Below are 72,089 nucleotides of genomic sequence, written 5' to 3'. Positions count from 1 at the left end.
TGGGGATGCCGGCTTTGGACTGGGCTGGGCACAGTAAGGTCTTGCAACACCAGGTCAATTCACCTGAGGAAGGAGCCGCGCTCCAAAAGCTAGTGATTTGAAACAAACCTGTTGGACTTTAACCTGGTGTTGTAAGAATTCTTACTTTCTGAAGCCTTTACATATTTCCTGAAGTGCGAAAACCAGAATCGCCAAAACCAGAATATTTCAACTGAGGCCTAAGCAGTGATTTGTCAAGTTATTGTGTGGTCCCTTTGCTTTTAGATTGGTTTATAAATAGACAAATGCAATGTTATAAATTATATGAGTGAAATTTATATTCAGGATGAACATTTTTCAAATTGCATTTCAGTGAGATTAAATTTGTGACTTTGTTTCTTATATATTTTAATTCCTCCACCGCATTTTTGCAGGAGGGGTTTCAGCCAATTGGATGAATTTCAGTGCCTGATTTATCGAACATTTTGAAACCCTTCCTGCAAGACTTTTTTTTATAAAATCTCATAAGTGAGGATTCAAATGATGTCTGCTGCACAATGGAACCTAATATTCCCGGTGAGGAAAAGATAATAGGATTTTCTGTTTGCATGAAGGTGCCTCACACACCCTTCAGCAATGTCTGATTATATTTAGTCTATTGTATTAATTGAAAGCTCCACAATTTCAATCAAATTGGAATGAGTGGAGGAGGGGGGAAATGGGGGGGGTTGGCAAGAGCGGTAGAAGGGGGGAAGAGTCTTTGGTCCGATGATCGTGGATTGGCAAATTATAAATCTTGCGGTAAAAAAATCAGGGTGTTCATTTCCCTGGTCTGTACAAAGTGGCTAGGTATATAAGTCACATGTACCTGTATTAGTAATTTTGCTTTGTGCAAACACATCTCCATACCACATTGGATTGGATTGGATTTGGATTTGTTTATTGTCACATGTACCGAGGTTTGCTCTGCGATCAGCTCACTAGATCATTAAGTACATGGGAAGAAAAAGGAAGAAAAGAAAATACATAATAGGGCAACACAAGGTATACACGGGCCCCAGAGGATGTTTAATCCTGCAAGGAAAGATAAAAGAGAGAGGTTAGTAATAATGTTAGTCTTAGAATTAAATTTTAAAAGATTAGAATGAGTATAAGTTAAGTAAAAAGTGGATCTGTTGGGGAGAGCTCGCAGAAAGTCGCCTTGCTCCGGCGCCATCTTCTTAATTAGAGGCATTCCAGTATGACAGCTGGAATGATAATCAAGGTGTTTTACTGAAGAAATGTTGGAAATAAATTAGAAGCAATCGGCAAGTAAGAGTTGATTAAAATGTGCTTTATAAGTGACATCCGTGTCAGTTTGTGAGATGCTGGAGTAGCCAAATACTTTTCAAAACAGAAAGATAGTTCTTCAGAAAAAGAAATGTAGTTGAAATCAAGGTCACATTGCCAATACGAAAGAATCAAAATGTTTAAAGCTACCTGTGGTGGGAAACCAGTCGTACGTTTCGGTGTTATGCCTGCAGTGTGGGCCTACCAATTATCACAATCCAACGCATTAATTGCTTTTGGTTCTCCAATCTTGTTGTATGGCTGAGTGCCAACTGCCCTGTCAACACCACCGTCTCCAGCTCACACCATACTCGCTCGGTGTCTGCAGTCCCACTCTTTAGATTAACACAAGTTGATTTTCGGTGCACTTTAATTTTTACTGATGTTATGGCAAAATGTATGTCACCTTGGAAAAGCTGCTTAGGTGAAATAAAGAAAAATAATTGCCCTCTGAAGTTTTTATTAAGTCAAGTCTATTTTTACAGTGCATTTGTTTGAGTGGGATCAATAGTCTCGACTAAAAGCAATATAAAACCATTATTGAACCCAATCAATAATGTAAATAACAGAGGCATTGGGGCCAAGAAACCTCCTTGTCAGGGAAGTGCAGCCTTGAAATATATAATCTATAAGGGGAAAATCAACTGAGTTGAAATGATTCAAACAATTAGATACGGCGCCCTATTTTAATGAATTCAAATCAAACCAGATATTTTTCTTAAGGAAATGTACAAAGTGCATACCTGCAGAAAGTTATGAAAATTTCAACGGAATATTGCAAAGTGACAGATAAATGCAGATTAGGTTTGGCAAACGCAGTCATCTCCACACTCGACACCTGGAAGGATATTATGGAGTCTACAAAGCTACAAAATGTGGCGTGCGGGGTCACTGAATTAGGCGGAAGCAAGAATTCCAATTTCCTGATTGTGGGTTGAGATGCAGACATTAACGCCCAGCTTATGAGCTGAAACAGGAGTCCGGCAGGGGACCCCAGCACTAATGCTGTCGGGTGCAGGGGTGGTCTGGGTGCAAGGCGCCAACTTAGTAACAACTCTGGCCAGCCCATGAACGCTGCCCACCACACCTTTCCCTCAAACCCTCCATGCCAACTCACCTGGTATCCTTGGACAGTTCCTTAAGAGTTTTCAAAATTTCATGGATTGCTTTGGCAGACATGACAGCTGGGCAGTTCCTGGACAGTTCTTTGACATTTGGATAACGCTTTAACAGTCCCTCAATGGCTGGACAGTTTCAATGATGTTGCATGTAAAAAGTGCATAATAATGTTTGCTTTTAACAATTGCAAAAGATACCTTACCTCTTTTATTAGTCTTCTGGGACTCCTGTCTAAAGGAATACCTTGGACATCCAATCACAATCACCAAGTTTCGACTACATATTTCTAATCAGCACACTCTGGATTCCACACTTCTGATCTCCCAAAATTCCTCTTCAGTGGAGGAAGCTGGTGATTTTAATATTGTGCATGCGTGAGTCCCAGACTGAACTGCTCCTGCTCCCAGCACAGGCAGACATGCTGGTTCCGGAGGCGTGATTTAGAATTTTCACTTATTTCCAGGATTTTTCCCACTTCGAAGAGGCTCTTCATGGCAAACATCTGGGCCAAAGTCAGTGACATGTTTGCATTGGGCCATATCTTACCCTTGTCACAAATCTGCATTCCATGAATATTCATTGACAAAATATATTTTTGCTAATTCTACCTTCAGGATAAAGTCAGTGGCGCATGAGAATCTCATGTTACCTGGCTCATTTCTGTTTAATGGCGACGTGCAATTGTTGTCTTTGTTCAGGTTTAGCCGAGATCAGTAACTTTATTTGTTGAACTCGACAGCACAAGGATGGAGTTCTGGAGAAAGGCAACCTGCATGGAGGCCTGGGACCAATCATGGTTAGTTAACCTTGAGGCAGCAAGGTCAGGGACATGCAAAAGAGGAAGACAGAAGGGCCTGGCATCCTGGTTGTGGTGAATTGGGTGCTGAGAACAGGCAGTCCAGGTCAGAGAGGCCGAAAGGACGCTGTCAGTTCTGGTGGTGTCGACACCCTGTGATTGTCTCTTTATTGACTTCATCAGATGGAAAATCATAGAGTCCATTCCCCAGATTTCCCACAACGGACTTGCTGCCTGAGGAGGAAGAATGATTTTAAATGTCATGACATTTGGGGCTTCATGGTGGCTCGCCGGTTAGCACTGCTGCCCCATAGCGCAAGGGACCCGGGTTCAATTCGGGTGACTCTCTGTGTGGAGTTTGCACTTTGTCCTGTGCCTGCGTAGTTTCCTCCGGGTGCTCCGGTTAAACCACCACCGATCAGCTCTCCTCCCAAAAATGGGAAAGCAGCCTCTGGTCACCTGGGACAATGATGACTTTACCTCATTGCGAGACAGGATGTGATTATAATCCTGGGTACTTTGTAAAGAGAACACTGCAGCAGTCTGACAGGTAAGGCATGTTTATACAGCCTCCCAGTTTCAATTATCTGTATATGGGCTGAGATCTTCCAATCCCACCAGCAGTGGGAAGCCCGTGGTGGGTGGGGGATTTAACTTGGCAGGAGGCCAAAAAAATAATTTTCCAGATGGAGCGATGGACTGGAAAATTCTGTTCTCGGGAATCAAAAGGCAGGTTAAGCTAACCTTCTTGGGTGCGGCACGGTAGCACAGCGGTTAGCACTGTTGCTTCACAGCACCAGGAATCTGAGTTCGATTCCTGGCTTGGGTCACTGTCTGTGCGGAGTCTGCACATTCTCCCCGTGTCTGCGTGGGTTTCTTCCGGGTGCTCCGGTTTCCTCCTACAGTCCAAAGATGTGCAGGTTAGGTGGATTGGTCACACTAAATTGCCCCATAGTGTCCAAAACTTTGAGAAGCTATTTTTCATGCACTAGCAAGCTAACCGTGCTCATTAAAAAATCTCACTGGAATTAAATTCCCTCTCCAAATTAAGTTAGTCTCCAGCAGGAAGTTAGAATGTTCACTTTAATTATGGTGTGCAAGTGGTGTACAAGTGGTAAGCTTGGCTTCTTCCACAATTTTGATGCGAGTACTCACCACGTTTGTGTACTTCTGGACTGTCACAACCTGACCCATATTGAGTGCCACCTTGGACGAGTTTCACAAAAGGCTAGAAACTGAGAGGCTGAGCGGAGTGGAGGCAGGAACTGGTCAGCAGGTTTGCAGTGCTCCACCTGAATGCATAAGTAATGAATCAGACATCCCAACCCGCATTGGGAAAGGCTCCGACTTCTGCTCCTACCACCAAATGTAGACTCCAGAATGGAAGATTCCCCCCATGGTCCTTTCCTCTATTAAGTAACGCAAATTATTGTTTCACCAGTCCTTTATGTACGATTGGTATGTTTGCGATAAAGAAAAGAATGCAACACGGCTGGGTAACCACACTACTGATCTTTCAGCTGCTGGCAATATTCCTCCTGACAGGCAGCACAGTGGCGCAGTGGTTAGCACTGGGACTACCGCGCTGACGAGTCGGATTCAAATCCCGGCTGTGGGTCACTGTCCATGTGGAGTTTGCACATTCTCCCTGTGTTTGTGTGAGTTTTACCCCCACAACCCAAAGATGCGCTGGTTAGGTGGATTGGCCACAATACATTTCCCCTTAATTGGAAAAAAAAATAATTGGGTGTTCTGAATTTCTTTAAAAAAAAAAAATTCCTCCTGACATCTCCCCCAGCATACTGACAATGTTCCTGCCTCCCAGACCATCTCAAAAGGGTTGGGAAGATCCAGCTTGCAAATCAGAAAGATCTGCCAATGAAAGAATCAAAAAGCAGCCAGCTAATATGTGCATAAAGGTAACACTGGCCAGCACGGTGGTACAGTGGTTAGCACTGCTGCCTTATGGTACCGAGGACCCGGGTTCGATCCCGACCCTGGGTGACTGTCAGTGTGGAGTTTGCACATTCTCCCCATCTCTGCATGGGCCTCACCTCCACAACCCAAAAATGTGCAGGGTCGGCGGATTGGCTACGCTAAATTGCCCCTTAATTGGAAAAAAAGGAATTGGTTACTCTAAATTTATTTTGAAAACATTTTTTAAAAATGGTACGACAAACATAAACACAGCACAATATCTATCAATATTGGGATAAATGTAGAAACTCTTATCAATTATATTTATATTTGCAATAGTAATGCTATTAAAAACCCTGATTGGAAATACATACAGACAGTATGTCTGCAGAACTGTAATTAAGAAGTTGTAGAAGAGTGAGGTAATCCGTCATTCTAACCACATAATTGGTTACAGATAAAGGGCTAATGGAACAATGTTTTTATTTTGGATGGTTCCCTGCTGTGTTGATCATTTATGAGGGATTGTATTTAGTTTTAGCTAAGTTGTTCATGGAACTTAGTGGGATACAGATGATGTAACTAATGGGAGGAGCCAGGTCTGTGTAGTTTTGCAGTCCACTATAAACGTTTGATTTGAACAGCAGTTTGACATAGGATTTGAGTCTGAAAAGGTAGAAGTGTACTTGATATGCTCGCAATAGGTCTCTACACAGCTAGGCAAGTAACCTGTTTTGTTACCTTATTTTTAAGTGGCATTTGAACGGTATTGGGTTGCTTAATTGGAAGTAGTGGCAGGTGTAGATAGTTCAGGTATTATTTTCCCCTTTGTTTAACTGTTAATTGTAAAGCGAATTATTTGATTTTAATGTGGGTAGTTTGTGTTTAATTTAAAGTTCGTCAGAGTCATTACTTCAGGAGTGAATTAACCTTCCCTCACAGTCTTCCAAAATACAAGAAGATGTCTGGAATTCTCATCCAGCATCCTAACACAAGTTGGAGTCTGGTCAAGTCAAAATTCTTGTGAAAATTCAAGACCAGGATTCTTAATTTCAAAATATGGCTTTCATTGTATATCAGGTTGAAAATTAATTTTATTGTTTCCAGTTTCATCCACCAGGGGTAATCTGATAGGGGTCGTTCAGATAACAAAATATATTGATAGGGTGACGACGCTTCGAGTTTCAGGGAAATATAAAACTAGATATAAGGTCATAAATACAAGATGGTCAACATAAATCCAATCGGGAATTCTGAGGAAACCTATTTTGCCCAGGACATGATGTGATTGTGTTTCTCATTACTTCAAGGAATATTTGATTAATAATATTGTTATAATTGCAGATAAGGCTTTGGACCAGCATCTGTGGGTGAAGAGAATAGGGGGGTGTACCGAGAGAGTTAGATGAGCAAAGACGGGAGAAGTCTCGAGTGGATCATAAATGCCAATATTCAAGCTGTTTTTGTTCCATCTAGTCTATATCCTCCTCTATAGTACTCCATTGTGCCCTGACAGACGATTATTCCAGAATGCAACAACAGTAATGGAATAATTTACAGAAATATTAACATTACAAAAGGTATTATACCGTTTACCTCTTGTCAACATAATTGCTGAGATGAAACATGTTGTATGTTTGGCTCAAATCCTCCAACGTTTTGTTGTTCTTTTCTCTGAGGGAACAGCATTAAGACACCTGGAAACCCACAGAAATGACAGCAGGAAAATAATGTATTCAGCTCAAACAGCCCATGTCAACTTTTACCCTTTATATGTGCAAGAAGTTCTAATCACATTTGTCCAACCTGTTCCTATATCGTTTTTAATCTCCTCTTCTTTCATCCACACATTCAATCTAATTTTGGCTGTTGACACAGTTTCTAACTCAGCCGCTAACCTTGGAAACCAATTCCCCAGCCTCACAACTCTCCAAGGAATGACGGTTCTCCTTCCCTCTGTTCTAAATTTAATCTTGTATCTATGACTTCTCTTTCAGCGAGCAGCACCTTCTGTTTCCCTCTACCTGCAGGCTCCATTCAGAATTTTCAAACAGCTTTTCTCGTTTTTCCCTTTTAATCAGCGTTGAATTTTAAAGAAAGAACAAATTTGTTCTATTTGTATATCTTTGAACCCTGCAGCATCACAGTGAATGTGTGCTGATCTCGCCCAATCCTTCAACACCTTCCCACAATGTGCAGCCTAATATTACACATTTCTATTCCAACTGAAATAGTCTCACTAAGGTTTAATATTAAACTACGACCTCTTGCTTCTACCTTCTATGATACTTGAGATGAAACCGAGAACTTCATTAGCTTTTGTCTTAAACAGGCTTATCAACTATGAATGTAGCCTTTAATGTTCTTTGCTTCTGTGGCCCAGATCATGCTGCCCTTCCAAATGGCTGAGCCTTCTACCACACGAGTAAAATTAACGATGGGGTTTCTTTAACCTCAGCCCCCGAATGTCTTCACATTCAACAGGCGCAGAGACATAACTCTCTCTTCACAGAGAGCAAAAGGATCTCCAAGAATAGCTGCATTTTGAAACTTGGTGGCTCCCTATTAATTTGCATCATCACAGGGTGGCATTCTCCGTTGCCCAATCCGATATCGTAATCGGCGATCGGGAGAACAATCCACGCCGACAGCAAAATCGGGACCGGTGCCAGTTTGACGCTGGTCAGCCAGGCTCCACCCCCTCGGAAGGAGCGCAATCGCGTTGCGTGCCTCACGCCATTGAAACGGCATTGCCGCGTCAACGGCACGTCCTCTCACCACGTTCCACTCATGGTGGGTCGAGTTCCCGACTGCATGGGACACGTGGTCTCAGCGGTCGGGAACCTGGTGTGGCGGCTGCGGACTGTGTCCAGTGCCGCCACACTCGGCCGGGATTTGTGCCGCTGGCCGAGGTGGCTTCTGTGAGGGCTGGGGGGGGGGGGGGGGGGGAACTGGTGAGGAATGGCCAGGTTGTGGCCTGTAGGGTCACAGATAGCGGGTCAAGTTTCCACACGGCTGGCGCCATGTTGTATGGCGCGACCGCTGCATGTCATTGCCGTGTGCATGCGTGGCCAGGAACACGGCCATTCTACGGCAGTTTTTTGCGCAGGAGCAGGGCGTTTCACCGAGCGCCGCTACTTACCCCTCGGCGACGATTTGTGCATCATAAAACGCCCGGGAATTCTCCGTTTGAGCCGGCACTTCACCACTGAAACGGAGAATCCAGCTCCCTATCCCCACAATACGGAATATCCTGTAGGTGTATCTCTGTTTCCCAATTACCCTGTAGCATGAAATTGGCATAACTGCCATGGATTCACCTTTTCCAATATCAGTAAATTTACAGAATGTATTGGCTCATGTGGGTACAGCTGAATATTGATGAAATGAAAATGAAATGAAAATCGCTTATTGTCACGAGTAGGCTTCAAATGAAGTTACTGTGAAAAGCCCCTAGTCGCCACATTCCGGCGCCTGTTCAGGGAGGCTGGTACGGGAATCGAACCGTGCTGCTGGCCTGCTTGGTCTGCTTTCAAAGCCAGTGATTTAGCCCTGTGCTAAACAGCCTCCAGATGATTTATTTCCATCTGTTTTCTAAATTCAAAGAGGACTAATCTGAATCAATTATTTGCATTTCACGTGTCAGAACGTTATGATATACAACTCACAATCTCCTCATCTGGAACCAGCGTGACTGCACCAATATTGGACACTGAGAGTTGTTGGAAGAATGGCCCCGATTGGACAAAGTGTGCAAGAAACAGTCCATCGGCAGCCACTCATCTCTTGTGTAATCCAAGCACATATATAAAAGATAAAGAGTGAGGCAAAAATAGAGATTGGACCACTGGAAAATGTGGCTGGAGAAGTAATAATAGGGAACAAAGAACTGGCAGATGAACTGAATAGTTACTTTCCATCAGTCTTGTGGAGTTATTGGTGCTGATCTTTCAGGAATCACTGGAGGCAGGGAGGACTGGAAAGTGGCTAATGTAACACTGCTGAAGGTGGGAGGGGGCAGAAGACGCAAAATTATAGGCCGGTTAGCCTGACCTTGGTCATAGGTATGATTTTAGAGCCTGTTATTAAAGATGAGATCGCAAAGGACTTGGAAGTGCATGGTAAAATAGGACTGAGTCAGCACTGCTTTTTCAAAGGGAGATCATACCTGACAAATCTGTTAGAGTTCTTTGAGGAGGCAACAAGGAGGTTAGACAAAGGAGAACCAATGGACCTAACTAATTTAGATTTCCAGAAGGCCTTTGACAAGGTGCCACAAAGGAGATTGTTAAATAAGTTAAGAGCCCATGGTGTTCAGGGTAAGATCCTGGCATGGATAGAGGATTGGCTGACTGGCAGAAGGCAGGGAGTGGGGATGAAGGGATCTTTTTCAGGATGGCAGCCGGTGACTAGTGATGTGCCTCAGGGGTTTATGCTGGGACCACAACATTTCACAACATGCATTAATAATCTGCAACAAGGAACTGAAGACACTGTTGCTAGGTTTGCAGATGATACAAAGATCTGTAGAGGGACAGGTAGTATTGAGGAAGCAAAGGGGCTGCAGAAGGACTTGGCCAGGTTAGGAGAGTGGGCAATGAAGTGGCAGATGAAATATAATGCGGAAAAGTGTGAGGTTATGCACTTTGGAAGGAGGAATGGAGGCATAGACTATTTTTGAAATGGGGAAATCCTTCAGAAAGCAGAAGCACAAAGGGACTTGAGAGTCCTTATGTACGATTCTCTTAAGGTTAACGTGCAGGTTCAGTCGGCAGTTAGGAAGGCAAATGCAGTGTTAGCATTCATGTCAAGACGGCTAGAATACAAGACCAGTGATGTACTTCTGAGGCTGTATAAGGCTCTGGTCAGCCCCTATTTGGAGTATTGTGAGCAGTTTTGGGCCCCGCATCTAAGGAAGGCTGTGCTGGCCTTGGAAAGGGTCCAGAGGAGGATCACAAGAATGACCCCTGGAATGAAGAACTTGTCGTATGAGTAACGGTTGAGGACTCTAGGGTCTGTACTTGCTGGATTTTAGAAGGATGAGGGGGATCTTATTGAAGTACAGGATACTGCGAGGCCTGGATAGGGTGGACATGGAGAAGATGTTTCCACTTGTAGGAAAAACTAGAAGCAGAGGGCACAATCTCAGACGAAAGGGACAATCCTTTAAAACAGAGATGATCGGCACCATATTTTACAGCGCGACCACCGCAGGTCATCACTATGCGCATGCACGGCCACGGACCCGCCCATTCCCCAGCCTTTTTTGTCAAGTTTTACTCAGCGTGACTGCTAGCCCCTTTGGTCCCAGGATCGGTGAGGGTTCGGTGCCAATTTTGGCATCGTTAAACCGCCACAGTTTCCATGCCAGCGTCAACACTTAGCCTCCAAAACAGTGAATCCACCTCCTTATCTCTAGTCAGTCGGCAGCAGAGTTCAGTTCGTGGAGCTCCGATTGATATCTTCCAACGGTCAAATGATCCAGATTACATTGTCTCCCAGACATGAGGGGAATTCCTCTCCTCGTGGCTTCTCACATTGGTGTTTCTAACAGCTGGCTGCCTATTCCACTTCCACATCTCGAGCCAGACTCATAGTCCTTGAGCTGTCTTATTAGCGCTCATGGTGCTGATTGTGCTGCAACGTATGTAAGTTATGCTTTTGTAAAGATGAGACATGATGGTTCAGTTAGGGCGCTTGAGAGTTACAAGTTAGCTAGGAAGGCTCTAAAGAGAAAGCTAAGAAGAGCCAGGCGAGGACATGAAAAGTCTTTGGCAGGTAGGATCAAGGATAACACTAAAGCTTTCTATAGGTATGTCAGAAATAAAAGAATGACTAAGGTAAGAGAAAGGCCAATCAAGGACAGTAGTGGGAAGTTGTGCGTGGAGTCCGAATAGATAGGAGAGGTGCTAAATGAGTATTTTTCGTCTGTATTCACACAGGAAAAAGACAAAGTTGTCGAGGAGAATACTGAGATACAGGCTACTAGACTAGAAGGGCTTGAGGTTCATAAGGAGGAGGTGTCAGCGATTCTGGAAAGTGTGAAAATAGATAAGTCCCCTGGGTCGGATGGGATTTATCCTAGGATTCTATGGGAAGCTAGGGAGGAGATTGCTGAGCCTTTGGCTTTGATCTTTAAGTCACCTTTGTCTACAGGAATAGTGCCAGAGGACTGGAGGATAGCAAATGTTGTCCCCTTGTACAAGAAGGGGAGTAGAGATAACCCCGGTAACTATAGACCAGTGAGCCTTACTTCTGTTGTGGGAAAAGTCTTGGAAAGGTTTATAAGAGATAGGATGTATAATCATCTGGAAAGGAATAATTTGATTAGAGATAGTCAACATGGTTTTGTGAAGGGTAGGTCATGCCTCACAAACCTCATTGAGTTCTTTGAGAAGGTGACCAAACAGGTGGATGAGGGTAAAGCAGTTGATGTGGTGTATATGGATTTCAGTAAAGCGTTTGATAAGGTTCCCCACGGTAGGCTATTGCAGAAAATACAGAGGCATGGGATTCAGGGTGATTTAGCAGTTTGGATCAGAAATTGGCTAGCTGATAGAAGACAAAGAGTGGTAGTTGATGGGAAATGCTCTGACTGGCGTCCAGTTACTAGTGGTATGCCACAAGGATCTGTTTTGGGGCCGTTGCTGTTTGTCATTTTTATAAGTGACCTGGAGGAGGGCGTAGAAGGATGGGTGAGTAAATTTGCAGATGACACTAAAGTCGGTGGCGTTGTGGACAGTGCAGAAGGATGTTGCAGGTTACAGTGGGACATAAATAAGCTGCAGAGCTGGGCTGACAGTTGGCAAATGGAGTTTAATGCAGAATAGTGTGAGGTGATTCATTTTGGAAGGAATAATAGGAAGACAGAGTACTGGGCTAATGGTAAGATTCTTGGTAGTGTGGACGAGCAGAGAGATCTCGGTGTCCATGTCCATAGATCCCTGAAAGTTGCCACCAAGGCGTACGGTGTGTTAGCTTTTATTGGTAGAGTTTCGGAGCCATGAGGTCATGTTGCAGTTGTGCAAAACTCTGGTGCGGCCGCATTTGGAGTATTGCGTGCAGTTCTGGTCGCCACATTATAGGAAGGATGTGGAAGCATTGGAAAGGGTACAGAGGAGATTTACCAGGATGTTGCCTGGTATGGAGGCAAGATCTTATGAGGAAAGGCTGAAGGACTTGAGGCTGTTTTCGTTAGCGAGAAGAAGGTTAAGAGGTGACTTAATTGAGGCATACAAAATGATCAGAGGGTTAGATAGGGTGGACATTGAGAGCCTTTTTCCTCGGATGGTGATGTCAGTATGTCAGTATGTCCTGCTGTACCTTCCTTCATTATGGGTTTACCTAACTTCCTGTTCAATTCACCTCTGCAATTCATCTCATCAACTTGCTGTCGTAACGAGTTCCACATTCTCACCGCACTGAGTGTGAAGAGGTTCCTCCTGCACCTCCATTTTGATTTACGAGTGGCTGTATATATATCGCAGTTATTATTATCATATATGTTATAATGTTGACCTTATCGTCTCTCCCATAAGTGGAAATATGTTTGCCATATCTACCCTATCAATTCCTCTCATTATCATCAAAACCTCAAACAGGCCACGCTCCGTCCTTCTCTTTCCCAGATAAACGAGCCCCAGCCTGTGAAGTCTTTCTAGAGAATTATAAACTCTTTCTGTTACAATCACTGCAGATGTTTTTTGACAGTGCCTCTATATCCCTTTTACAAGGAGGAATTGTGCAAATTGCTCCAAGGATTGCAATCCCTCAGAAACTTGCAGATCATTTCCAAGATTATGTTTGCTCCCATAAGGCAATGTCCGGCTGGGACCGATTTTGACTTACTCAAAAGGGCCTGAGAAATGTTAAAATGTCTTCTCCAAGACTCTTTAGTTAGTGTTTTCAACATTGCAACATTGACTTAACTTCAAAATTATTTTATTGGTGATAAAGCTATGTTATTCTCTAAGTCTGAATGAAGACTGTGGACTTACAGTTAACACAAACACTTTATTCGAAGGGTTCGTTCTGCTTCCAGAGCTCAACTAGATGTAAAACAGTCAAGAGGTATGACCAGTGAAACTAAGGTAAGCTGCCTATGCTGAGCTGTTTCTGTCTGCTGCTGTTCAATAGCCCTGTGCTTCTCAAAGAGGCCGAACCTGCCTTGGGCTCGACCCTTTATACCTGTGCTGTGGCTGTTACATCTGTGCTGCAGTCCCTGGTGTATGTGCAGATGTATGTACAGATGTACAGATCACTACATCCCCTCCCTTTTGATTTGATATGTTTCCTAAACTGACCGCAAGAAAACTGTACAGAACAAGTGGTGAGAATAAGCAAATCTTCACACTGCGAAAATGATAAAGTAATACAGAAACAATTAACAGTGTTATGAGTCCATCATTAGAAATGTTCATATTTGTCTTGTGGATGTGTTGAAGTGTCGTTACAAATCCAGCCGGTTGGGTGCCTTACAGCTTCTGCTGGAGCGTCGTAACGGTGGAGGTGGGGATGACGGTTTGATGTCATCAGGAGTACTGTCTGGCATTGTCTGGATAGGAACGTCCTGTGGACTAATGGACTTGGTCAAGTCCAGTGCGGGAAACACCGGCGTTGTAGGCCGAAGCATTAACAGATCCCGCCGGTTACGGCGAAAGAGTACTCCTGCTGACGACTTGACAATGTAGGACCGCGGTGCCTCCTGCCTGATCACCGTGGTTGGCTCAGACCATCTGCCTTCTGGGTCCCTGATCCTGATGATGTCGCCCATGTTCAGTGGCTTGAGTGGGATCGCATATTGATCGTACTATTGTTTTTGTTTGGACCGTAGTACCCGCATTTTGTCGAGTACCAGAGTGTTATCGGGGACTCGGAATTGAATCGCCGGTAGGGTTGTCCGCATGTTCCTTCTGAAGAGCATCTGCGCTGGCGACAGTCCTGAGCTCAATGGAGTTGATTCATGCTGGGCCAGTACACAGCCCGTCGTGCTTGCCTTTTGCATTTCTCAATTCCTCGGTGGCCTTCATGAATCTTACGTAGCAAGAGAGCTAAGACGAGCAAAGAGAGAGCTAAGACGAGCAAGGAGGGGACATGAGAAGTCTTTGGCAGGTAGGATCAAGGAAAACCCAAAAGCTTTCTATAGGTATGTCAGGAATAAAAGAATGACTAGGGTAAGAGTAGGGCCAGTCAAGGACAGTGGTGGGAAGTTGTGTGTGGAGGCTGAGGAGATAAGCGAGATACTAAATGAATACTTTTCGTCAGTATTCACTCAGGAAAAAGATAATATTGTGGAGGAGAATGCTGAGACCCAGGCTATTAGAATAGATGGCATTGAGGTGCGTAGGGAAGAAGTGTTGGCAATTCTGGACAAGGTGAAAATAGATAAGTCCCCGGGGCCTGATGGGATTTATCCTAGGATTCTCTGGGAAGCCAGGGAAGAGATTGCTGAGCCTTTGGCTTTGATTTTTAGGTCATCATTGGCTACAGGAATAGTGCCAGAGGACTGGAGGATAGCAAATGTGGTCCCTTTGTTCAAGAAGGGGAGTAGAGATAACCCTGGTAACTATAGGCCGGTGAGCCTAACGTCTATGGTGGGTAAAGTCTTGGAGAGGATTATAAAAGATACGATCAGAAATTGGCTAGTTGAAAGAAGACAGAGAGTGGTAGTTGATGGGAAATGTTCAGAATGGAGTTCAGTTACGAGTGGCGTACCACAAGGATCTGTTCTGGGGCCGTTGTTGTTTGTCATTTTTATAAATGACCTAGAGGAGGGCGCAGAAGGATGGGTGAGTAAATTTGCAGACGACACTAAAGTCGGTGGAGTTGTAGACAGTGCGGAAGGATGTTGCAGGTTACAGATTGACATAGATATGCTGCAGAGCTGGGCTGAGAGGTGGCAAATGGAGTTTAATGTGGAGAAGTGTGAGGTGATACACTTTAGAAAGAATAACAGGAATAAGGAATACTTGGCTAATGGTAAAATTCTTGGTAGTGTGGATGAGCAGAGGGATCTCGGTGTCCATGTACATAGATCCCTGAAAGTTGCCACCCAGGTTGATAGGGTTGTGATGAAGGCCTATGGTGTGTTGGCCTTTATTGGTAGAGGGATTGAGTTCCGGAGCCATGAGGTCATGTTGCAGTTGTACAAAACTCTAGTACGGCCGCATTTGGAGTATTGCGTACAGTTCTGGTCGCCTCATAATAGGAAGGACGTGGAAGCTTTGGAACGGGTGCAGAGGAGATTTACCAGGATGTTGCCTGGTATGGAGGGAAAATCTTATGAGGAAAGGCTGATGGACTTGAGGTTGTTTTCATTAGAGAGAAGAAGGTTAAGAGGTGACTTAATAGAGGCATACAAAATGATCAGAGGGTTAGATAGGGTGGACAGCGAGAGCCTTCTCCCGCGGATGGAGGTGGCTAGCACGAGGGGACATAGCCTTAAACTGAGGGGTAATAGATATAGGACAGAGGTCAGAGGTGGGTTTTTTACGCAAAGAGTGGTGAGGCCGTGGAATGCCCTACCTGCAACAGTAGTGAACTCGCCAACATTGAGGGCATTTAAAAGTTTATTGGATAAGCATATGGATGATAAGGGCATAGTGTAGGTTAGATGGCCTTTAGTTTTTTTCCATGTCGGTGCAACATCGAGGGCCGAAGGGCCTGTACTGCGCTGTATCATTCTATGTTCTATGTTCTATCCCAGCGCGGAGTGTGGCCGGAATCACAATCTGCGCATTGCGTAGCAGCCGGGCGTCAACGGCAATCAGTTCTGACTTGACATTCTGAAATTGTGGACATTGTCCCCTCGTCCAACTGTGCTGGAGTAGGTGCAGCACCCTCCGTAAGGTTGCGTCTTTCTGCGTCTCCTGTCGGATTAGGCTAAGCTTCTCATCTGAAGCAAGCAAATTCTCCATGCATAACTGTGTTTGGGCCTCGATTTCTCTGATAGGGGCTGATGGTGCGTTGACTGTGCCAATGGATCGGGACAATGCGTTGGCAATGGCAAGGTCTTGTCCCGGGGTGTATACTAGGGTGAAATCATACCTTCGCAGCTTCATCGTGATGCGCTGCAGACGAGGTGTCATGTCATTTAGATCCTTGTCTATGATATGGACCAACGGTCAGTGGTCGGTTTCCACTATGAACGTGGGCAGGCCGTACACATAGTCATGGAACTTCAGAATCTGAGTGAGGAGTCCGAGACATTCTTTTTCGATCTGTGCATACCTGCAGTCAGTTGGGGTTATAGCCCTGGATGCGTATGCCACCGGGACCCAGTCAGACTGGTCGTCCTGTTGGAGGAGAACGGCGCCAATCCCGTCCTGGCTGGCGTCAGTGGAAATCTTGGTGGGTTTGGTTGCATCAAAGAAAGCAAGGGTTGGTGCCCTCATTAGTTGCTGTTTGAGATCCACCCATTCATTTTGGTTATGTTGTGTCCACTCAAACGCTGTGGTCTTTCGTAGGAGATTGCGTAAAGCTGCCGTCCGTGCGGACAGGTTTGGGATGAACCTGCCGAGGAAGTTGACGAAGCCCAGAAATCGTAGCACCGCCTTCTTGTCGTGTGGCGTCTTCATGGTCCATATTGCAGCGATTTTCGCCTCATCAGGGCTGACACCCTGAGATGATATGGTGTCACCCAGAAAGGTTACAGACTCCTTCCCAAATGTGCATTTTGCCTGGTTCAGTTTCAAACCATATTCATGAATCCTCTGAAACACCTTCCTCAGACGACAGAGGTGTTCGTCTTCAGTGGTGGACCAGACGATGATGTCACCCACATGGACTCTGACACCCTCGATGCCCTCGGTCATTTGCTCCATTATCCTGTGGAAAATCTCTGACGCAGAGATAATGCCAAAGGGCATGCGATTGAAGCAGAAACGTCCAAATGGCATGTTGAACGTACACAGTAATCTGCTCGAATCATCGAGCTGTATCTGCCAAAACCCCTGCGAGGCGTCGAGTTTGGTGAAGATACGAGCATTCGCCATCCCCGATGTGATCTCTTCATGCTTGGGATGGGGTAGTGTTCCTGGTGAATGTTCTGGTTCAGGTCCTTCGGGTCTGTGCACATGTGAAGATCTCCAGAAGGTTTCTTAACACAGACGATGGAGCTAACCCAGTCAGTCGGCTGTGTGACTCGCGATATGATGCCTTGTGATTGCAATCTGTTGAGTTCCGCTTTCAACTTCTCCCGCAGTGGAGTTGGAACCCTCTTGGGCAGCTGAATGACGGGTTTGGCTTCTGTCTTCAGCATGATTGTGTATTGGCAGGGTAAGGTGCCCATGAATTTGAATATTTCCGGGTATTCTTGTAGCATGCTGTGGATTTTAGCTTCCAGGTTTGATGGATCCTGGGTGTGTATGTAAATGCGTTGCACCAGCCACAGGTCTTTGCCGGCCTGAGCACCTAACAGTGATGATTTGTTGTTGTCTATAATCTCGAATCGTAGCTGCTTGCGTATCATCTTGTTGTCCACCCCGAGATGGCACGATCCCTTTGAGGCGATCTGATTGCCATTATAGTCCTTCAGCCGACATGCAGCGGGTATTATTTCATGGTCTCCTGGAATCGAATGGAGATCCTTGCTAGTGAGGAGGTTAGCTGAGGCCCCAGTGTCAAGCTTGAAGACTAATGGAAAGTCATTGACTTGCACAGTCGCAGTCCACTGACTTGTACAGTCGCAGTCCACTCACCACTGGAATCAATGCTGTTGACCGGGTGAGGCGTGGCGATTGTTGCATCATGTTCCTCGATTGTCTCGATCGTGTCCACAACAAGCGAGTTGTCGCAAGCGAGGTTGTCCTCATCCGAGGAATGCTCATCATTGGGTTTTTTGTGCTCCATTGAATCTATGCTTTTTACATTGAAGTTCATGTGTTTCTGTCTAGTTGTCTTCATTAGCAGTGCAGCTCTGCACTGTGAGGCAAAGTGATTGTATTTGCCACTTTAAACATTGTTTTCCAGAAGCTGGACATTGCCCTTTTAAGTGGGTGTGCCCGCAGCGGGGACACAGCATGACGCTGTCCCTCCACGCTCGCGCATGCGCAGTCGGCCGTTCTTCTGTGTCAAATCTTCGGGAGAACTGCGCATGCGTGTGGCCTGCATCCAGGTTTTTGCGCGCGCATGATTGCCGTTCGAGGAGCACCTTCTGGAAGCCTGGGCCACCATTTTGACAGGCTGGACCTCGTGGTGAAGGCCTTGGTCCCAGTAAGTAAACTCCTCATACTCTTCTTTACTTTTTTCATAAGTAGAGCATCTTTGCACGGCTGTTTCTAGGGTTAGGTCTTTTCATTTTAATAAGAATTTTCTAAGTCCCTCATCAGATATGCCATTGACTATCTGGTCTCTGATGAGGGAGTCAGGGAGGTTTTCAAAGTTTCAGGATTGAGCTAGTAATTTTAAATCCGTTACAAAACTGCTGAAAGATTCTCCCGGTTTTTGCAAGCGCCTGGTGAACTTGAATCTTTCAAATATCTCATTGACTTCAGATTGACAGTGGGTTTCAAATTTTTTGATGATTATTTCCGGCTTGCCCTTGTCTTCCCCTGCCAGGTATGTAAAGGAATTATATATTTTTAATGCCTGCGGCCCAGCCAGGGATAAGAGCAATGCTATCTTCCTGGCATCAGACGCTGAGGTCAGATCCTTAGCTTCTAGATATATTTTAAACTGTTGTATGAAAAGTTTCCAATTGGAATGCATATTACCAGTGGTCTTGAGCGGGCGCGGAGGTTGAATTGGGTCCATCGTGCCAATTGGTATCTGAAGGGTCCGAATGCTGCGAGGCCTTCCGTGGTCGAATGTCTGGTTTAAGTCCTCTTCTCTTGCTGGTGTCTAGCTAGCTTGCTGAAATCACTCCTGGTACTGTACGTTATTCTCTAACTCTGAATGAAGACTGCAGGTTTACAGTTAACACAAACACTTTATTCAGAGGGTTCGTTCTGCTTCCAGAGCTCAACTAGATGTAAAACAGTCAAGAGGTATGACCAGTGAAACTAAGGTAAACTGCCTATGCTGAGCTGTCTCTGTCTGCTGCTGCTCACTAGCCCTGTGCTTCTGAAAGAGGCAAATCCTGCCTTGGGCTCGACCCTTTATACCCGTCTCTGATGCTGCCCTCTAGTGGTGCTGTGGCTGTTACATCTGTGCTGCAGTCCCTGGGGTATGTGCAGATGTATGTACAGATGTCCAGATCACTACAAAAGCATTTTGGTAAGTCATGAGGTCATTAAAGATGTTGGGCGGGATTTTCTGTACCTGAGACTCGTGTTGAAGCTGGGGCAGGATTCGTGGAGTTCCACGAGAGCAAAACTGGCACCGTACCTGGATCGATCCAGCGACTATGGAGGGGCTAGCACTGGTGCCACGTGGAACATAATCGATTCCAATGAAAAACGGTGCCGGATTCACCGTGTCCGTGATTGACACTCGGGAAGCTGAAAAGCTGCAGCCGCACATGCACATTACACTCCCCACACACACTCATCCCAGCCAACAAGATGGCATTGGTTATGCTGGAAAGCGCCATCCTACGAATAGGTCAGCTGGGGCCAGAGGGCACCTTGGGGGATGCTCGGGGGGGACACTCATATGGCCCAGGGCCCTAAGTTTACAGTGGGCAGTCAGCGGTGTGCGCAGCTACATGGCTGCCTTGCCGGACGCAGCAACGGTGTTCCGTGCCCGTCCATCCCAATCCCAACAGCCCACTCCCTGGCCACCCCCCCCCCCCCCCCCCGCTACTCCGCCCGACCCTGGCAGAACACCCCGGCAGCGGTGCGACTGTCAGCAAACTATGTCGATGTTGGACACGTTCCGTACCCCGTCTCTCTCCCTCAGCAGCCACGATGCCTGTTTGGTTGTTTTTAAAAGCGCAAGTGAACCAGGCCATCGGGAACTCAGCCCAGTAGAGGTGGGGCATCGCGGAGAATACTGGGTCAGACCCGCCACTGATATGCCAACAGCATTCACTGTCCGTGAGTTCTGGAACACATTAACGCCACTGTCGAGGAGATAGAGAATTGCGATTTGGCGTGAAACTGGCGCCCGCCATGATTTTGGCGTCAGAACCAATTCTTCGGCCAATCGAGTTTCCCGATTCCGGCATTGGCTGACGGAGAACCCGCCCATTATATAAATGCAACTAGTCATTTTTCTTTAAACTTGCAGAGATTTATGAAACTTAGGGGGATATTTTCAATGGGCAGGAATGGCTCTGGGGACAGGGAGGCCGGAGGGAGTTGCAAAACAGCTTCTGTGCCTGCACAATTTTCCCACTCGATTGTCTCTGCCAACAATGTCCGTACCCCCACCCACCCACGCCCACCCACCGCAAAGATATAACAGGGTTCAGGGTTCATGAATAAATTTTTCAAATAATCTTTATTAGTGTCACAAGTTGGCTTACACTAACACTACAATGAAGTTACTGTGAAAATCCTGTAGTTGCCACATTCTGGCGCCTGTTCGGCTACACTGAGGGAGAATTTAGAATGCCCAATTCACCTGACAATTACGTCTTTCGGGACTGTAGGAGGAAACCGTAGCATCCGGATGAAACCCACGCAGAGACGGGAAACCTTGCAGACTCCGCACAGACAGTGACCCAAGCCGGGGATAGAACCTGGGACCCTGGCGCTGTGAGGCAGCAGTGCTAACCACTGTGCCACCGTGTCGCCCCCAACTACACAGATACTGGAAAGTCTAAAATCTACTACTTCACAGATTTAAATTAAAAAGTAATTAATTTTGACAGTCACTGAGGCCGTGACCTCTGGAGGCTGATTGTTTTGGAGGGGCATTGGGAAGAGGTGAACAGAAACGAAAAGCTGAGCTGACCAAGGATTGAGCCCTGAAGAGATCGAGGCCAGTGAATCGTGCACTCTCTCAGCTCTCTGCCTTGCCTGCAGCAACTACAGCAGAATCTGCCATGCCAGGCTGAGATTCCTCAGCCATCTCACAAGATGCTGAACACAGAGTGGGCCATCATAGATCAAACCATCATTCTACAAGACGGAGGCTGTCACCTTGATAATTACATTTCAAATATAAGAAATTCTGAAGAATATAAAAAGCACCAACCCCTTTATCCGTTTTTCAATTAACGGGTATCCAGTTCTGATGAGACTCAAACTAACAATTATTGCTAATGGTAATTGACCTGTTTGAAAGAGTTAATTCCTATAATTTCCTCATCTGAGATGCTCCAAGGACATTATCAAATGATGCCAATGAGGGGGAATGATACAAAACAATGAAGGTATAATTATTGCATGTATCTTCTTCAAGCGAGACATTAGCCTGTATTTTGCAGTAAGCAGTTTATTACATTTAAAACTACATTCCATTCTGGAGTCTGTGATGATGGGTAGACTATCATCTGCATATAATATGAGTAGTTCATCTCACTATAAATTCTATGATATGATAGACAGTCAGAGACTTTTTCCCCAGGTGGAACAAACCATTACAAGGAGAATAAATTTAAGGTGAATGGTGGAAGATATAGGGGGATGTCAGAGGTAGTTCTTTACCCAGAGAGTAGTGGGGGCATGGAATGTACTGCCTGTGGTAGTAGTTGAGTCGGGAACATTAGTGGTCCTCAAGCGGTTATTGGATAGGTACATGGATTACGGTAGAATGATGGGGTATAGATTAATTTGTTCTTAATCTAGGACAAACGTTTGACACAACACCATGGACCGAAGGGCTTGTTCTGTGCTGTATTTTTCTATGTTCTTTGATGTGCATGTGTATTAGAAGTTATGTTTTACTGTTGTAGTTCTAGCATCCGACCAGCAGGTGGGGCGAGTACGGCGTCCCAGGACCCGGATGCACCATGTGTTCCTTCAGAAGGTCTTTGTAAGGAGTTGATAGCAGTCGCAGATTAGGGCAGCTCTGTTGTATTTTAATGTAAATTAGTGTTAGAAATGTATTTCCAACTGTATTCCTCATTTTAGTTATTTGTTCGTGTAGTGTTACGAGTTAATAACTTTTTTTGTAAAACAAAGTCGAATGTTCTTTGCACATACAGCAGTATCGAGATTAAACATCAGCCCAATCAAAGAACATTACAGAGTGCGGTGGAAATGGGTGTAATGTCCACTGTCAGGCTGGAGGTGGCGTCACCGCCGTGATCTCATTGGGACGAAGGATTCAGGCACCAAGGACAGCCAGACATTCCTGCACTATCGCTTCCGCCCTTTTCCCAACCTCTGCTCCACCCTTCCCCACGAACACTCCCTTGGTCACCCTCCACTCAACTTCTACTGCCATCGGCCAGTCTCCGGCATCGACTGGCATTTACAGACACTCCAAGAGTGGGAATGCAGCAGCAACACACCATTAATCATGGAGAAAATCAACCTCACCAACTACACACAACTTAGCTGCAATCAGAAAAGTGAATGTTCTAATTTCTCGCTGGGGTAGAACTTAATTTGATAATCAATGTTCAATCAGATGTAGGAAAAGAAAGTGATAGAAACAAAAGAAGATAGATGAAGAGACGGATAAAATAGAGAGAAAGGAAAAAAGTTAAAAAAACACACAGATCTTTCTTTGATTTTTAAATCTACGAGATGACAGTTAATTGTCAAGGGCAGGAGAGATTGATTGACAAGATTTATTATAATCTTCAAAGATTAACAAGCCTGAAATGGATAAAGTGTACGTTTCCCTGGTCTGTCTACTGGATATCCATTGACTATATTCATGTTGTCATTGAGTTTTACATGCAATTCCATTTATTTCAATATTGAATTTCTTGGCAAGGTATGAATGCAGTGAAACTCGTGATCTCAGATAGTAACTTCCTGATTAACCTTGCATAGGCAACCCTGAAAGTTGACGTTCCTTTTAGATTTTAAAATTGGCAATTAAACTCTGATCGCCTCACTGTTATTTTTACTGCAAAACTCAGGCCTTTAAACCAGGGCCAGAAAACAAAAGCAAAATACTGCAGATGCTGGAGATCCAAAATAAAAACAAAAAGTTGGGGTGGCACAGTGGCTAGCACTGCTGGGTCACGGTGCCGAGGTCCCAGGGTCGATCCCGGATGTGGATCGTTGTCCGTGTGGAGTTTGCACATTCTCCCCATGTTTGCATGGGTTTCACCCCCACAATCCAAAAGATGTGCAGGGTAGGTGTATTAGCCACGCTAAATTGTCACATAATTGGAAAAAAAGAATTGGGGGCCGATTCTCCGCCACCCACGCCGGTTGGGAGGATAGCGGGAGGGCCTCCCAACATTTTTCACGCCCTCCCGCTGTTCTCCCCGCCCCCCACCCCCCCCCCTCGCCCGACCCACGTCACGAATCGCCGCTCGCCGTTTTTTAAACACACCTGCTTGCTGCCGTCGTAAAACGGCCGCTGGATGCCTGCTTGGGGCATCCAGAGGCCCGTTTGGGGCGGGAGCACCACCGTTGTGCTCGGGAGGGGACAGGCCCGCGATCGGTGCCCACCGATCGTCGGGCCTGCGTCCAAAAGGGACGCACTATTTCCCCTCCGCCGCCCGACATGATCAAGCCGCCACATCTTGTCGGGCGGCGGTGGAGAAATGCGGAACCGCGCATGCGTGGGTTCCGTCAATGGCGTGATGATGTCACCCACGATTGCGCGGGTTGGAGCCGGCCGCGCGTCATCTTGGCGTGCGGCCTTAACACGGTCGTTAAGGTCGCGACGCCATGATTCCCGGGGTCCCGCTCCTAGCCCCGGTGGGGGGGGAGAATCGGGTCCCGGGAACGGGCGTGAAGGCTGCCGTGAAACACGGCCAGTTTCATGGCAGCCTTTACGACTCTCCGCATTTGCGGAGAATCTCGCCCTAAATTTTTAAAATTCTGGAAAAAAGAAGCATCTGGTAGCATCTGTGGAGGGAGAAATAGAGTTATCATTTTGAGTCCAATATGAGTCTTCAGAAAAGTAGGATCGTGATGAGTCTTACACTTTTGAGAAAGGAAAAGGGTCAGGTGGAGCAAAAAGGGATAGGTTCGAGGGTGGAGGCAAATTGAAAGACAAAGACGTTGGGGAATAAAAGGCAGAAAGAGTGATAATGATTGGAGCAAAGCAACAGTGTACTGGTCCGAAGGTCCTATTGCCTCTTACTGCTTCACACAAAAGCATTCTGCTCTCAATGAATGACACAAAGACAGTAGATTGACAGACCACTCATCATATTGCTGTTTGTGGAATCTTATCAAATGGCTTCCAGAAATTTCCCTTCAAAAAATCACTTCATTTAAAGGAAATTCTTTCCTGTGTTATGAACGCCTGGTGGTGATGTTGTAGATTTTGCAAAGAAAGCTCATGTTCCTTTTTTAATTTGTCGCAGAAAATGGACCTTTGCCTGACTGCAGTACTGACAAGCTTCCGGACAGCTAAGAGTGGTTTGCAAGCAGACTTTCCCTGACTTGAAAAATTTTTGAAATAGGGATGGATTCTCCATTGGCTGTTGCCGAACTCAGGAAACGTGATTGGGCAGAGAATAGATTCCGACGGCAAAATCGCGATTGGTGCCGATTTGACGCCAAATCGGAATTCTTTGGTGCCTCAACAGCGGCATCAATGTGGGCCGGGATTCTCCCCTACCCGGCGGGATCTTTCGGGGCTAGGCCCGCGCAGGAGTGGATCCCGCTCTGCCGACCGGCGTGAACGGCCTTTGGCTCCCCGCCGACCGGCGCCACGGCTGGCCGAAAAGCCTTCGCCTGCCGGCGTGAGTCCGCACATGCGCCGGAGCATCAACGGCCGCTGACGTCATTGGCGCATGCGCTGTGGAGGGGGTCTCTTCCGCCTCCGCCATGGTAGAGGTGGAAGAAAAAGAGTTCCCCAACAGCACAGGCCTGCCCGCCGATCGGTGGGCCCCGATTGCGGGCCAGGTCACCGTGGGGGCACCCCCGGAGTCAGATCGCCCCGCGCCCCCCCAGGATCCCGGGGCCTGCTCCCGCCGGCACCAGAGGTGCTCTGATTCCCACCGGTGGGAACGGCCTGTCAGCGGCAGGACTTCGGCCCATCGTGGGCCGGAGAATCGCCCTGGGGGGCCCCCGACCGGCGCGGTGCAATTCCCGCCCCCACCAATTCCCGGGTGGCGGAGAATTCCGGCCACGGTGGGGGCGGGATTCACGCTGGCCCCGGGTGATTCTCTGACCCTGCGAGGGGTCAGAAAATTCCGCCCGTGGTCAGGAACACATGTTCCCAACGGCGTGGTTCACTTGTGCTTTTAAAAATCATGGCGGCTGCTGAGGAAGAGACAGGAGGTACGGAAAATGTCCAAAACCGCCATTGTTTGCTGGCAGTCATGCCGCTGGCCAGGGGGTTCTGACCGGGCTGCCAGGAGAAACAATGGGTGGCCAACAGGTGGGATTGGGGTGGACGGGCACAGAACACCGTTGCTGCAGCCAGAAAGGCAGCACCTGCGCATGCCGCTAACAGCCCACTGTGAATTTAGGGCCACGGGTCATATAGGTGCCCCTCCAGGCTACCCACCTAGATGCCTTCTGGCCCCAGTTGACCATCAGCTGCATGGGTGCGCTCCAGCGTAACCAGTGCCATCATGTTGGCTGGGATAATTGTCTGTTGGGAGTGTAATGTGCATGTGCGGCTGCAGTTTGTCAACTTCCTGAGTACCGTTCACGGACCTGCCGAATCCCGCACCGTTATTGGTTGAAATCGATTGTGTTCCACGTGGCTCCGGTGCTCGCCCCTTAACAGTCAATGAATCGGTCCAGGTTTGGTGCCAGTTTTTCTATTGTGAAAATACACTAATCCCTCCTCATACACTAATCCCTCCTCAGTACACTAATCCCTCCTCGTACACTAATCCCTCCTCGTACACTAATCCCTCCTCGTACACTAATCCCTCCTCGTACACTAATCCCTCCTCGTACACTAATCCCTCCTCGTACACTAATCCCTCCTCAGTACACTAATCCCTCCTCGTACACTAATCCCTCCTCGTACACTAATCCCTCCTCGTACACTAATCCCTCCTCGTACACTAATCCCTCCTCGTACACTAATCCCTCCTCGTACACTAATCCATCCTCATACACTAATCCCTCCTCAGTACACTAATCCCTCCTCGTACACTAATCCCTCCTCGTACACTAATCCCTCCTCGTACACTAATCCCTCCTCAGGACACTAATCCCTCCTCAGTACACTAATCCGTCCTCATACACTAATGCCTCCTCATACACTAATCCCTCCTCAGTACACTAATCCCTCCTCGTACACTAATCCCTCCTCATACACTAATCCCTCCTCAGTACACTAATCCCTCCTCATACACTAATCCCTCCTCATACACTAATCCCTCCTCTGTACACTAATCCCTCCTCGTACACTAATCCCTCCTCATACACTAATCCCTCCTCAGTACACTAATCCATCCTCATACACTAATCCCTCCTCAGTACACTAATCCCTCCTCGTACACTAATCCCTCCTTGTACACTAATCCCTCCTCAGGACACTAATCCCTCCTCAGTACACTAATCCGTCCTCATACACTAATCCCTCCTCATACACTAATCCCTCCTCAGTACACTAATCCCTCCTCGTACACTAATCCCTCCTCATACACTAATCCCTCCTCAGTACACTAATCCCTCCTCATACACTAATCCCTCCTCATACACTAATCCCTCCTCTGTACACTAATCCCTCCTCGTACACTAATCCCTCCTCATACACTAATCCCTCCTCAGTACACTAATCCCTCCTCGTACACTAATCCCTCCTCGTACACTAATCCCTCATCGTACACTAATCCCTCCTCATACACTAATCCCTCCTCATACACTAATCCCTCCTCATACACTAATCCCTCCTCGTACACTAATCCCTCCTCGTACACTAATCCCTCCTCGTACACTAATCCCTCCTCGTACACTAATCCCTCCTGACACACTAATCCCTCCTCGTACACTAATCCCTCCTCGTACACTAATCCCTCCTCGTACACTAATCCCTCCTCGTACACTAATCCCTCCTCATACACTAATCCCTCCTCGTACACTAATCCCTCCTCATACACTAATCCCTCCTCGTACACTAATCCCTCCTCATACACTAATCCCTCCTCAGTACACTAATCCCTCCTCATACACTAATCCCTCCTCGTACACTAATCCCTCCTCAGTACACTAATCCCTCCTCGTACACTAATCCCTCCTCGTACACTAATCCCTCCTCGTACACTAATCCCTCCTCATACACTAATCCCTCCTCAGTACACTAATCCCTCCTCAGTACACTAATCCCTCCTCATACACTAATCCCTCCTCATACACTAATCCCTCCTCAGCGGCAACACTTAGTGTCAGAAACTGAAAATCTCGCCCAATGAGTCCTCAAACCAACAATGGATTTTCCTCGAGGTATAAATAGCTCTTTTATATCCCCTGACACTGGGAGGATGAAAACCATATAGGTGAATGACTAAGATACTTTTTTCAATCTTAATTTAGAGTAGCCAATTTTTTTTTTCCAATTAAGGGTTAATTTAGCGTAGCCAATTTACCTACCCTGCACATCTTTTTGGGTTGTGGGGGTGAGACCCACGCAGACACTGGGAGAATGTACAAACTGCACATGGACAGTGGCCTGGGGCAAGGATTGAACGTGGGTCCTCAGCGGCGTGAGGCAGCAGTGCTAACCACTGCGTCACTGTGACTGAGACATTTAAAATGTTGATTACCTTGTTAGAAAGACAATGGATGGGCAGCACGGTGGCACAGTGGCCCTGTTGCCTCACGGCGCTGAGGTCCCAGGTTAGATCCCGGCTCTGGGTCACTGTCCGTGTGGAGTTTTCACATTCTCCCCGTGTCTGCGTGGGTTTCTCCCCCACAATCCAAAGATGTGCAGGCTGGATTGGCCACGCTAAATTGCCCCTTAATTGGAAAAAATGAATTGGATACTCTAAATTTATTTTAAAATAAGAAAGACACTGGATGGGACAGTGCCCCAGGCTAACTCAATAAAAAATATAGGAGCCTTACGTAAACAGCCATTTTGGGTGCAGAACCCCAGGAAGAACTCTGAGAAACAACTTCAGTCGGGTTCTTGGCCAAGGGAGGACAAAGAGGGAAGTTCTTTCTTCAGATAAATCAACTGCTGTTTCTGCCAAAAAACTTCAGGTAATGTTCAAGTGCCGTAACTGCAGTATTCATGAGGAAAGGAAACCCCTTACTCCAAATAAACTTGCTGAATCTGCCTGAGAGAGACAAACACAGTCTTGTGGACTGCAGAAGTAATCTCAGCTACTGAAAAAACTTCAAGTTTCAACTCCCTTCGCTTCAGAAAGAGAGGGACACAAGCAACTGGTCCACAATGATATCTCACAAGAGACAGATTTGAAATTTCATCTTTTGGTGTATTTTTCCTTTATCTGCATTTTAACATTTGTATCTGTATTTTGTTAATACTTTTGTCACTTTTCTCTCATAACTTTCGGCAGTAGGTTTTGTGATCAACTAATATTTACTTTGTTCAGACTGTAACTTGTCTGCTGGATTATTTTTAAACAGATGAAAAAAGAGTGTTCGATAGATACAGATCCTGAATTCCTGGGCTACCTGAAGGAAATGTCTTTAACGTTGTGGTGACACTTAGAAGATGGAGAAATACTGTACATTTTGCTGATTCAGGGGTAAGCATTATCCATGGAAGAGTCAAAGCAATTCAATAAGCGACTGTAAAGGGTTTTATTTTGAATCGATAAAAAGTATAAGACAATTCCCCTTGATTCAAAAAAAAGCTAAAAATTCTCTTCACGCTCCTTTGAGAATTCAATTTAGATAAGTGAACAATACGACTTATCAAACAGTTTGGGACCACATAATGAAGACATTTTAAATATATATATCAGAAAGTTCAAGTGAAGCTTGAATTATGATACTGTGTCAGTCATGATCCAATGTCCATTTATATTCTGCACATCCATCTACCTGGAGATAAAAATAAGGAAGCTAAAGGCTGGAAATGAAAACTCAAAATTGAAAGTGGATGAAAGGAAGAGTTTGATTGAGGTTACTGCTGCAATCTTTCACCAGTTAACTTCATTTAATGCAATGGTTGGACAGAAGCGTTTTCTCTCCCCGAGAGCCAGGGTTCTTTGGGAGAATCTGGTGAGTCACACTCTAGAATCTTTCAAAGATCCCCCGACCAATATTAATTTGCAACTGATATCATTCCGCCAGCTAGCTGCCTCTCAGAACCGGGCGAGAGAGGGGCAAGCTGTGCTGCTGACATCAGACAATCGAGAGACTCAGTTAAGATGCCAGCAGCAGACTGGTGGGGAGTCGCTGGATAGTAGGGGTTTTAGATTGACACCATGATCCATGGACCCCAGGCATGGTACCCCATTACAAATATGAATGACCTCTCTCTCCCAGACAGACTGCAGGCTTACTCTGGTACTTGCTTTGAAGTTATTTATTAACACTCCGAGTAGGCATGTTGCTTAATGAGTACAGTGTGTTCCAACCTCTCTTGAGAAAGTCTAGCACATAACTGTCTGATATCAGTGATACATCATTATCTGTATCACTCATTAGCATATCCATTCTATTAACCCATTACAGCACACCGCACCCAAGTGTTTGACCAAATTCTGATGAATAATATGTAACTATAGACGCAGTCTTCCCAAAACGTTACAAAGTCCCTGAATGAGTGCTTTTAGCCGTGTGCTTCCCAGCACTCGCAGTGCCGAGAAGCACTGGCTATTTAACGCGACTTGTGTTGATTAAAGGGCCTGAATGAGGCTGCACATAGCTCCATTTTTTTACAGTGCGGATCTCTACTCCCCGAAACCCCCCGTTGTAGCGAGAGATCGGGTAGCCATTTTAAATGACATCCCGATCTTCGAAACCCCAAAAAGTATCCCCCCCCCCCCCCCCAGCCCTAACGCAATATGGGAGGGTCACCCCCCAAACACCCACACACTGGGCAACCCCAGGCTGGCACTGCCAGGCAGCTAAGATGGTTCCAGCAGTGGCAGGGCACCACCCTGCTCATAGGGAATGCAGCTAGAGGCCGCCAATCCCCTGGGAGACACCCACACGTGCTGTTCCGGCTGGTTCCTGTTTGTGGGGATCAGTACTAATCGGCGCTCGCTCGAGGTCTCTAAGGCAAAGGGATTGAATCCCAAAACCTCGGGAATCTGCACATTACAGTGAGGCTGACTGCCTCGCGCTAATATGTAGATTTGCCAAAAAGACATCCCGCCCATTGTGGGCGGGATTCACCTCCCGCCTTCTCACGAGATTGCGTTGAATCTTGCGAGGCTTTGTGAACCGTGTAGATCCCGGGAGTGCCGTCTCCCATCTTCCAACAGCCATGCTGCTCCGTAGCGAACTGCTTTTCTGGCGCGGTGTGGCCGGAGGATCGCGACCTATGATTTTTATCATGAACATTGCATTTCTGCAACTCTCTTTCACAGCTACAACTCCTACTCTTCATCCTCGCCAAGTTACTGTTATGAGGAATTCCACCTCCGAGAGTTCTTGGCTATGAGGCGGGACATCTTGTAGACATTAGGGCTTGTTTATTTGCCTTGGAGGACATCATGATCTGAGAAATGGGGTAGTAACTTTACAGGGCTGAGGAAGATCAGAGTGTAGACTTCAGGACTGTGGAGCCGTAAGGACAATGGATCCTTTGCAGTGAAAGTCTTTTGGAAGAGAGAAGACTAAAAGACATCATCCCTTGAACTCAATTAAACAGGAAGTGTAGAAGTTAGGACTTTGAGTTTGATTTCCTGAAAGCATACTGGGGAAGGCCTGAGAAGATGAAGGATCTTCAACTCCAATGAAGACTCTGACAGCTATATCATTTACTACTGCATCGAAGATGAAAAATATGTTGAAGATCTGAAATTCTATTGAACCTGGATGACAGAAGAAAAATAGCAAAGCTCCTGCAAACATTTAATGAGGGAAAAATTATTTCCAAATGGTAAGTTGGAGAGAATGTACATCTTTAGTCAGCGAGATAGGTGCTACCAACTCTTTGGCATTGACTCAAAGAGCCAAGAAGAAAGAGCTACTCAACCGGCACCTCAAACCTAACCTGATGACAACCAGCAAGCCACAGCCACAGAACGTCCACAACGTTTGGTCCGCCTTAATAACCACCATAGTCAGCACCTGCAACGAGACACTCAAGCTCTCGACCAGGAAACACCAAGACTGGCTTGACTAGAACGATCAGGTGATCCAGGATCTCCTTGACCACAAGTGCAAAGCGTTCCTGAACTGGCAGCTCCACCAAAACTCGACTGAAAAGAAACAATCCTCAAGGCAACTGAAGGCCGAGATGTAATAAAGAACTCTGGGTGGAAAGAGCACAGGAGACTCATAACTCACGAACAAGCATGATGTCTGCGGTTTCTTCAATGCTATCAAACCCGTCTACAGGCTGGGTACTCAGGGTTTCACCCCATTGAGAGCGAAAAATGGAGAGGTGGTCATCAAAGACAGAGAGGCAGTCAATGCCTGCTGGAGAGAGCACTGAGGATCTCATCAACTGAGACACAGCCATCAATACAAGCGTCCTCAACACCATCCCACAATGCACCACCCACCATCATCACAGCGCAATCCCAGTTCGCCTGAGGTGGAAAAGGCCACCTGACAAGCTGAAGAACGACAAGGCCTTAGCGCAGAGCAAATCCCCGCAGAAATATTAAAATGTGATGGAGTTGGGCAGCACGGTGGCCTAGTGGTTAGCACAACCGCCTCACGGCGCTGAGGTCCCAGGTTCGATCCCGGCTCTCGGTCACTGTCCGTGTGGAGTTTGCACATTCTCCCCGTGTCTGCGTGGGTTTCACCCCCACAACCCAAAAATGTGCAGAGTAGGTGGATTGGCCACGCTAAATTGCCCCTTAATTGGAAAAAATAATTGGGTAATCTAAATTTAAAAAAAAAAAAATGTGATGGAGAGATACACTTGACAAGAATTCACAGCCTCATCCCTTTGTCTGGAAGGAAGAGAGCCTGCTGGGTAATCTCAGAGATGCTTTAATTGTGACCATTCCAAAGAAAGGAGATGGGTCTGAATGCGGCAATTACGGAGGGATTTCCCTACCCTCCGCCACAAGAAAGGTCATTGTGAGAATCCTCCTCAACCGCCTCCTCCAGTGGCTGAGGGGCTCCTGAATCTCAATGCGGCTTCTGCCCAATAAGAGACTCAATGGAGATGACTTCAGTACGCACAAAATCCAGGAAAAGTACAGGGAGCAGCCTAAGTACGTGGCCTTTTTCAATCTCGCAAAGGCCTTCGACTCAGTCAACCGTGAAGGATTGTGGAGCATCCTCCTCAATATCGACTGCCCAAAGAAATTCGCCACCATTCTCCTCCGGCTGCTCCATGATGACACACGCATCCTCACCAACGGAATCATCACAGACACAATACGCGTGCAAACTGGGTCAAACAGTGCTGCGCCATCGCACCAATGTTCTTCCCCACCTTCATTGCTGCAACACTCCACCCCGTCACCTTAACGCTCCCGTTGTAGTGAAGCTAACCGACCAGACAAGTGGGAAACTGTTCAACCTCCGACACCTCCAGACCATAACCAAGACCGTCCCAACCTCTTGTCATCGAGCTGCAGTACGCAGGCGAACCCTGTGTGTGTTCACATTCAGAGGTTGAGCTACAAACCATCATCAACACATTCACCGGGGTATCTGAGAGAATGGGCCTCAGACTAAACATCCGGAAAACAAATTTTCTCTACCAGCCCGCTCCTCGGGATCCTTCTCAGTCTGAACAGACATCGACGATAAAATACAGCATAGACTCCAATGCATCAGTGCAGTCTTTGAATGCCTGAAGAACAAAGTATTCAAAGACAGACACCTCAAACCCAGCACCAGGCTCATGGTCTACAGAGCAGCCATGGTCCCCGCCCTCCTGAATGCATCAGAAACCTGGACAATGTACAGCAGACACCTCAAATCCTTGGAGAGATATCACCAACGCTCCCTCTGCAAAATCCAGCAAATCCACTGGCAGGATAGGCGTAGCAACGTGAGCGTCCTATCCCCAGGCCAATATCCCCAGTATCGAGACTCTGGCCACACTCGACCAGCTGCGATGGGCGGCCACATTGTCCACATGCCCGACAAGACTCCCAAAGCAAGTGCTCTGCTCTGAGCTCCGCAATGGCCAGCGATCACTGGGAGGGCAGAGGAAACGCTACAAGGACACTCTGAAAGCCTCCCGAAATAAATGCAACATCCCCACCGACACGGGGGAATCGCGTGCCTTAGAACGCACAAACTGGAGAAAAGGCATCCGCGATGGCGCCAATCACCTCGCGTGTTACAGGATGGAGCACGTGGTGCCAAGTGTAAACTGCGGAAGGAGACCACAGAACCCAGAGCGTCCCACCCACCCACCTCATCAAATACCACCTGCCAAACCTGTGGCACAGTCTGCGGATCCAGGATCAGACTATTCGGTCACCACAGAATCCACCCCCTGGAGTGGAAGCAACTTGCCCTCGACGCCAGGGTGTTGCCCATGAGACAGAGAGACCCCTGGAGATAGGTGCTGCCAACTCTTTGGCAATGTGTTCCTCTATGGACTCTGACACAGAATCAAGCAAGTTGTTCTCCCTGGAGAACTCCTCATGTGGCTCAGTGATAAAATAGACATTGCATTGGAAGGTTCAGTGGCATAAAGATCTGAGAACTGCTCAGCTGCTGGACACATAGCTGACTCCTCAAAACAATCTCGAGGACCTCATCCTCCAATGGGTTAGTCAGTGCTGCAGCTGCCTATTCCATTCTTCAGAGAGGAGCCAGCCCAGAGATAACACTGTCTGCTGCAGTGCATTCTGTATCCATCACCTCCACACCAGCTTCATAAAGAACTGAGAGATCCATAACCTCAATATCCACCCGTGATTATGTGGTTGGAAAGAACATTGATTGAAGAAAACCTCCTCGGCTGTTGAGGGGTGAAGTCCCACTGACTCTAACAGAAAATGTTGATAATTGTTCCATGGAAAACCATGGGCTGTTTTTACAGAATTCCCAGCGGTACACCGACATTTTTGTTTATTAATTTTCACGGGACTTGAGCGTCACTGGTTGGGCCAGCATTTATTGAACGTCTCTAACTGCCCTCCATTTCAGGCAGCATTTGAGATCAACCACATCTGAATCACATGTAGGCCAGTCCATGTAAGGACGACAGATTTCCTTCCCTCAAGGACATTAGTTAACCAGATGGGGTTTTAACACCATTCTACTTTCAATTCCAGATTTTTATTGAATTCAAATTGCACCATCGGCCATAGGGGCTGGTTTAGCTCACTGGGCTAAATAGCTGGCTTTTAAAAGCAGACCAAGCAGGCCAGCAGCACGGTTCGATTCCCGTACCAGCCTCCCGGACAGGCGCCGGAATGTGGCGACTAGGGGCTTTTCACAGTAACTTCATTGAAGCCTACTCGTGACAATAAGCCATTTTCATTTCATTCATTAGTGGGACTTGACCCAGGTTCCCTGATCTTGCTCTGGGTTACTTGTCCAGTGACAATATCACTGTGCCGCTGCCTCCTCATGCATTGTCCACTCAGTAAGGCAGTGTGTTGATTGTGGACAACATAGAAAGCATCAATGATCCATCAGCCCTTGTTAATGGTAGCACAGTGGTTAGCACTGTTGTCTCACAGCGCCAGGGACCCGGGTTCAATTCACGGCTGCACTATCTCCCTGTGTCTGCACGGGTTTCCTCCGGGTGCTCCAGTTTCCTCCCACAAGCCGCCAAAGACGTGCTTGTTAGGAGAATCGGACATTCGGAATTCTCTCTCTTGTGTACCCGAACAGGCGCCGGAATGTGGCGACTGGGAGATTTTCACAGTAACTTCATTGCAGTGTTAATATAAGCCTACTTGTGACAATAATAAAGATTTTTATTATTATTATAATAAAGAACAAGAAAAATGATCCTGCCTCATTTGGAAGGTTTGTGCTACCTGGGCTTTGCAATTCAATGTTTGATGGATGATGGAATATTGACTGAAGCCAGACTCGGTCATCTGCCAGAAAGTTAACAGCAGCTCCACGGTCAATTTTCCTCTGACCAGGTGAGAAGTGGTCAATTGGATTCGCTCTGTTCAACTTCTTCAGTTGGTCAAAACAAAGGTTTAATTTCTTTTCCATTCGGATATGCCTTTTCCAAACAGGAATGTATGCAACTATTTAAGCTGTGAACAATAAGAAGCCAATCAAACGAAGTGTTGAGTTAACGGAAAAGCAAATTTATTAATCACTAACGCCAAGAAATAAATAACAAAGACAGGCATTATGCACAGGGTTATCAAACTAAAGAAAGTTAAAGACTAATAAAAAAAGTTATGTTTAAGTGTTTTTTGCTTGTCAGCAAGGTATACATTTCTTTCTCTGTGTAAAATCCCTCTGCAGTAGTTGTAGCCTGGCCTCTTCTCTTGTGAGTTTCCAAAAGGCTTTGGCTGTGTCTGTGGCAGACATTGTTTCAATATCCAGTACTTTGCAATTTAATGTCTCTTCTTTGAACAGTGATGAGTTTCTAATAGGCAATGCTTCCTTTCGCACCCCACTGAGGGGGTCATCTCTGTTTTTTCACCTTCACCTGGGAGATGGCCTTGCATTTTTAAATAGATTGCACTGTCTCATTTTAAATTGCAAAACTCCGTGTCATATGAAAGTTGAAAAGTAATTTCTGAGTATTGCAGGGACTTTTCCTCATTACAATGTCAAAGGTAGAACTGAAGTCGGGTGGAATTCTCCGCTCCCGGGAAAAATCGGGAGGGCAGTCGTGACCGCAGGCGAAAATCCGGCCCCCGCCGTGGCAGAGATTCTCCGTCACCCGGGAAGTGGTGGCGGCGGGAATCACGCCACTCCGATCGGCGAGGCCCCTGCAGCGATTCTCCGGCCAGCGATGGGCCGAAGTCCCGCCGCTGGGAGGCCTCTCCCGCCGCCGAGGTTTGACCACCTCTGGTGGCGGCGGCATCGGCGGCACGAGCGGGCCCCTGGGGTCCTGGGGGGGGCGGGGGGCGATCGGACCCCAGGGGTGCCCCCACAGTGGCTAGGCCCGCGATCGGGGCCCCCTGCTCAGACTCCAGGCCAGTGTCCTGGGTGCACTCTTTCTCCTCCGCGGCCGCCACGGCCTCCGCCATGGCGGAAGCGGAAGAGAAACCTACATCGCGCATGCGCCGGTGGTGACGTCAGCGGCAGCTAGGAGCGGTGCTCCGTAAATCTCGGCCGCGGAGGCGTCGCGCCGAGAATGACGCGGCCTGCGTGCCTAATGACGTCAGACGCGCAAGTGCAGGTTGGCCAGCTCCAACCCACGCATGCGCGGCTGACTTCATGACGCTGACGGCACGAACCCGCGTATGCGCGGTGGCCGTCTTTCCCCTCAGCCGCCCCGCAAGACGTGGCGGCTTGATCTTGCGGGGCGGCGGAGGGGAAATAGTGCATCCAATTTGGACGCTGGCCCGTCGATCGGTGGGCACCGATTGCGGGCCTGTCCCCTCCCGAGCACAGTCATGGTGCTCTTTCCTTTCTAGGCCACCTACAAGCCCCAAATGGGCTGCTCACTCCCGTTTCACGACGGCAGCGACCAGGTGTGTTTGCTGCCGTCGTGAAACGGCCGCGAACGGCAGGCCGCTCGGCCCATCCGGGTCGGAGAATCGCCGGTCGCCATGAAAAACGGCGAGTGGCAATTCTTCCGAGCCGGGGGGGGGGGAGGGGGGAGAGAGTGAGAATCGCGGGGGGCGCGAGGGGTGTGTGAATTTTGTCCGGGGGGGGGGCCTCCCGCGATTCCCCCACCCGGCGTGGGGAGCGGAGAATCGCGGCTCTGGGTCACTGTCCATGTGGAGTTTGCACATTCTCCCTGTGTCTGCATGGGTTTCACCCCCACAACACAAAGATGTGCAGGCTAGGTGGATTGGCCACGTTAAATTGCCCCTGAATTGGGAAACAATAATTGGGCACCCTAAATTTAATTTAAAAAATTAAGGTTGAGAAAGACACCAACACGTAAGTGGGTCTGAAGAACTGATCTAACTCTCCCCGAAGGCAAGGTACCACCAGGGAATATTACTGTCCTCAAGGTAACCTTTTTAGCCAGTTTTAGCGAGATTATAACAACCCTGATATTATACAGTTCAGGCATCTCTTCTCAACAACGTCCTTCCCCACTGAAGAGTGCAGGGAGATGGGTTATTGAATTGGGATGTAGAAGACTCTATGGCACAATATGCTTTGTGAATTAGTTAAAGGTTTATTCAAGCACCAAACATGCAATTCATTTTTGACGGTAATTCAATCACAATATTGACGGTTCGAGGTAAAGCAAATATAATCTTGCTTCTAATAGATAATTCAGGTGTTATTAATGTTACACACAGATATTTAAGATATCCATCAATACTTAAAGTAGTATTTACCTTAAATCTCTGAGTAAAAAGCAATGTCGTCTACCATGGCCACCTCTAACCCGATTTAGGGGAGAACGGTCATCACTGCACTGCAGGAGCACACATTACCTTGCAAAATGCGGCAATGTAATCAACTATCCTACAGTGTGGTTTTAATAATTATACCCTAAAAGTGCTAATCCCATCAGGAAGCATGTTAAACACACAGACCGGACAACGTCTTTTGTTTTTGTCAACATCCTTCAAGTAATTTTATCAATTCCTTTCTGAGTTGATGCCGATGCCAGTTCCTATTCTCATCAGGACTGCCGTGTGCTAGAGGATAGACCACATTATACAAAGAACAAAGAAAAGTACAACACAGGAACAGGCCCTTCGGCCCTCCAAGCCTGCACCGACCATGCTGCCCGTCTAAACTAAAATCTTCCACACTTCCGGGTCCGTATCCCTCTATTCCCATCCTATTCATGTATTTGTCAAGATGCCCCTTAAAAGTCACTATCGTCCCTGCTTCCACCACCTCCTCCGGCAGCGAGTTCCAGGCACCCACTACCCTCTGTGTAAAAAAAAAACTTGCCTCTTACATCTCTTCTAAACCTTGCCCCTCACACCTTAAACATATGCCCCTGTGTAATTGACCCCTCTACCCTAGGAAAAAGTCTCTGACTATCCACTCTGTCTATGCCCCTCATAATTTTGTAGACCTCTATCAGGTCACCCCTCAACCTCCTTCGTTCCAGTGAGAACAAACCAAGTTTATTCAACCGCTCCTCATAGCTAATGCCCTCCATACCAGGCAACATCCTGGTAAATCTCTTCTGCACCCTCTCTAAAGTCTCCACATCCTTCTGGTAGTGTGGTGACCAGAATTGAACACTATACTCCAAGTGTGGCCTAACTAAGGTTCTATACAGCTGCAACATGACTTGCCAATTTTTATACTCAATGCCCCAGCCTATGAAGGCAAGCATGCCATATGCCTTCATGACTACCTTCTCCACCTGTGTTGCCCCTTTCAGTGACCTGTGGGCCTGCACACCTAGATCTCTCTGACTTTCAATACTTTTGAGGGTTATCAACTACTCTTGAGGGTATGCTACAGGATGTTGCTGTACTTAAGCACACAATTGTATTCAGGCATCTTTATAAACCTTTGTCCAGTAGCTGAACTGTACTCTTAATTTTTAATCCCTACTTCACAGGACAATTACTATTTTAACCTTATAATTATATATTTATAGCGGCATTTCTACACATTTCCCTCAGAAACTCTGTAATTTTGTCTTTGTCTTAGGTGGAGTATTTTTCATAAATATCCTCTTGTCTTCTACATCGATCGATGATGATGAATTTTCAGATATGATTGAAATGTCCAACCTTCCCATATTGCCCCGAGCTGGGCAGTCCTGGCATTGGTCTCATTTCCTCACAACAAAATGCAAACATCTCAAAATGGCTGCCGCTGTGGAGTGGCCTGCCCATTTTGGCATTCTTTGTGTGGGTGACGCCACTACCTATGGACCTACACAGTTAGCAGAGTCATCAAGAGCCTCGGATTCACGCCAAATTATAGCCAGATTTATTTCTTTGAGCTCAGCCTGTCTCGGATACTGGGCTATCTGATGTAGAGTAGCCCGGAGTCTGCAGAAATAGAGTTTTTCATATCGAACTCCCACGACTATACGACCATGGTCAGCGCCCTGTACCTTCAAGAATTAGCGAGGTGATATACGTCAGTGGGAAATAATTCAAGGTCATTGGGTCCTCTGGCCACAAAGTTTCACTTCAGGCTAAAAGATGTATCGAAGACCTTGAGAATGATGTCACAATCTGCAGTGGACTCTCCCAATCCTGCCTCAGGCATCGTCTGCTACTGGACTCGCTGTATAAAGAAACAAAATGACGTTTCCTTTGCTTCTCTGTGTGAAGGCTCTATTCTGCTCGATATCAGCAGGGAGCCACTTTCCTGACCCTCACTTTGGGCCTCTCTGCAAGCCGTTGAGACATTCACATTGGTGTGGTCGGAGCATAAGCAGCTCACGTGTTACGAAAACATTCCCCTTCTCTAGTTTGCCTTTCTTTTGTAAATATAAGCTTCTACCAAGTGTTTTTCACTCTTGCTGTGTTTATGACGATGGCACCAAATGTTGTTACATTGATGTTGCCTCTGCTGCCCCCATGGTTTGGATTGTCATTGTGATCTCTGTATTCTTGCCTGATTTATGGGTATGCATGACCTATTGACAAACGGCTGTCTTACTTTGAACTTGATTAAAACTGGTTTTTTTTACACTATATATAAGCAGGTTACAGAGTTGGGATGGTGCTCACGAGTGCAGTGTGCTCCATCCTCTCTCTCTGGAGAGAGAGTGAGTCAAGCACATGATTACCTGATGTCAATGCTGCATCACCATCTACACCAGTCGTTAGCGTATCGATTTACTTAATCCATTGCAGTGCAGTAGGAATGTATCGTCAGGATGTTTTCTGTTGGGAGGAGTAAATCCCCACAGCCGCTGTGGTCCATATGTTCCATATGGCAGCCTTCACACATTTACCACCCTGTTTTACAAAGGCGCCTGAGGTGAAAATAGTACACTGTTGAAATGCCATTTAGGTGCTGTATATACCGTGATTGCTGATTCACAGATATTAATGATTCTTCCACCTGGGCCACAAGCTTTCAAACAGTACGGTTCACACTGCCGGAGACAGAAACGAAATGCAGCAACAAAATGTTACGCAAATTTAATTTCTGTTGTTCTTGTTTTCTGTGAGAGAGTCAGAATTCTCCTGGTCATATCCGTCGCATTTCATCCACCTGCCCTTCTTTCTGTGGAAAGGATTTGTAAACAATAGTTCACTTCTGCATTTGTTGAAAAAAAAACATTTTCTAATGAATTGATAAGTCACCCCTAAGACAGACGGTTAATGTGCTAATTGGAAGATTTGTCCCCCCCCCCCCCGTAAACTTTCAGCAATTCATTAGCTGTCTGTCTAATCAGAAAACACCTCTCACTCACTATGTCACACAACACTTTGAGTCCTCTGTGTAAAGTGAAGGATTAAAGGGAAATAACGACTAAAAGCCTACCTCGCTTCTTGAAACATGATAGTTGCCGAGATAGATTAGTCCCAGGAAAGGCAGGCTTAATATGTTTGAATAGAGGTGGTGCTCTATTTACATTCAGCAAGGCAAATCACAATGCAGAAATAACTTGCTTCAACTCTAATTAAAGAAAACTAACCATGATTATGGTTCTGTACATTTGCCTTCCTCTGGAATAAACAGATCAACAATTTAAAGCAAACTTCACTTTCTTTTGCGTTACCTGGTTCTGCCCTCAAAGACTGAAAAAATCTATAACCAAGTAACTTTGATATCTGCTTTAGATCACAAGGGACTCCATAAATTTAGAGTACCCAATTCATTTTTTCCAATTAAGGGGCAGTTTAGCGTGGCCAATACACCTACCCAGCACATCTTTGGGTTGTGGGGGTGAAACGCATGTAAACACGGGGAGAATGTGCAAACTCCACACGGACAGTGACCCAGAGGCGGGATCGAACCTGGGACCTCGGCACTTCAAAGGTGGATGGGAAAAGATGCCAACCACTGTGCCACCTTGGTTCCCGAGGGACCCCATTGTTTTCTCGAGGTAAACACATCAATAATTGGATTAAGGGTATTGTGGGCAAAATCCAGCAAATATAAATTGCTCACATGACAGACGCAATTTGCCACCACCACTGACAGAACTCCAAATGTCCCATATTACCTCAGATCTGTGGCCTAGTGCCAGTCTTTCACATTCCACTCAAACTCAGGATTACGGCTGAAAATGTGTTCTTCCAGTATTAGAAGCTTATCTAATACTCACTCACGCTTTGGAACTTCTTAGCAAACTATATTTACCCTCTTGCTGCCTTCAAAAGCTTCTTGAAAACCAATTCTGACAAAAGTGATTTCAGTCCGATAATTACTGACTTGAGAAATCCGCCTAAAGATTGGATGGCCGCTTTGCGGATACTGGTCTTTTCCCATGTGTCATCCCCATGACTCAACATGTCAACTCATTTTCCTATTCCCCACTCGGATGTGCTCATCCTCAGCCTGCTATGAAGTTCCAAACAAATTGAACACAGACTCTGGGAAATGCAGCCATTTAATCACCACATTGTGGATTCTCCTCTCGCATCTCACCTTCCTCCTGAAAATGCTTTTTAAAAATCCCTCCTCAGGATGTGGAGTCGGTGGCAAGGCTGGAAATTGTTTCCAATCCAAAATATCCCTTTGAACTGTGGTAGGGAGCTGCCTTCTTGAACCACGGCAACCCTTCTAGTGTCGATACATCCACGGTGATGCTCGGTAGAAGGTTCTGGGGCTGCATTCTCCGCTGTCAGGATTCTCCATTGTGCTGGCAACAATTCCACACCCAGGGATTTCCCAACTGCCTGGGGCTGCCACAATGGGAAACCCCATTGGCCGGCTGGCGGGACGGAGAATCCCGCTACCGGCGGGGTCTGCCGCACCAGAATCCCGCCCCTACCATTTTGACCCGGCAGCAGTGAAGGAACGATGAAATGGTTCCAAGTCGGGATGCTGCATGACTTGCAGATGGTGACGTTCCTATTTGCCTGGTAATCTTGTCTTTCTACGTTGTAAAGGTCATGGCTTTGGGATGTGTTACTGCTGAACACATTCTCTAGCTGTTTAGTTGTAACACATGGTCCGGTTGTATTTTTGTCTCAATTCCCTCACAATGGGGGCACAGTACACTGTTGGCATCTGGTGAAAGTGAGACACGTTGACATGTGTACGGGAGGGGCTCTACATCAAAGATCCCCCTTATTTGCAGTTGCTGTCCGCAGCTCTTTCATCGTGTGGCATGGCTCGTTCCAGGCTGCTATACAGCCTTTTGCCTTTTTATTGTCAAAGAAATCCTTTTCGTAGACCCTCCATCACTTTCTTTCTTACTGCAGGTTTTCAACGGAAGCCACAGCAGCCATTATTACCTTTTCTCCTTGTCTCGTCCAATTAGTGATTAGCGCATCAGATCATTAGCAACTCGAATTAAGTTACAACATCCAAAACATTTACCAGTCATTTCTCTTTCCAGGCATGTTGACAAATCTGCTGGGTATTTCCAGATTCTCTGTTGATTAACATGTCATAATGAGTTCCCTAGAGTTCCAGGGAGACTCCCCCCCCCCCCCCCCCCCCCCCCCCCCCCGTCTTTGACTGGAGCTGCAGCAGATTTACATTCCCCAGACTTTGGTCTAGGATGCAGAGCACTTGAATTCTGAACATAACACAAAACATAAATGAACGTCAAAGTATTGCGTGACTAAGCATTTATAGCGGCAGGATTTCACAGCCCCTCGCTAATGTGGTGAAGGCTGGTGGGCAAAGAGGTGGGGAGGGGTTCTCTTGTAAAATGCAGCATGTCACCCACAAGCCCACCCACCCTGACCTGTGTCCCATTGTACAGTGGGTGAGGGAGAAAGAAAATAAGTGGTTTGGCTGTTGTATTTCAAAAGGAATATATAAAACTGGAAGATTGTAAATAGATGAGGCAAAATAGAGTAAGCTCGCTTTTAAATTAAAATATCCCTAAACTTCACTATAATTTTACTACAATTGTATAGAGCATTGGTGAGTCCATACCTGGAGTATTGTGGGCAGGTTTGGTGTGCGTATCTGAGGAAGGATGTTCTTGCTATGGAGGGAGTGCAGCAAAGGTTTACCAGGCTGATTCCTGGGATGGTGGGACTAACGTACAAGAGATTAATTCAGTCAGGATTTTATTCATTGGAGTTTAGAACAGTGAGAGGGGATCTCATAGAAACTTACAAAATTCTAACAGGTTTAGACAGGGTAGATTCAGAAAGAATGTTCCCGATGCTGGGGGAGTCCAAAACTAGGGGTCATAGTTTGAGGATAAGGGTAAACCTTTTAGGACTGAGGCGAGGAGAAATTTCTTCACCCAGAGAGTGGTGAATCTGTGGAATTCACTACCACAGAAAGTAATTGAGGCTAAAACATTGTGTAATTTCAAGAAGGAATTAAATTTGGCTCTTGGGGCTAAAGGGATCGAGGGATATGGGGGAAGGCGGAATCAGGGTATTGAACTTGATGATCAGGCATGATCACAATGAATGGCGGAGCAGGCTCGAAGGGCTGAATGGCCTCCACCTGCTTCTATTTTTTATGTATGTTTCTAAAGTTTAAAAAAGGGCTGTTCAATTCTGGGAAAAAGAACTTTTAAATGATCGTGGAAAACAAAAGAGTAAAAGATGAAAATGAAAATAAAAGACATTTAAGGAAATCGTGAAGACCATGTTGGGGGGGTGACTGTCAGGACAGAGTCTATTTAAGCCAAAGTTTTGGGAAATGTTTGTAAAGCCCTGTTAACTATGTAAAGGTATTCTTCTTTTTTAAGTGTTATTTTCTTTTTCTTTATCACACAACTGTTTAACTTTAACATATACAAATCATCAAAATTGGTCTGAGATTTACTTATCTTGACTTCAGAAAATTCCTCATAATATACATGTTGCAAAATAGTTCTGGCAGCGAATTCACGTTTCCTTTTGGTTATTGTGATGTCTGCACTTACCATTTGCTCTCATAATGGGCAAGTAGAGGCGACTCCAGGCCTTAACTCCCATTGACTTTAGTTTTGCTCAGACACCTTGATGCCACACTCAATCAAAAGGTGTCTTCATATCCAGGGCTAACACCTGGCCTCTGGAGTTCATCCCTTCAGTCCATGTTTGGATCAAGGTTGTAATGAGGTCATGAACTGAGGTACTTTAACGGAACCTAAAATGAGTGTCAGTGGGCAGGTTATTACTGAGCAAGTGACACATGATTGCACTTTTGATGACCCTTTCCATCACTTTACTGATGATTGAGAGTAGATTGGTGAGGCAGTAATCGGCCAGGTTGAATTGTCCTGCTTTTTGTGTGCAGTACATACCTGGGTAACTTCTGGTTGAGGATTGTGGCAAATGCCTTAGTCTTATATTTTGCACAGATTTTCTGGGCTCCCCCATCTTTGAGGATGGGGATATTTTTACAGCCTCCTCCTCCAGTGAATTGTTTAATTATCCTCCACTGTTCATTACTGGATATGGCAAGACTGCACAGCATTGATCTGATCTGTTAGTTTGAGAACACTCAGCTCTGTCTATAATTGCTGCTTATGTTGTTTGGCAGACACATTTTCCTGTGTTGTAGCTTCACCTGGTTAACACCTGATTTTAATTCTGGCTTACCCTCCTGCTCTATTTGTTGAACCAGGATTAATCCCTGGGCAATGAGATTACAGATTTTGATTTGATTTGATTTATTGTCACATGTACCAAAGTACAGTGAAAAGTATTTTTCTGCGGCCGAGGGAATGTACACAGTACGTACATAGTAGACACAAGAATAATCAACAGAGAACATTGATAAATGGTACATCGACAAAATAGTGATTGGTTACAGTGCGGAACAAGGGGCCAAACAAAGCAAATACATGAGCAAGAGCAGCAGAGGGCGTCGTGAATAGTGTTCGTACAGGGAACAGATCACTCCGAGGGGGAGTCGTTGAGGAGTCTTGTAGCTGTGGGGAAGAAGCTGTTCCTATGTCTGGATGTGCGGGTCTTCAGCCTTCTGTACCTTCTGCCTGATGGAAGGGTCTGGAAGAAGGCAATGCCTGGGTGGGAGGGGTCTCTGATAATGCTGTCTGCCTTCCTGAGGCAGCGGGAGGTGTAGACAGAATCAATGTGGGGATGGCACGTTTGTGTGATGCGTTAGGCTGAGTTCACCACAGTCTGCAGTTTCTTGCGATCTTGGACTGAGCAGTTTCCAGACCAGGCTGTAATGCAGCTGGATAGGATGCTCTCTATGGCACATCTGTAGAAGTTTGTGAGAGACAATGCAGACATGCCAAATTTCTTTAGCTTCCGCAGGAAGTAGAGGCTTTGTTGGGCTTTCTTGACTGTTACATAAATGTGAGTGGACCAGGACAGACTGTTGGTGATGGTGACCCCCAGGAACTTAAAGCTTTCGACCATCTCCACTTGGGAGCCATTGATGCAGACGGGAGTGTGTGTCGTGCTGCGCTTCCTGAAGTCGATGATCAGTTCCTTGGTCTTTCCAACATTTAGAGAGAGGTTGTTTTCGGTACTCCATGCAACCAAGATTGTGATTGTGTACAATTCTGCTGCTGCTGATGGCCCACAGCGCCTCATAGATGCCCAGTCTGGAGTTGCTAGATTTGTTCAAATCTATCCCATTTAGCACGGGGGTAGTGCCACACAACACAATGAAGTGTTTCCTCAATGTGAATATGGGACTTTGTCTCCTCATTCACTTTATATTTGTCACTCCTACCAATACTGTCACAGACAGATGCATCTTTGACAGGCAGGTTGGTGAGGATGAGGCCAAGCATATTTTTCTCTCTTGTTGGTTCCCTCACCCTCTGCTGCAGAGCCAGCCCATTCAGTAGTCGTCTACCAAGCCACTCTTAATGATGAACATTGAAGTCCTCCATCCAGAGTACATTCAATCGCTGGCTTTGAAAGCAGACCAAGGCAGGCCAGCAGCACGGTTCAATTTCCGTAACAGCCTCCCCGAATAGGCGCCGGAATGTGGCGACTAGGGACTTTTCACAGTAACTTCATTTGACTTGTGACAATAAGCGATTTTCATTTCATTTTCATTTCATTCTGCGCCATGGAGGAGTATGGATTCATAAGCTGAGGGGGTGCTCTACGTGCCAATGAGAAGGAGGCTTCTTGCCTATGTTCATTCTATGTCGAGTACTCCCACAACATCTCCCTCCTGACTGTACATCAATGTGCCGTCACATCTGCTGGGTCTGGCCTATCGGAGGGATAGGATATTGTCAGGAATTGTGTGCTGGTTTCTGGGACATTGTCTGCAAGGTTTGATTCCAAACTGTTGCATGTGTGCAACGCTGCAACTTGACTTCGGCACAGGATAATTTTGCAGGGTTGGGTTTAGTGTTGCCATTTCCGGTGCCTCAGTTAATGCCGGTTGCTCCGTCTCGTTTCCTTGCTTTTTATTGACTTTATAATGGTTGGATATAGCAGAGCAGCTGGACAGGCCATTTCACAGCATTTAACAAACACATTAGTGTGGCTCTGGGTGTGGAGTCACTTGTCGGCCAAACCATCTAAATATGGCAGGTTTCCTAGAGGAAGAGACATTAGTGAAGCAGATGAATTTTTAAGACAATGGATTCATGGTCCTCATTGGGCTTTCATTTCCACCTCCCTCCCTCACATGCCTGACACCAGGCTTCTGCAAGGTAATCATGATTAACTCTCGGAAATCTGACACTGCCCTTTCTTAGGCAATGAAAAGAGTTGATGTTTCAGCATGTTAACGAGTGAAATGTCCCTTGAAGCAAAGCATTACAGAGCAAGAAATGGCAAAGTAGCCCAGTGTCCGTCTATGTGTGAGAAAATTAATGTTTGGGTAAATGAGTAGAGTGAGTGAAAAGCGAAATATTAGCTTTAAGATGAGTCCCGCCTTTACACTGCCTCTGCTATTGTTTCCAAATCCAAGTAAGACATGGACCCTCTCTCCATCTGGATTCAAAGCCAAACTGTGTTGGAATAGGGAGCATGTTCCTACCTCGCTTGTCCAGTTCAGCAGTTCATTTATGCCAGTGCGATTGATATTCCTAACTTGGTATATTTCACGGCCAAATGCAGGACAACAGAAATCAGGTAGATTCCTCTCCAAAGCAGATTTTGTTTTTCCAATGCAACACACTGACGGCAAGGTTTACACCAGGAAATATTTACCAGAAACAAATACAATCAAAAAAGGATCAAGAAAAAAAAAATCACCTGACCTTCAAAATAATTATCTTTTATCACAGCCTAATCCAGACGTTTACTTTTCTCAGGTCACTCTTTATTAAACCACTAGATTGGCACAAAAACTCATACATCTCCATCAGTGTGGGCTTTGCATGAATCCAAACCTTTCAAATCACATCACACGAGAAAGCATCAGGAGCTAAAATGTGCCATCCAGGTACCAGCATTATTTTTAGATATGGAGTTCAGTTGAATGTTAGAAAAAGGCAAGAGGAGGCTTTTCGTTCCTACCAGCACTGGAAATTTATTTTAAATTAATATCTTCATTTCAATCCCGATTTCCCCATTGCTATTTTCCCTCCACACCTTGCGTTTGCAGGCAAAGATCTGCTTCAAAAGCATCTGTACACGTCGTCTTCATGCAGCTGGCCTGGTTATCGGGATACATTTGCCCCCTCTCAGCTCCCTTCGTCAGGAAATTGCCCAAAGTGCCAAATATAATAATAATATTATTGTAATAATCTTTATTATTGTCACAACTAGGCTTACATTAACGCTGCAATGAAGTTACTGTGAAAAGCCCCTAGTCGCTGTTGTGTTATGCTTCTTCACGTAGCATAAGCGGCTTCCTTGATGTACACTCTGTCAAAGGAAGGTTCAGACTTGGAAATAGATTTAACACATTTATTGAACAGTTAACAATTCTCCACCTTGGGTTCGACTCTCCTGCTAATCTAACTATAGTAACTCGATCTAACTAACCAGTCTGCTCTAAAGCTTCACTGATCTGCCCCTGTCTCTCAGAGTGTTGCCTATGGAAAGAGAAAGAGCATGTGTGCCCTGTCCTTTTATATGGGTAGCCCCCTTGTGGTAGTGTCACCTCTGGGGGTGTCCTGACTGCCCATTGGTCGTGTCCTATCTTACTGGCCTATTGGTTGAATTTCTGTGTGTCATGATGTCTCTGGTGCTCCCTCTAGTGTTTGTTTATTCTTTGTGTGTTTGCATTAACCCCTTGTGTATTTACAGTGTCCTAGTGTATCCACATTAACCCCTTGTGTATTTACAGTGATGCATATCACCACATCCCCCTTTTTATCGTGTTACATATTTTCTGTACATGGTTAAAGAAAACTGAACAAAATAGGTAGATCAGTGATGACATACAAATCATGATGACAGTGATGATTAAACAATAAGTCCAAATAATATGTATGAGTACAAAGTTCATGAATTAATATGGTCGAGTGGCTTTCTTGTTTTGTTGGTGAAATGGTGATGTTGAAGGTGGCATGTCCTTGTGAACGCCGTCTATGTTGCTGTGCTTAAGGAACCAAGAAGCGGTCAAATCACTTTGTTGTCTGATTTGGACTCTTCATTTCTTTCGATGCTTGTGGTAGCGATGTATGTAATCTGTGTCATCCTGCCATGGTATGTCATTGTACTGAGCTGAGCAGTAACAGTGTCCCGCATTTGCAGAGTTGTACCATGTCGTACCAGTCGTAGTTCCATTGTTGTTGTTTTTGTCGTGCTTGTTGTTGACGTTGTTGCCTCTGAACACACTAGCTGAGGTCTGTCACTTTGCACATCTTTTATGGGAACATAGAACATAGAACATACAGTGCAGAAGGAGGCCATTTGGCCCATCGAGTATGCACCAGCCCACTTAAGCCCTCACTTCCATCCTATCCTTGTAACCCAATAACCCCTCCTAACCTTTTTTGGACACTAAGGGCAATTTAGCATGGCCAATCCACCTAACCCGCACGTCTTTGGACTGTGGGAGGAAACTGGAGCACCCGGAGGAAACCCATGCACACACGGGTAGAGCGTGCAGACTCCAGACAGTGATCCAGCGGGGAATTGAACCTGGGACCATCGCGCTGTGAAGCCACAGTGCTATCCACTTGTGCTACCGTGCTGCCCTCAAGTGGGATGCTGTCGTCACTTGTCTCACATACAGTGGGTAGAGCCTCAGTGTTTTCTTGCTGGTTAAATGAGCTGGGTGGACTGTCAGAGTCTTCTTCGTGTTCATTTGAGCGTGGCAGACTTGCATCGTCTGCAACTGGTTGCTCCGTTAAGGTTGGTAGACCTTCATGTTCTTGTTCATGCAAGGACTGCGCTCTGGAGTCTTGTGTTGCTTCCATCGTCAAGTCTGTCCATGAGCTCGCTGTGGAGGCTTGTGTCACTCCCTCTGTGGAGTCTTGCAGCGTTCCCTGTGTGTAATCGTGTATTGGTCTTGCTGTGGAGAATGACATCACTTCTTGCGTGGAGGCTGGGACCGTTCGTGGTGCGTGGACCACCCTCTGTGTGGAGTCGGAGACTCTTTTTGGTGAGTGGACCATGCTCTGTGCAGCAGCAAGCCGCTCTCTGTGGGCCGCTCTCTGTGTCTTGGTGTCAGGCCGCAGCATAATCCTGTACTCACGAGTCGGGATGTCATATATGCTGGGCTGAAGATTCCCCAATCCGGAGAACTCGTCGTCAGAGTCTTCAATGTACAACACCTCTAGTTGCGGTTCGGATTTGGTACTGGGGTCGCCACGTCCAATGATGAAATCTTCGTCTGAGTCGTAGTCTTCAAGGACCATATCATCTTCTAGGGCGGTGCTAACTGCTTGTTGCAGGGTTCTGCGGAGGTTACTTTTAACTACTGGCCGAAGTTCAGGCATTGTGCTGTCATTCCAGGTGAAAGAATCGTGTTTTACGGCTTAAATTAAAAAAAAATCATTTTGGGACATTTCCCCTTTAAGTGGGTGTGGTCTGGCGCCTCTGATGTCATGACACTTGTGACATAGAGTGTAGGAATGGACTGCGCATGCGCAGATTGCTGTCCCTTTACTTGTGCCTTGTTTGCAACTGCGCATGCGCGGCTTCTCGCACATTCACAAACGGACCTTTCTGTTCTGTGCGCTCTTTGCGCAACTGCGCATGTGCGGCTCCTTTCCCAAGATCGCTACCCTACCCACATTGCTACCCTACCCACATCACTACCCTACCCACATCGCTACCCTACCCACATCGCTACCCTACCCACATCACTACCCTACCCAAATCGCTACCCTACCCACATCACTACCCTACCCACATCGCTACCCTACCCACATCACTACCCTACCCAAATCGCTACCCTACCCACATCACTACCATACCCACATCACTACCCTACCCACATCACTACCCTACCCACATCACTACCCTACCCACATCACTACCCTACCCCCATCACTACTCTACCCCCATCCTACTCTACCCACATCACTAGTCTACCCACATCATTAACCGACCCACATCGCTACCCTAACCACATCACTACTCTACCCCTATCACTACCCTACCCACATCGCTACCCTACCCACATCGCTACCCTACCCACATCGCTACCCTACCCACATCGCTACCCTACTCACATCACTACTCTACCCCCATCCTACTCTACCCACATCACTAGTCTACCCACATCACTACCCTACCCACATCGCTACCCTACCCACATCGCTACCCTACCCACATCACTACTCTACCCCCATCCTACTCTACCCACATCACTACCCTACCCCCATCGCTACCCTACCCACATCACTACCCTACCAACATCATTAACCGACCCACATCACTACCCTGCCCACATCACTACTCTACCCACATCGCTACCCTACCCACATCACTACCCTATCCACATCGCTACCCTACCCACATCGCTACCCTGCCCACATCGCTATCCTACCCACATCGCTACCCTACCCACATCGCTACCCTACCCACATCACTACTCTACCCACATCGTTAACCGACCCACATCACTACCCTACCCACATCACTACTCTACCCACATCGTTAACCGACCCACATCACTACCCTACCCACATCACTACTCTACCCACATCACTACTCTACCCACATCACTACCCTACCCACATCACTACTCTACCCACATCGCTACCCTACCCACATCACTACTCTACCCACATCATTAACCGACCCACATCAATACCTTACCCACATCGCTACCCTGCCCACATCGCAACCCTACCCACATCGTTAACCGACCCACATCACTACCCTACCCACATCGCTACCCTACCCACATCGCTACCCTACCCACATCGCTACCCTACCCTCATCACTACTCTACCCCCATCACTACCCTACCCACATCACTACCCTACCCACATCACTACCCTACCCCCATCACTACTCTACCCCCGTCACTACCCTACCCACATCACTACCTTACCCACATCACTACCCTACCCACATCACTACCCTACCCCCATCACTACTCTACCCCCGTCACTACCCTACCCACATCACTACCCTACCCACATCGCTACCCTACCCACATCACTACCCTACCCACATCACTACTCTACCCACATCATTAACCGACCCACATCACTACCCTACCAACATCACTACCCTACCCACATCACTACCCTACCCCCATCACTACTCTACCCCCATCACTACTCTACCCACATCGCTACCCTACCAACATCACTACTCTACCCACATCACTACCTTACCCACATCACTACCCTACCCACATCACTACCCTACCCCCATCACTACTCTACCCCCGTCACTACCCTACCCACATCACTACTCTACCCACATCATTAACCGACCCACATCACTACCCTACCCACATCACTACCCTACCCCCATCACTACTCTACCCCCGTCACTACCCTACCCACATCACTACCCTACCCACATCACTACTCTACCCACATCATTAACCTACCCACATCACTATCCTACCCACATCACTACTCTACCCACATCACTACCCTACCCACATCACTACCCTACCCACATCACTACCCTACCCACATCACTACCCTACCCCCATCACTACTCTACCCCCATCACTACTCTACCCACATCGCTACCCTACCAACATCACTACTCTACCCACATCACTACTCTACCCACATCACTATACCCACATCATTAACCGACCCACATCGCTACCCTACCCTCATCACTACCCTACCCACATCACTACCCTACCCACATCACTACCCTACCCACATCACTACCCTACCCCCATCACTACTCTACCCCCATCACTACTCTACCCACATCGCTACCCTACCAACATCACTACTCTACCCACATCACTACCTTACCCACATCACTACCCTACCCCCATCACTACTCTACCCCCGTCACTACCCTACCCACATCACTACCCTACCCACATCACTACTCTACCCACATCATTAACCGACCCACATCACTACCCTACCCACATCACTATCCTACCCACATCGCTACCCTACCCACATCGCTACCCTACCCACATCACTACCCTACCCACATCACTACCCTACCCACATCACTACCCTACCCACATCACTACCCTACCCACATCATTAACCGACCCACATCACTACCCTACCCACATCACTATCCTACCCACATCGCTACCCTACCCACATCGCTACCCTACCCACATCACTACCCTACCCACATCACTACCCTACCCACATCACTACCCTACCCACATCACTACCCTACCCACATCACTACCCTACCCACATCACTACTCTACCCACATCACTACCCTACCCACATCACTACCCTACCCACATCACTACTCTACCCACATCACTACTCTACCCACATCACTACTCTACCCACATCACTACCCTACCCACATCACTACCCTACCCACATCACTACCCTACCCACATCACTACCCTACCCACATCACTACTCTACCCACATCACTACCCTACCCACATCACTACCCTACCCACATCACTACTCTACCCACATCACTACTCTACCCACATCATTAACCGACACACATCACTACCCTACCCACATCGCTACCCTACCCACATCGCTACCCTACCCACATCGCTACCGTGCCCACATCGCTACCCTACCCACATCGCTACCCTACCCACATCGCTACCCTACCCACATCACTACCCTACCCACATCACTACCCTACCCACATCACTACCCTACCAACATCACTACTCTACCCCATCACTACTCTACTCCCATCACTACCCTACCCACATCACTACACTACCCACATCACTACTCTACCCACATCACTACTCTACCCACATCATTAACCGACCCACATCACTACCCTACCCACATCGCTACCCTACCCACATCACTACCCTACCCACATCACGACCCTACCCACATCGCTACCCTACCCACATCACTACCCTACCACATCACAACCCTACCCACATCACTACCCTACCCACATCACTACCCTACCCACATCGCTACCCTGCCCACATCGCTACCCTACCCACATCGCTACCCTACCCACATCATTACCCTACCCACATCGCTACCCTACCCACATCGCTACCCTACCCACATCGCTACCCTACCCACATCACTACCCTACCCACATCGCTACCCTACCCACATCGCTACCCTACCCACATCGCTACCCTACCCACATCACGACGCTACCCACATCGCTACCCTACCCACATCACTACCCTGCCCACATCACTACCCTACCACATTACAACCCTACCCACATCATTACCCTACCAACATCACTACCCTACCCACATCGCTACCCTACCCACATCACTACCCTACCCACATCACTACCCTACCCACATCACTACCCTACCCACATCGCTACCCTACCCACATCGCTACCCTACCCACATCACTACCCTGCCCACATCACTACCCTGCCCACATCACTACCCTACCCACATCACTACCCTACCCACATCACTACCCTACCCACATCGCTACCCTACCCACATCACTACCCTGCCCACATCGCTACCCTACCCACATCACTACCCTGCCCACATTACTACCCTCAACAAAGGATCTCCTCAGAATTAATGGAAAGAATGGAGATGCTTTTGAAGAGGCCTAAATGAGATGGTGCCAAGCTGAGGAGCTTCAGTCTCATGTCAGAATCCACATTCAGCCGGCTATTTGTCTCTACTTGTAGCCCCTGAAGTTCTGAAAATCTATTCTTACAGTTGTGCAGTAAAACAGTAACTTAAATCTTGCTAATACATTGTTGTTGCCTGATGTTAAGATGTCCCATTTTTTACACGTGAGAAATTATCTGGTGTAACATCAAGTGGCGGGATGATGGTTGTGGCCTATTTTCTCAGATCTTGGCATTGCCGATTGCATCAGTGACTTGCATTTTGGACCAGCTTACAAATGACCAGGAGGATCCTGGTGTGGAGATATCCCTGTGCATTGTTCTGTATATTGTTGGCAATGCGACCTCCAACCAGCTGGTGGCGGTAGAAGATCCACCATCTTACTCGAGACACCCACCAGTTGGTAGTAAGACGTACATGAGGACAGTTGGACTTGAGTAGCTCCAGGAGAATTCACTGAATTCATTTAGTTGCCATCGTCTGTATTATAGTTTGTAAGTTATCTTTCCATGTGTTTGTTAATAAATCATCTTTCCAGTTAAACGACTGGATGTTGTGTGTACATCATTACCACGGTCATAACAAAGAACACAACACCTGGCAGACCTCATTTTGAGAACGGCTGCTGTTATGTTAAATCCAGCAATACGATTGCTTCTTACAACTGCTAAGTAAAATTCTAACAAACCCGACATGAATAATTCATAAATAACATAAATGTGCCATGTGCAAATACAGTTAACATTTAAACAAGTCACAAGTATTTCACCACACACAGTGCACCAAACTAGCTGGAAATAGATGGTGTCACAAACACTTTAACGTAGCCAAGCACTCAGAGCTGTGGCCATATACTCTGCCAGCAAAGGAGAATGTGCAATGGGACATTGTATTATCTGTATGTGTGCTGCTGGTGCTGGAGAAAGGATGAATTTGTTTCTATGAATAGCACATGTCCACTCGAATAATAAAGATTGTGGAGATGGATAGATATTCGGGCGTTCAGCTGAACTGTTCAGGCAGTATTTCTGCAAAATCCTTGAGCAGGAGATTAAATAGAGAACATGAAATTTGCGATAAGGTAAATTATACATAATTTGCCAAAGGAACACATTGATAGACCCAATGACTTATTTCCGCCGTGTGTTCGATTCCAACAATCTGAATGAATTTGAGTTTCTCCAAAATTCTGATGGCTCTATTCCAACACCCATCACCACACATGTACCTGCTGGTGTGTTCTTACACATGTACCTGCTGGTGTGTTCTTACACATGTACCTGCTGGTGTGTTCTTACACATGTACCTGCTGGTGTGTTCTTACACATGTACCTGCTGGTGTGTTCTTACACATGTACCTGCTGGCGTGTTCTTACACATGTACCGGCTGGCGTGCTCTTACACATGTACCTGCTGGCGTGTTCTTACACATGTACCTGCTGGTGTGCTCTTACACCTGTACCTGCTGGTGTGCTCTTACACCTGTACCTGCTGGTGTGTTCTTACACATGTACCTGCTGGTGTGCTCTTACACCTGTACCTGCTGGTGTGCTCTTACACCTGTACCTGCTGGTGTGTTCTTACACATGTACCTGCTGGTGTGCTCTTACACCTGTACCTCTTTATAATACTCAACTTTCTGAATATGCTGTTATTTATTCAGTATGTAATGGAGCATTCTCCATGAGCTACAATTACAGTAATATCTACTTCCTCTGAATAAGCTATTGAACCTCCCAGTCCTTTATGCCTGGGACTGTTTGCAGAATCCAACCTGTCTTTTGCTTATCATTATAGACCTCTCCGCGACTACACTTCATCTCCAGAAAATCCACCAGGAAAAATTCTAAAATGGAAATAGAAAATAACCTGCATCGTTTTCACCCAGTCATGTTTCACCCAGCCTTGTTTTTTCTAAGAAGCAGTAGCTCAAATCGTGTGATTGTATTTCAGACAACAAAACAAGATGGCAGTGCTCAACACTGCTGCCTCACAGCGCCGGGGACTGGCCGTTGTAAAATGACTCCCCGAGAGAGGCTGAGCTTGTCCTGGTCTCTGTGTTTGTGGACAAGCTGATTTGAATCAGGCTATCCTTCAATGATAGTTTTCTTCAGAATAAGTGGTGTAGCACCTTTCGCTCTTTCCTCTCGTAGCGGCTGGCATTTACATTGTGCAGTCCAACTCAGCCACTTGTCACCAAATCAGTTTCTTCTTCGATCATCACTATTGTGATGGAAGTGGTCATTAGCTTTGCTGGCAAGCGAAAAGCTGCTCATCGCTGGTGAGTTTGTGTCTTGCCAGGGCCACTCAATTCCTGTTGGACGTCAATCATCTCAGTTCAAGGACATCACTGCAGGAGTTTGTCAGGGTAATGGAAACATAGAAAACAGGAGAAGGATGAGGCTATTCAGCCCTTCGAGTCTGCTCCGTCATTCATTATGATCATAGCTGATCATCCATCTAAATAGCCCAATCACGCTTTCCCCCATGTCCTTTGATCCCCTGAACCCTAATTGCTGTATCTAACTGCTTCTTGAAAACATGCAATGTTTTGGCCTCAAGTACCACCTGTCGTAATAAATTGCACAGGCCGACCACTCGCTGGGTGAAGATGTTTCTCCTCTTCTCTGTCCTGATGGTCGAAATCTCCGAGGCCAAACATTTTCAGCTGCCACAGCGGTGACTTTTCTTCCATCATAACATCAGAAGTGGGACAATTCGGTGATGAACACCATGTTTAAAACCAGTCACAAATTCTTAAATGCTGAAACAGTTCATGTCTGAATGTGGAGATACCTGGACATCATCCAGTAACACACGGGCCACAAAAGTGGTGGCAATAAAGGAAACAAAGATTTTTATATTCTGGGAAAGCTAAATTTCAAAAAAGCGCAGTGGTTAGCACTGCTGCCTATGACACTGAGGACCCGGCTCCGGGTCACTGTCTGCGTGAAGTTTGCACATTCTCCCCTTGTCTGCGTGGGTTTCACCCCCACAACCCAAAAGATGTGCAGGTTAGGTGGATTGCCTATGCTAAATTGCCCCTTAATTGGAAAAAAAATGGGTACTCTAAATTTATTGAAAAAAAGAATAAAAAATACAAAAAGAAAAGTGTTGTGATAGCTTGCCAAGTTTTGCTTACGGATTTAGGTTGCATGGCACTTGCCACTTGTCAGATCATAAGACAATAGAAGCTAGCCTAGCCAACGGCGCTTACATGTCAAAAATGAATTGGACATTTTGGGCATACATGAACATATAAATCTGAAAGACACCAGCAGCAGAGTTTTGTGTGTCTCTTTGATTGGTGACATGCAGATATCTCTTTGAGGTAGTTTACAACAGGCAGTGCTGAGAAAGAGGGATGCCATTAGTGACTGCAGGTCAGGAGAGGCTGATTCTGACTTAATGCATGCTGCCATGTTAGAGTCATAGAGTCATAGATGTTTACAGCATGGGAACAGGTCTTTCATCACAGCTTGGTTAAGAGGTGACCTAATAGAGGCATACAAAATGATCCGAGGGTTAGATAGGGTGGACAGTGAGAGCCTTCTCCCGCGGATGGAGGTGGCTAGCACGAGGGGACATAGCCTTAAATTGAGGGGTAATAGATATAGGACAGACGTCAGAGGTAGGTTTTTTTACGCAAAGAGTGGTGAGGCCGTGGAATGCCCTACCTGCAACAGTAGTGAACTCGCCAACATTGAGGGCATTTAAAAGTTTATTGGATAAGCATATGGATGATAATGGCATAGTGTAGGTTAGATGGCCTTTAGTTTTTGACTTCCCATGTCGGTGCAACATCGTGGGCCGAAGGGCCTGTACTGCGCTGTATCGTTCTATGTTCTATGTTCTTGTCCATGCGGCCCAGTTTCTATCACTAAGCTAGTCTTACTTGCCCACATTTGGCCAATACCTCTCTATACCCACCCTGCCCATGTAACTGTCAAACTGTTTTTTAAAGGAAAGCATTGTACTCGCCTCTACCACTGCCTCTGGCAGCCCGTTCCAGATGCTCACCACCCTCTGTGTGAAAGAATTTCCCCCCCTGGTCTTTTCTGTATCTCTCCCCTCTCATTTTAAACCAATGCCCTCTAATTCTAGACTCCTCTACGTTTGGGAAAATATGTTGACTATCTACCTTATCGATGCTCCTCATTACTTTATAGACCTCTATAAGATCACCCCTATGCCTCCTGCTCTCAAGGGAAAAAAGTCCTAGCCTATCCAGCCTCTCCTTATAACTCAGACCATCAAGTCCTGGTAGCATCCTCGTAAATCTCTTCTGCACTCTTTCTAGTTTAACAATATCCTTCCAATAGGGTGACCAGAAATGAACACAATGTTCCACGATTGGTCTGACTAATGTCTTGTACAACTTCAACAAGACGTCCCAACTCCCGTATTCAATATTCTGACCAATAAAACCTAGCATGCTGAATGCCTTTGGATTAGCTACCCAATTATATCTCTCTCATGATTTGTATGCTTACTACATTTTTCAGCATTTACACTCTCGCCTGATCCTTTCAGTCTGGTAGTCTAAAGAAAGGTGTCTCAACCTGCCCCTGTATCCATTTCATCCTGTGCAATCCGGTCAGTACTACTGAAGGAAACCCCAGAACCAGTGTTCCATTTACTCCCAAGCTGAATTGCTGATGGTAATTTAATGCCATTCAGTGGAATCAGACCAGTAATTTGGATTCTGAAAATTAACGGTAATCATCAGCAGACTAGCTTCTGTTTGATGATTGAAGTAAAAATAACTGAAGGTCACAGCAAAGGATTACCATAGATAACCTCGCAAACATACATGAAGGCAGTCGTTTAATTGGTCGAAGCAACAGACTGTGAATGCTGGCTTAATTTCAATCATCATCATTTATAATTGCTTCAGGACATATGTCCTCGCTATGTTATGAATAGTGATGCGCTGTTCCATGTCAACATGAAAGGATCAATTTCAAGTCTTTTTTATCAAGAAAATGCTTAAGGCTGTAGATTACTTTGGGGTCTAAATGGTTCTGTATCAAATCTACTTCATCGTTATTTTATCATGGAAACAAGGAAAACACAAGATGCATCTTGAAAATGTTGCACAGAGATGAACATCATTTAAACACACACAATGGATAGAAATGTTCGGGAGATTGAAACTTTAAAAAATGAGTGTTGTTTTAAAGGATTTTAATTTTCTGTGCACAGGCAAACAGGTTTGTGGTAACCAATTACAAGTAACAAATGAATGGCTTTCTGAAAGGAACACCAGTTAAAAATAGCAGATATAATAATTATAAATCTTTTTTTGGTAATAATAATCTTTATTGTCACAAGTAGGCTTACATTAACACTGCAATGCCATTACTGTGAAAATCCCCTAGTCGCTACATTCTAGCACCTGTCCGGGTACACAGAGGGAGAATTCAGAATTTCCAAGAACGTCTTTAGGGACTTATGGGAGGAAACCGGAGCACCCGGAGGAACCCACACAGACACGGGGAGAACGTGCAGACTCCGCACAGACAGTGACCCAAACCAGTAATCGAACCTGGGACCCTGGCACAGTGAAACAACAGTGCTAACCACCGAGAGCTTTAATGCATTTTAATGGAAATAGAAGTAGTAGTTTTTCTAAGAAGCCAGCAGTTTTTTTGCTAACCAGAAATAGAAGAGACAACTTACTGCTCAACCTCAAAACAGTTATTCTCACAAATCATTTTGAAGGCCAAAAGTAAAGTACCCTGATTCTGAAAACAGAAGTAAAAACAGACAATGCTGGAAATACTCGGCAGGTCAGTCAGAGTTGGCGGATGGAGAAACAGAGTTCACACACTTTGAGTCTGTGATCTTTCCTCAGAACTGAAATGATCGCTCTCCACAGACGTTGCCTGACCTGCTGAGCATTTTTTTGTTTTTACTTTTTTTCTTTAAAAACAATGTGCCAATGTTTCCTCTGCCCTGGATCTGGGTGTTCAGCCATGAATAGAGCAAAATCAGATGATTGAGAAAGGAATTGCCTTGATTGTCTCTCCAGATAAGTTAATAGGGTCAGAATTGAACTGCTCGCTGCCTGATTTCCTTGCATGTACATCAAATTATATACCCAGGCCCAAGGAGAATAAAATCTCAGCAGCTTTGTTTTCTCCGATTTTTCCCTCTTTTCTATAATGCACTGATTCACACTGCACTGGCACTTGTTAATTGTTCCTTGTCCTCTGAAACTCTTATCTGGCCATCTTATTTCAGGAAGGATGTAAATGTGTTGGTGCAGTTCTTCCTGCTCCTAATTTGTATTTTTGTCTGTCCAATTCACGCAGAACTCACTCTAAACTTCCAGCTGCACCACCCAGTAGCTGGAAAGAAGAAAGATGAATGAGGATTCACAGTGTTTGCTCAGCATTTATTCCATCTCCATTATAGCAATGTTGTTATTTAAACGTGAGTGATATCAGAGGAGGAATGCTTTAGTAAAGACTTGTACGTTCAGATTGATATCATTAAGTTGATATTTTAATCGGAAAAATATGACGAGTAAAGTATTTAAATAAGTAATTATAGCATGTCCGCTCTTCAGATACAATGGGCAGGTTTCTCTGTTCCGCCGCAGCAGGAGCTGGATTCTCTATTTTTGAACTAAGTCCCCACGCCGTCATGAAAACTGTGGTCCTTTATGCCAGGAAAACTGGCATCAAAAGGCCACAGATTCCCCGGTTGTCTGGAGATTAGCAGAGAGGCAGCATAGAGCTGCATCGGAGTTCTAGCTGCCGATGTGGCCCCAGCACTTTCGGTTCAGGGGTCACGCCATGCTCCATGGCAGCCTCAGCCCACAGACCTGGACCACGGAAATAGTGCCCCGCATCGGCCGCTCGCAGTCTCTGGACCGCCCTGGCCCTCCCCCAATGGTGGTGGTCCCGGACTGAGTCCGCAGCTGCTTTGCGAGGTTCCCGTACGGCTGGGACCATGAGATTCCCAGGCCGTCAGGAATTCGGCCAATCGGGGACGGAGCATCGTGGGGCGGGCCTCAGGCAGTGGTCTGAGGCGGTGGATACTCGGCACGGCGTACTCCACTAATACACTGATTTTCGGGGGGGGGGGGGTGTTTGGTGGTGGATAGAATTTGAAAACTGGTGCCGTTCCCGATTTTGGCACCAAAATGGATTCTCCGCCCCTCGCTGAACGTGGATTCGGCCGGGGGGGGGGGGGGGGGGGGTGGGGGGGGGGGGGGGGGGGGATAATCCAGAGGGGAATGTTCTCGTTCCTTGCTTCAGGAGTAACTTGATGAGTTCTATAAGGGACAAACGGTCCACTCAGTTTGAAGCAAAATTTTGAAGAGGAATAGCACCCCCTTATCTGAAGCTTGAAAGCTCCTTATTTGCACCTGCAAAAAAAACCATGGTGAAGAACTCAACAAGCTTCATTAGCTGCAATATGTCACATAATTACAGCGTTTGCTACAAAGCAATAAATGTCTCAACTCTAGCATTTGTCTAAATTACATTTCTTAATTTAGAACAAGCGCCTGCGATGAGGAGCGAAAATGAGAGGGGGGCAACTTTTGCATCTTTCCCTATCCCCAGCTTTCAGAGCAGCCAAGTGGGAATAGGAGTGAAACGCAGCTGCCTGCAACCTTAGTTATAGTCTCCATCACCCTTTGATGTGGGATGCTGCAGAAGGAGATCAAACTGGGTAATTTTATGAGGCTGTATTTCAGATGGGAATTATTGCCTGCCGGGAGAGCAGATCAGAAACTCTGGTGCAGACAGACCATTATTTTCTGACCATTAAACAGAATGGTCAAAAAAGTAAATGAGTCATGCATCTTTGAATTTCTATTGTGTCTCCCTGGGGGCTTCGGATTCCTGTGGGTGGCGGTGGGGGTGGAAACAGAATTCCCCACCAGCTGTGCAGACTCATAAAATTAATCCTAATTTGCCAATTAGTCCAAATCACTAATCAAAGTGAGGCTAATAGGCACAGAGACTGTCTGCCGAGAATCTTTAGAATTTTCAGAAACCCAGACTCATCTTGTACAGACGGGTTGCAAGAAATCGGCTATGTAAGCCAGAATTCGCTATTTCTCCAAATAGCAATCATTTTGATTATTGCACCTATGGACTGATTTTCCTTGTGCAGAAGGCAGGAAAAATAATTCGATCTTGCATCATTATTAAAAGTCATCTGGGGCAATGAGAAATCTAACTTTCATTCCATGAAGGCTTACCTCAAGAAATGCAATACTGCTCAGAAGAGACCTACTTGGAGGAACCCCCCTGATTGACGGGACACAATTCCTCGAGGACACCCATGGGCAAGAGGAGGCCCAGAAAAAGACACTGAGAAAGGAAAACCAGCGACCTGACCCCACCTTGAAAAAATTCTTTTTGGTTTTGAACGGTTGACCTTTCCTGTAAATGGGAATGTTTGTCTCGGATGGCTGTTGGGATAGTTGTGCTGGGCCTCCTGCACCAACCTATTACGACCATCTCCACTGCAAACACGTGTGTTTGCCAAGGACTGACCCCACCTCTCGGAAATACCTTCCCAGTGTACTGGCTACGATGCAACTCTAGGATCCCGTGGCCGGTACACAGAGTTTCTTAGGTGGACAATCATACATGTTAGCGAGTGATCCCTAAAGGTGAAGAATTATCTAGAAGGAGGCACACCAGGTTCTCAAGGGCATCTCGTGGAGAGTAATAAATATATCAGTGATATCCACAGCTCGAGAATTAATAGAATAAAATATAATTCAAAGCCCATTTATGCTCATTGTCTTTTCCAAATTATACCAGGAACTGCTTGCATTTTGTCCAGTGGTAAATATGTTCTGTGCGATCACATCACAGTTGATCTTCACTGTCTGTGGTAATCTGGTGGTGTTGCGGGGTGGTGTTGCGGGGGTGGGGTTGTGGGGTGGGTTTGCGGGGTAGGGTTGAGGGGGTGGGGTTGTGGGGTTGTGGGGTTGTGGGGTGGGGTTGTGGGGTGGGTTTGCGGGGTAGGGTTGTGGGGTGGGTTTGCGGGGTAGGGTTGAGGGGGTGGGGTTGTGGGGTGGGGTTGTGGGGTGGGGTTGTGGGGTGGGTTTGCGGGGGTGGATCAGGGAAAAACCCAACATTGCACCCTATCTATCACTTTTACAACAATTAAGGCAGCTTAAAATTACACCCCAAAGTCACAATACAGAATGTCTCCTGAACTGTTTATCTTTAAAGGTGTCAGCAATTTCACTGACATCTTAAAATCTATCTGACAACATTTTAAAAATGTAAGACTCATATTGTCCAAGTGTATTTTCATGAAAACTGGCAATAATTCATCAATATATCTCAATATTTTGCAATGTCAATCTAAGTAACTTTGGATATGGTTACTTTGCAGGAGACTATTGCAAAGTTCCCCAAGCACACGTGTTTGCAGTGGAGATGGTCGTAATAGGTTGGTGCAGGAGGCCCAGCACAACTATCCCAACAGCCATCCGAGACAAACATTCCCATTTACAGGAAAGGTCAACCGTTCAAAACCAAAAAGAATTTTTGGTTGTTGTTACCTCTCCTGTTAATCACAACGGGTTGTGTCCGACACCATTTTCACTGGAGTAACTATATCCTACTTTATTCTTGCATTCTTGGTGTTCTACGAAGGGAATCGGCATTTTTGAAGCTATTTCTCTTGTTGCATATGTGAGTTTATGGTGAAATTAAAAAATTGTGCTCGAAATAATGAGCAGATCAGAATGAGAAAGAAATAAGAGCAGAAGAGCTGAATTACCCAGTGCTGGGAAATCAGATTCAGAGGCAGGAGCCGCTGAGCACATGGAAAATGTGAGTGGATCATGCTGAGTCAGTTTTGCAATACCTTCCCGCCTCCATGTGTTTTTCCGGGAAGCAGGAATGCAGTGGTGATGGTCAACTACCCAGCTGCTGTTGGTAATGAACAGACCTTTCATCAGACCTGGAATAAATTAGAGAGACACCAGGATTTGAGCAAATGTCAGTGTAGCAATGGGGGAGCTGGAGTCAAGTACTGGGAAGGTTAGTCTTGGAGAGGGAATGTTGAAATGACGAATGAGATGATGGTGCAAAGCCAAAGAGAGCGTTACTGATACAAGTAAAGACAGAGAATGGTTGAGAGAAGGCATAAATGCGAAAATCATGAACCTGATTTGTGCTGGGGGGACTAGCGGCTGGATGTCAATATCAGGTCTCCAGTAAAAATGTCTGCCCAATAGTGGGTTTCCTAATGGAATCCCTTGTGATCCTCGCCATGGATAATGCTGTACAAAAAACAATGGGAGTATGGTTTCTGATTAGAAATAGTTGAGCCACATGCTGAAGCCAGCATCTGCAGTGTTGTGCTCTTGTCTTGGGACTGGCTCTCCGTTTAGGAGACTATGCTCTCCAGCCGGAACTGAACCACTTTGGGTTTGCGCTGGCGGTGGTGATCCCGCTATCGGGCCGATAGCGAGGTCTGGTGGCTCGTCCCACACAACGCAAATCATGCCCCCCTCCCCTCTGACAAGTAGGGGCATCCTCTCCCCCCCCCCCCCCCCCCCCCCCCACCCTCATCACTTGGTGGGTCACCTACCCCCATAGCATGCTTGCAAAACAGTTACCCACCCCCCCCCCCACCCACGCCCCACCCCACCAACCACCTATCCTCTTGCAATCCCCTTCAGACCCCCCCACCAGAGAACCCCATCAGACCACCACCCTAACGGGTCTGATGGGGGGGGGGAGGGCGCTGGTGGTGGGGTGGGCAGGAATTGCATTGTGATGGGCAACTCCGATGGATTTTGGAGGCGCCTCCATTAAATACCTACCCCCCTTGGCCCAGCGCAAGGTCCACCATGTCAGGGCCGCACAGGCAAATGCTTGTACTCATCCACGTCCACATGAATCCAAGCCCAGAGGACCAGCGCATCACGGAGTTGTGGAGAATCTGTTGTCCAGCTCATTAATAGGATACAATTGGGTTCAAATTACGTATTTGCGTCCTACCATCGCCGTGGGGTGCAAACCTCAATGTCACTGCCAGTGGGGATGGGAACATCGCAATTTCTGCCTCACGTGAGATTCTCCATTGCGTTGGGAACTCCCTTGGTGGTGAAGAATCCCTCCCTTTATCTATCCTGGGTGGTTGTCCCCACTGGGAGAGAGCGAGTAGAATCAGCTTCAGTGTCCCTGAATAACGAAAGGGAAACCATTCCACATTTTCCATGGGAGTGAGGGGGGGGCACAGGTCAGTCCCCACTCCCTACCACCCCTGACGTAGTTCAGCCTCGCTTTGCCAGCTCCCCTGACAGTGACATAATAGAGTCAGGATAGTAACTGGCATACGGCAGGACATTTGTCCCCATTGGGGAGGAAGACCCTTCTTCAATAGCTGCCAACCAGTCACCCCTAACATTAATCTATGTCCAGGGCAGTATGGTGATGCAGTGGGTTAGCCCTGCCACCTCACGGTGCCAAGGAGGTTCGATCCTGGCTCTGGGTTACTGTGTGGAGTTTGCACATTCTCCCCGTGTTTGCGTGGATTTCAATCGCACAACCCAAAGATGTGCAGGGTATGTGGATTGGCCACGCTAAATTGCCCCCTAATTGGAAAAAAAAATAATTGGTACTCTAAATTAAAAAAAAAAATTAATCCATGTCCAAAGTCTCACTGCGACCTGGCTGCAGCCCAGGGTAGGGAAACAGAGAAAAAGCCATTGGATTGGAAAAATTTAAGTTTGGCCTCCAATGGTTTTGCAAAGATGTGCAGGTCAGGTGGATTGGCCATGCTAAATTGCCCTTTAGTTTTCAAAGTTTAGGTGGGGTTACGGCTATTGGATGGAGGCGCGGGCTTAAGCTTAAGTAGGGTACTCTTTCCAAGAGCCGGTGATAACCTGGTGGGCTAAATCGCCCCCTTCTGCACTATAAATTCTATGATTCTATGAATTGGCACATGGAGACAATAAAGAGCAACCCTCCCCATCACCTTTGTCCATCAACAGCTTGCCTATTGAAACCTGTGGGCTGGACACTTAGCCTCAGCATCTTTTCACCATGGATAAAATCCCAGAGGCATCAGGAAGAGGCCCATAACTCACCAATAAATGGCCCATGGCAGAGAGTAATTTTATGAGCCCCCGTGTGCCAACTTGCCCGGGGGTGGGGGGGAGTAGAATCCAGCCCACTGACCCATGATTGATGAGTGTATTTATGGGGAGGTGATAGAATAGTGGTATTCTCACTGGACGAGTAATGCAGAGAACTCAGGTAAAGCTCTGCGGAGCAGGATTCAAATCCCACTATGGTAGAAGATTAAATTGGATCAAATAAAACTCTGGAATTGAAAGTCTAATGTTAATCATGAGACCATTGTCGAGTGTCATAAAGGCCGACCTAATGGTTCACTCATGTCCTTTGGGGAGGGAAATCTGCCATTCATACCTGGTATGGCCAGGCCCAACCACAGCAATGTGGTTGCCTCTTAACTTAATGATGGGCAATAAATGCTGGCCCAGCTAATGGTGCCCACATCCCATGGATGAAGCAAAAGTGTGGGGTTTGATTATTTGCTCCCCTCGGTCACACCAATACTCGCTGTTATGACTCACACTCAGATGATGACCACAGCACCAAGAATAACTTTCATATGCAGAGCGTTCTGAATGCAGCATTTCACACAAGAAAATTATCAGACAACACATCACGAGACTTTGGGACAGGCAATCAGGTGTTTGATCATAAAAGGTTAGTGTTGAGGAGCATCTTAAAGGAAAAGGGAAGTATGGGGTGGAAAGATTGAAGGAGGCAATTCAACGTTTAGGGCTAAGACATCTGGAGGCACGGCAGACAAAAATGATTAAAACTGGGACTGTGCGAGGAGCCCAAATGGGAGCAGAGGAGGCAGTGGCGTAGTGGTATTGTCACTGGACTAGTAATCCAGAAACCCAGGGTTGTGCTCTGGAGATCTGAGTTCGAATCCTGCCACTGCAGATGGTGGAATTTGAATTTAATAAAAATCTAGAATTAAAAGTCTAATGATGACCATGAAACTATTGCCGATTGATATAAAAACCCGTCTGGTTCACTAATGTCCTTCAGGGAAGGAAATCTGCCGTCCTTATCTGGTCTGGCCTACACGTGACTCCAGACCCACAGCAATGTGGTTGACTCTTAACTGCCCCCTCAAGGACGATTCGGGGTGGGCAATAAATGCCGGCACAGCCTGCGGCGCCCACATCCCATGAACAAATTTTTAAAAATATTCTGGAAAGTTGGAGAGCTGGAAGAGTGAACCGAAAGATGATACTTGTTCATGGAGATATGCAATGATCCATAACCTTCGGGGAGGATGAAAACAATGAGAATTGATAACAGAAATAAAATTACTCTGCATAATATTTTTCATGAAACATTCATCTGACAGACCATTCAAAATTTGTAAATAAAGCCAGTTTAAAGACACTTCTTGATTTTGTTATGTGCTAACAAACAATCTTCATAAACTTGTATCATTAAACCAAACAAAAACTACTGACTTGTTCATGGTTTTAATTGAAAAATATCCTTCGCAATATTTTTCATAATCAGACATGAGTATAATAAATTAACTTAAAGAAAGTCATATTAATGTTTGAACTATCATAGAGGCATGTGATTTTATTGTCAATTGTATTACAAAATAATTAAAGGATCTTCCAGAAAGGATGAGAATGAAGGAAATGTCAAAACTAATTCTTAAAATGAGCCTTTGGGTGGTTGTTGATGAGAATTATTTGAGTTCCCTGATGGAGAAAAGGCTAACTTGCAGCTCCAATAACAGTGTCAGCAGCGAGAGGGATTCAGAATCATTATGGAGATAGAGTAAATAACAAATCGAGGTTTTCTTGTGAGAAATAAGCTGGGTGAGATAGCAGGATGGCCGTTTGCAATTGGTGGCACAATATTCAGAAAGAAATTATATTCTCCCGTTAGCACCGCTCCACACCTCCCATCCTGGAAATCATGGATCAATAAAAAACAACGTCACTGTACAATAAGAAGGAATGGCTGCACAGGGGCAATCTCACCCAGAAATCGTATGCCAACCTAATCTGTCAGTGCAAAGTATTATTTGGTATTAAGATATCATCAGAATTAAATCCAATCTTCCCTTTATCGGCTGTACCTTTCTGTCTCATTAAATGATGATCAGGCATGAAAATCCAAGCAAAATGTTACCCAATCCCAGTGCGACCGAGATCAGTTATAGCCCTACCAGAGCTACCATAGCCGAGACCAATTAATCCAACTCAGGCCACACCTTGCACTAGCAAGCATGGACTTGGACCAAATCGGGTTTAGAACAAAGAACAAAGAAAATTACAGCACAGGAACAGGCCCTTCGGCCCTCCCAGCCTGCGCCGATCCAGATCCTTTATCTAAGCCTGTCTCCTATTTTCCAAGGTCTACTTCCCTCTGTTCCCGCCCGTTCATATACCTGTCTAGATGCCTCTTAAATGATGCTGTCGTGCCCGCCTCTACCACCTCCGCTGGTAAAGCGTTCCAGGCACCCACCACCCTCTGCGTAAAAAACTTTCCACGCACATCTCCCTTAAACTTTCCCCCTCTCACCTTGAAATCGTGACCCCTTGTAACTGACACCCCCACTCTTGGGAAAAGCTTGTTGCTATCCACCCTGTCCATACCTCTCATAATTTTGTAGACCTCAATCAGGTCCCCCCTCAACCTCCGTCTTTCCAACGAAAACAATCCTAATCTACTCAACCTTTCTTCATAGCTAGCACCCTCCATACCAGGCAACATCCTGGTGAACCTCCTCTGCACCCTCTCCAAAGCATCCACATCCTTCTGGTAATGTGGCGACCAGAACTGCACGCAGTATACCAAATGTGGCCTAACCAAATTCCTATACAACTGTAACATGACCTGCCAACTCTTGTACTCAATACCCCGTCCGATGAAGGCAAGCATGCTGTATGCCTTCTTGACCACTCTATCAACCTGCATTGCCACCTTCAGGGTACAATGGACCTGAACTCCCATATCTCTCTGTACATCAATTTTCCCCAAGACCCTTCCATTGACCATATAGTCCGCTCTTGAATTTGATCTTCCAAAATGCATCACCTCGCATTTGCCTGGATTGAACTCCATCTGCCATTTCTCTACCCAACTCTCCAATCTATCTATATTTTGTTGTATTCTCTGACAGTCCTCCTCGCTATCTGCAACTCCACCAATCTTAGTATCATCTGCAAACTTGCTAATCAGACCACCTATACCTTCCTCCAGGTCATTTATGTATATCACAAACAGCAGTGGTCCGAGCACAGATCCCTGTGGAACACCACTAGTCACCCTTCTCCATTTTGAGACACTCCCTTCCACCACTACTCCCTGTCTCCTGTTGCCCAGCCAGTTCTTTATCCATCTAGCTTATTCAGGAGCCCTTTAAAAATGGCAGGTTGATCTCCCATTCTGGGATTCACTACCATATTCCCAGACAGCCTTATTGTCAGGAATGCCTTTAACAGTTTCAGGCTGGTTCCTGACAAAAGCCAATATCCAGCATTCCGGACGTGGCTGGCTCCAGAGAGTCCTGAACACAACCCAGTCCATCACACAAACCTGACTCCCATCCATTGACTCTGTCTACACCTCCCGCTGCCGGGGGAAAGCGGGCAATATAATCAAGGATCCCTCCCACCTGGCTTACTCACTCTTCCAACTTCTTCCATCGGGCAGGAGATACAGAAGTCTGAGAACACGCACGAACAGACTCAAAAACAGCTTCTTCCCCGCTGTTACCAGACTCCTAAATGACCCTCTTATGGACTGACATCAATAACACTACATCCCTGTATAAGATAGGAGCAGGAGGAGGCCTTTTGGCCCTTCGAGCCTGCTCCGCCATTCATCACGATCATGGCTGATCATCCAACTCAATAGCCTAATCCTGCTTTCTCCCCATAGCCTTTGAACCCATTCTCCCCAAGTGCTATATCTAGCCGCCTCTTGAATATATTCAAAATTTTTGTATTAATTACTTCCTGTGGCAATGAATTCCACAGGCTCACCACTCTTTGCTCTTTGTGTGAAGAAGTGTCTCCTTATCTCTGTCCGAAATGGTTTACCCTGAATCCTCAGGCTGTGACCCCTGGTTCTGGACACACCTATCACTGGTAACATCTTCCCTGCATCTACCCTGTCCAGTCCTGTTAGAATTTTCTAAGTCTCAAAGTGATCCCCATCATTCTTCTGATCTTCAGCGAGAACAATCCCAACCTAGTCAATCTCTCCTCATATGACAGTCCCGCCATCCCTGGAATCAGTCTGGTAAACCTTCACAATACTCCCTCGAGAGCAAGAACATCCTTCCTCAGAGAAGGTGACCAAAATGGCACACAAAGTTTGGCCTCACCAAGGCACTGTACAATTGCAGCAACACATCCCTGCTTCTATACTCAAAACCTCTCGCAATAAAGGCCAGCATATCATTAGCCTTCTTTACCGCCTGGAGCACCTGCATGCTTACCTTCAGCGAATGGTGCACAAGGACACCCAGGTCCCGCTGCACACTTCCCTCTCCCAATTTACAACCATTCAGGTAGTAATCTGCCTTCCTGTTTTTGCTTCCAAAATGAATAACCTCACACTTATCCAAATTATACTGCATCTGCCATTGGTTTGCCCACTTGCCCAACCTGTCCAGATCTTGCTGCAGGATCCCTGCATCCTTGTCACAGTTCACCCTCCCACCTAATTTGGTATCATCTGCAAACTTTGAGATATTACATTTTGTTCCCTCATCCAAATTATTAATATATGTTGTGAATAGCTGGGGTCCCAGTACCGATCCCTGTGGTACCCCACTAGTTACTGCCTGCCAATTTGAAAAGGACCCATTAATCCCTACACTTTGTTTTCTCTCTGCCAACCTGTTTTCTATCCACCTCAATACATTTCCCCCAATCCCAGGCGCTTTAATATTGCACAATAATCTCTTATGCGGGACTTTGTCAAACTCCTTCCGAAAGTCCAAATACACCACATCGACTGGCTCCTCCTTGTCAACTGTAGTGGTTACCTCTTCAAAGAATTCCAACAGATTTGTCAAGCATGATTTTCCCTTCATAAATCCATAAATCTATGCTTCACCCAATGCTGGTGTTTATGTAGTTACATTGTGTGCCTTGTGTTGCCCTATTATGTATTTTCTTTTATTTCTTTTACTTTTCATGTACTTAATGATCAGTTGAGCTGTTCGCAGAAAAATACTTTTCACTGTACCTTGGTACATGTGACAATAAACAAAATCCAAATCCAATCCATTGCAGACACAGCACATCCTACTCGATTATCATAGCATTGAGCCAGGTTATTCAAAAGTCTCTGGTTTGTGGCCCTTCAGCAGAGTTGTAAACTCTAGTTTGTACGAGGTAAGCTTTTTAAAAGTAAATCCCAATGCTCCTCATCATGCCCCTCCATGCCAAGCATACATAATGAGGCTTGGTAGAGAGCCGAGGCATCCATTATTCTTGTTGGAACAGCTGCACCCCACAAAAAACATTGCTTGATTGACAGCACAAGTTCCCCAAATGTGGTCAATTTATAAAAGTTTATTTACACAAGGTTAAGTGTTTGTGGTATTTATTATTGATACCTTAAAGGGTTTGGATGATTGATTATTTTATTGTGTGCTAGTGAAATGACTTTTGAAACATAGCAGAAGGTTTTTCCCCGTGTCTCCATGTCACTACAGGTTTCACTGATTCTAT

Source organism: Scyliorhinus canicula, chromosome 5, assembly GCF_902713615.1.
Source record: "Scyliorhinus canicula chromosome 5, sScyCan1.1, whole genome shotgun sequence".
NCBI lineage: Eukaryota > Metazoa > Chordata > Chondrichthyes > Carcharhiniformes > Scyliorhinidae > Scyliorhinus > Scyliorhinus canicula.
This window is presented reverse-complemented; position numbering follows the sequence as displayed.